Consider the following 72,089-nt stretch of genomic DNA (forward strand, 5'->3'; position numbering starts at 1 on the left):
GTGCTTAATTTGTATCGAGGACACCGGTTGGTACCCGCCTTTCTCGGGAGATGCGCCCGACCTTTCTCGAGCATCTGTTTTGTTGGGGTGTCGACTTACGTTGAAGACACTAGTTAGAACCCGACCTTTCTCGGGATGATGCGCCCGACCTTTCTCGGGGCATTGATTTGTGGGGTGTCTGACTTCTGTCGAAGACACCAGTTAGAACCTGACCTTTCTTGGGATGATGCGCCGACCTTTCTTAGGGCATCGATTTGTGGGGTGTTTGACTTCTGTCGAAGACACTAGTTGGAACTCGACCTTTCTCGGGAGGATGCGCCGACCTTTCTCAGGGCATCGATTTTGGAAGATACGGACATTCACAAGCATATCAATGAGTACACTGGATATTCCAAGTACTAACCTTTTGAAGGATATTTGGGCCTTTGTCGGCATCAAGAAGGGGCTTTTGGCTGACCATAGGCAAGGGGTACTTACAAGTATGAATTCTTAGGGGATACCTGGATGATCACAAGCATCGAAGGGGTACCTGGACGATCACAGGTACAAACTCTTGGTGTATGGAATATCGAGGATGTAACTGAGATATTCGTGTGGAAATATCGAGGATGGGTCTTGCATATATGTGAAGGTCTCTCACTGTTTGGTATTTGGAATATTGAGGATGTACCTTGGATATTCATGAAGGTCTCTCACCTCCGGTAATGGGAATATCGGGCGTGCCCCGCATATTCGTGAAGGTCTCTCACCTCGGTAATGGGAATATCAGGCGTACCTTGGATATTCGTGAAGGTCTCTCACCTCCCGGTAATTGGGAATATCGAGGCGTACCTCGCATATTCATGAATGTCTCACCTCTGGTAAAGGGAATATCGAGGACGTGCACCTGAGATATTCGTGAAGGTCTCTCACCTCCTGGTAATTGGGAATATCGAGGGCGTACACAGAGATATTTGTGAAGGTCTCTCACCTCCTGGTAATTGGGAATATCGAGGGCATGCCTCGCATATTCATGAAGGTCTCTCACCTCTGGTAAATGGGAATATCAAGGACGTGCAGGATATTCATGAAGGTCTCCCACCCTCCACTTTGTAGTGGGAATATTGAGGCGTGCCTCACATATTCGTGAAGGTCTCCCACCTCCGGCAACATAAACTTGAGTGTAGCACAAGGCTTACCTGGATGGCGCGAGGCATAAAAGGGTGGAACACCTGGATAGCACGGTATACAAAAATCTTGGAATACTTGGATGAACACAAGTATTTAATGATACAACACAGGACCACTCAATTGGTCCGAGTGTAAGAAAGCATACATGGGTAGGCATAGGCACACAAAGCAGTGGAATGCTTGAACAACTGCTATTATTTGGGGACAACTCGGGCAAGTTGAGTGTCATGAAAAGGAAGTACCTGGACAATAGTGGGCACTTGACGATATGGGGATACCTAGACAGCAGTAGGTATTCCAAGAGATACTTGGTCAGTCACAAGTATCAATACTCTAGGGACAACTCTAACAGGTCGAGTGTTAGGAAAAAGGGAGTATCCGAACGGTGGCCGGTACTAAAAAACAATGGGATGCATCGAAACTCAAGGGACAACTCGAATAGGTCGAGTGTCAAGAAGAGAGTACCTAGACAGTGGGAGGTACCTAAAAATAAATGGATACTTGGACAGTCGCAAGTATCAATACTCTGAGGACAACTCGGACAGGTCGAGTGTCGGGAAAATGGAGTATGCGAACCGTGGCCGGTACTCAAAGATAATGGGATGCTAAGATAGCATTAAGAATCGAAACTCCAAGGACAACTCAAATAGGTCGAGTGTCAAGAAGAGAGTACCTAGACAGTGATAGGTACCTTAAGACAAATGTAGATGTCTTGAGCATGCCAGATGAGGGACTTTCAGTCTGAAAGGACTTTCCGCTCACTCTCATGGAAAAGGCTATCATGACCATTGATGCAGGATTCATAAGGACCACACTATCTCACTGTCATCATGTCAGCAGGGGTCTGAGTATTCTCGCAAATGGTACGACTTTACCAATGTGAGAGGTCTTTGTTTGAAACTGTGATGAAGTCTTGGTTAGTGGCTCATCGAAGGAGACCATCAAGGTTGAAGGCGATGGACGAAAATGTTGCACGATCATCTCCGGGTTTACAAGTCAAGAACCTGAAAGAGATAGAGTAATCTTGCTCGTACTTCTTCGAGCGATGCTTATAGACATATGAAATCCTACGTTAATTGAAGTGCCCCTAGTCTGAAGAAACTTTTACAATGGGATGCAACGTAGGCTTGATTCATGTGTAAAAAGGTAGAGCTAGTGATTGCCTTGGCATTTGTCACCAGTCTTTCTTCTCACTGTCAAATGGAGGTTCTATGGACCACAACAGCAATATTTTCTTGGCTGCATTTTTGACTGGGGGGCATTGGCCTTGCTTTTACCAGGCACGCTGCTTTTTCATGCCCCTATTTTTATTCCAGTTCTTCATTTATGGGCATTGATCTTGCTTTTACCAAGTACACTGCTTTTTTATGCCCATGTTTTTCATTCTTGTCGTTGGAGGAACTGGCCTAGGCAAGTTCAATCGAAGCACCGTTATTAGACTCTTGAGTCTTCATCTTGATGAACGCTGCGGCTATCTTTGCTTAAATGGCAGTAACTTCTGTTTTGCCTCCATGTGAGGGTAAAATTACAGACTCACTTGGGTTGTACAATGAATACAAGTGCATAGAGAAAGAATTGCTCTTCATGACTCTAGGGCACTTAAATTAATGTGAGTGTTCATATGCAATAAAGACACCCAAAGATTGATACAAGTGCGAGCAAGAAAATTTCTATCTCTCTTCTCACCTTATGATGCTGCTTCGCTTCTAATCTGCCCCGGTGTAGGGGTTGTTCTAGACGGGGGTATGAGAGAAGCTTCACCAATGTATGAGGCTCAATGGGGTGAGCGATGGAATGCCTCTCACTTTTTTGGTTATCATACCATTCGCGAGAGAACTCTTTACCCCGCACCATGGAATCTTCGCACTCATCTCACAAGTGTATAGATGGGGACTGTGTGTAGGATATGGATTGCTGTCATCATTCGACATGCCTCATCTAGCATGCTCAATTAATCTTGTATTCTTCACTTAGCTGTCTATTCTAATAATCCTCGGTGGAATCGGTGACTTAGACAGACGAAATCATCATGCGAGAATTCATCGGAAATGACATGCAACATTTTGAATATGATGGAGTTTGAACTCTTCAAAACAAGTGAATGGTTTTGACTCGCAAAAGACCTTATTGACAACTTTAGGGGCTAACATAATGGTGTTTCCAAATATGTTAGATTTTGAACATCAAAAGGGTTATTCGCAAATGGACGTCGATGGTTGTCCCTATTTATTAGGAATATGACACATGAATGATCAGTCGGGGTTGGGAATCTGATCGGGCATCTCTGCTTTTGCCCTTGCAGAAGAGAAGATGTACAAGTAGATCAATTAGTTTAGCCAAAATTAAATGTGAGTTGAGGCCTGAAGATTTTCTGTCATTTGCTTTGGCAATACTTGAGACGCCATTTTGCTTGGGAGAGTTTGTCACGCCTCTCATTGATTTGTTATCTTTGTTTTTGACAATCAGTTAATCCTGCAACAAACAAAACATGCTTCTCATTGATTCGTTATCCTTGCTTTTGACAGTCAGGTGATCCTGCAACAAACAAGAGGGAATGTGTTAGTCATGAACTCTTTCAAGAGTCGAATAACTGGAATCGATACAACTTTACCCTTCACTAGTTTGCAGATGATTGGGTGAACCTGAAGTGAGAGGGGGACACGAAGTCCTATGTCCCTTGCTTCATTAGGTCAATTATTCTCTGAATTAGCTCTTGGATGACATGTCTTTTTACACGAAGCCAGGTGAATTTGATGTGGGTCATTTCCACGTACTAGCTTGGCCAATATTGATTTGCCTAACTATCAAATTTGACTCTTGAATCCTGGTGCTTCCTGCCAATAGGGGGAATATGTCAAAAGTGAATTCAAAGAGGGGGGAGTATTGGAAACGATACCAAATTACTCTTCCCCAAAGTTTGTATTTGCTGACTCCTTATGATGTTTGAATGTCGATGACAGCCTTTTCGTCTTGGCATAGTTTGACATTTCTTTCGATTGGCCTTCCTCACTTGTGACCATGTATGCATGATTGCTGGTCGTTGATTCATCTTCAACGCCTTCCTTCGTGGAATTTCTCCTTAAATGTCTTTAACTATAGCATCATTGGGAAAAAGTCATGTACCTCAAGTTTCTATGGAATCGAGATGGACAATCAAAACCTCTAATTCTCGTGGCAATTACTTCTTGCGAGAGCATGCGTCTGAATAGGAAGTCGGGTTTCTAGGTCTTCATTTTGAATAGGGGCTAGAGACCGATTCAACTGTCTGGATTTCTTCCCTGTTGACAGTAGCCAATTCAAAGAAAGAGAAAAGATCCTCCTTGTGCTTCTAGGCTTGTCAAAGCTGGAAGTCCGTTGATGAAACCACGGCACTCTGGTTGCTCGGGCACATTGTGGGGAAAGGATATTGCTTTGGCTTGTGAAGGAGTTGGCGGGAGCAAGGTGGAGTGTCGAGCTCTTGGGAATGGCTTGATTCCAACCGTATGTACGTATCTATTACGTCCTTCTTTTGGTGTAGGATGATTCTTTCTATTTGCCCCTATTTTCTTGGCATGGTGTCTTTGAATTTGGCGAGCTCACCTGATGCGCTTGCTTCAAATGCCCCCTGTCACACTAAGTCAAAGGGGACGGGAATGATCTTCCGAGACATGAAGTGAGTGAGTCAGAAAGACAAACATGATTAAATTTATCATCTTGTTTTAACAAAAGCTTTTTGGGTGATGAAATATATATATTTTTATTTTCAAAATATGTCTTTGGGGAGAAAAGCATGAGGAAGCCCAGCCCTCGGTATTCTCCTTGGATGATATATTTTTTCATGGTTGGATAGCATCAGGGCTGGTTTGGAGTCTTGACTCATGTTCTTAAAACAAAATATTATAAGCTGTACAATAGAGTACTTGGAATGGAAAATACAACCGTAGCACACTAGATAAGATGAAAACATGAAATTATAAAAACAAGTAAAACCCATGAAAACTCCTGTGTAAAGGAGTGCTTTGATAGTGTTGGTTACGAAATCAAGCGCCTTTGAGTTCCTCGCCTCCCGGTAGACTCGAAGTATTCACATGAGATGACCACTTCATTGAAGCTATGGAAATGCAACCCATACAACCAACAACGATGCTTGCGGGGTAAAGCCCGTATGAATAGCTTTATCATCTCTTTTTCGGCCAGCCGAGGGTAAGTTTGCATCATAAAAGCCTCCCACCTCCTTGCATATGCTCGGAAATCCTCCATTAGTCTTCTTAAAGTGAACCAAGTTCGACAAGGCACTTCAATTCCAATATGGTTTTGATACTGAATCAGGAATGCAGAAGACAGCTCATTCCAATCTCTCATGAGGTATATATCTGCTGTGATGAACCATTGTAATGTAGATCCCGTAAGACTCTCTTGGAAGGCCTGAGTTGTGAATGACATCGGGCCATAATCGACTCATTTCGGCATGGAAGTCATCTTAGTGGGCCACGGGGCAAGTCGTGCCATTATACTTGCGGAGATTAGGTATCCACATCTCTCCGGGGTCATGATCCTATGAGCGCAAGACGAGCTTGATGTATCTTGGTTAGGCCACCGGTTTTCCACTTTGCATATCCGTTGTAGTGGTGAATTTTTCTGTTTCGGGGAGTTGGATTCTATCGAGATTATCCCATTGCTTTCTTCTGGGTCAAAATTTCCGAACAAGGATAAAGTATTGAAGCTATCCTCATGGTTAGAGGACGAGCTTAGTACTTCGTTAGGATCGTAACAGATAAAGACGTATGCTTCTTCTTCTGACGGGCCTTCATCCCCGGATGAGAGTAGGAAACAATTATACGATGAATCGTCAGTTTCATTGTCGAAATAACTTATTTGGAAGTCCTTGGGATTGTGATTTGGAGCCGGGAAGTCTTCGGGGTTGTTCTTTAGGGGATGGTAGCCTTCAAAGCTGTACTCTTGGGAATGTTCGAAGCTTTCGTGTGGTGGCTCGTCGGCAGATCTTTGCATTGATCTGCTTAGGCTTTCTTTTCTTGGCTTCTAGTTCAAACTTTTGAGTAAGGCCCTTCGTTTTGCCGGCTTGATTCTATCAAGGGAAGTGAGAGACATTAGAGTTTCAACTTTGTTTGATTCACTTTCGAGGTTGATAGGGGTTGGTATTCTTTGGACCCTAGCTCTTGGAGTAAGCTTGGGGAGTTGTCTAGTCGTGCCGGTCTTGAACAAGCTCTGTGTCTTTGATCTCGTACAAAGGCTCATTGCCTTTCCTAGTGAGAAATTTTCCAATAACAGGGTGTTGTTCAGCTGCCCATTTATCATGCAAGGCTTCATTGACATGCTCTTCTCCTATCTCAGTGACTAACGATTCCTCGTGCTCCGCGATCATCGGCTCTTCGTAGGGTAGGGTGATGTCAAGATTATACTCTTGGTGAAAAACATGAATTAGTTCCCTCCGAGGTTTTAAGGGGCTAATCTTCCTGAAAATGTACCATCGCAAGGCGGGGCCAATCAAGCTCGATTGGTACGATTGAATCATCCTTCGGGCCAAGTAGGCACACAAGTAGGTCTTTGGGCGGAAGGTATCGGCATACCTTTCGCATTCAGGTGCTTTGAGTTTTTCGGGATCTCAATCCCGGTGTAGTAGACAGGTCCATAGGATTCTGCTCCCCGCGAACGGCTTAACTTTTTCATGATCTTTTCAAAGTGTCTATGGTACGGCTATTTTACGGCAAATTTGCGGGTGTCATGACGGCAACTACAAAGTTGGGCTCGGCTTGAGTGGATTTCATTTGTCTCGAGAGTTGTTGAAGGACAATGGACATCGTCCTACGCCGTCTTCAATGCTAATGAGACGATTTTGTACATCATTCGATCGAGTCCTATGCATGAGGCCATTCACGACGCGATTGGTGGCGGCGATTCATAATTACATGTTCGTTGCGAAAACAATGAATGAGCACGAAAGTAAACAAAGATTGACCCATGGCAATAATCTAACGCCTTTTTTATTTATCAAAAGAGGATTTATAGACCGCAAACTCCTTACTTGAAATTGGAATGACGGGATGAAATACTAGATATTAAACAAAAGTTCCTAAATAATGGGACAAAACTTTCACACTATTAACACTAAGGGGCACATGATTGCCAATTTATATGCGACGGGGAGTCTTGTGCTTGCGCGGATGCTTGCTTTCTTGGGCCGACTCTGAGGTGTGCATCCAGTCCATTCCCAAATCCCTCTCCATGAGCTCTGCTTGCTCGTGCTGGCTACTCTCGCTGATTGAGTGAGGGACTGATGGCTTCCATTTTGTCGGGATGCGATGGTTGTGGATGTAGGACATGGAGGCGTGGTGGGCTTTTCTTCTCCCTCAAGCCCTTCGGGTACCACGATCCTTTGCGATGGCACTTGTCCCCGGGTTTCCTCGGCAATAGAAATTTCGATTGCGTAGTCACGGCTTGTGTTGAAAAGAACTGGAGGGATCATCCTCTTGAAAGGCGGTGGGATCTCCTGAAGGGCTCCATATTGTCGTGCTACTTGATACGAGTAATAGGGAATGGCGCCAGTGAGGCCGAGCAATGGAATTGGGCGGGTGCGTATGAAAGCAAAGCGAGCTCTCTTTTCATGGAACCAACCAGCACACCATTGGAATGCCTCAGGAGCTGGGTCTCTTAGGAAGTTTACTCAATTTAAACAGCTTTGATTGGGAATGTATGGTCCTAGAACCATAAATTTTTGTAACGGATTTTCGAAAGCATTTGTTCAGACGATCACATGAAGTCTCGAAATTCGCTTAGGTGAGAAAAGAACCAGACTTGTAAAATTTCAGGAGAGGCTCGCATGATTTTCTCCAAGTTTTCTTTAAAACGATTAAAGGACAAGAATGTTTCAGTTAAAATCATGTTGACATAATTCCCCCCTCTTAAGATCTGATCAACTATCCATGCCATCTTGGGAGTTATGTCATTTCTTTGATGGGGGAAGATAATGAGCCCGAAAAAGGCCAGGAGGAAAATCTCACTTTTCTAGGTCATAGGTTGATTTTGGAAACATGCATTCATAAATTCCAGTGGGCATGTATTATGGTTATCTTCAAGAATTTGCCTCATAACATGGATTTCAGTTCCTAAAAGGCGCGCCAACCCACGCCACGGGAGGGCGCCTGTCGATAGTTTGACGAGCTTTTTCTCAAGAGGCATTCAAGTGATGATGTTGTATTCTTCCAGGGTTGGGGTTAGCTCAAACCTACCGAATATAAAAGTAACCGTCTTCGGGCACCAAAAATGTGCCATGGCTTGTATGACTTCAGGGCGAACAGTGATTTGGATCAACGATAGGAGATGATCGACTTTGGCCTTCACACGCTCTTGGGCAAACTGATCTAACTGACCCCACCATCTGAAGAGCTCCGCCTTGGGAGTAGGAATGAACTGGATATCGTCTTTCCCCATTGCATATAAACTAAGACTTGAAAAGCTTATCCTAAATTGCCATGGGCCAAATAAAAAGACTGAGTAACAGTAAAGAAATCACTTTGCTTTTAAAGAAAAATGGCAAGCACAAAGACATGCGCATGGGATGTGCGGCTCGATTTCTAACTGAGAAGGATTGGTGAGATTAAAGGATATCCGCCCGTCGCGGTCTCGCGTTAGCGCATACCCTCCTAACCTCGGCTAAGAAATTCGGGGAAAAGAAAGGCAACCTCTACATCGCAGTCTCGCGTTTGAGGTCGTATCTTTCTTAACACCATCCTAGAAATCCTATGGCGACCCAGGTCCGGCGGCCGGGTTGTGTGTGCCATGTGTAGTGCTAAAATATTTAAGGATGCACAGCAGTTTATCATCACAAAACATTTTATTTTCACAGAATAAAAAAAACTTTAAGCTATTACCCTGCACAAAAGAAAGAAAAAAAAATCCAAGTCAGCAAAGCATTTAAACAAAGATAAAATGGCCTAAGTCCTCAATTCAATTCCCCAGCGGAGTCGCCAAGCTGTCGCGACCTCTTTTTTTTTTCGGCGCCCGCAATCGGATACGAGCGCCTAAAGGAGGCTAATGGCTCGGCTGAAATTTGTTATGCCCGAACTCTCCCAAGTCCACCAATTCACGACTCTAATAGTCTGAGTTTTTAACCCGTAAATCAATTTTTAAATTTGAGTCGCCACTAATCGATTTGGGGTGGGTTGATTAGAAACCCAAGTGAAGTATCGGGAGAAATACTCACTCTGCGCAACCGAGAAATTAGGATCGGGGACTTGATTACACTAGTTAATCACTAATGCCCTTTCGGTACCTAATCTTGTTTAAACCCTAAGGCTTTTGGATTTTGAGGATTTTCCATGCATTTTTTTTTTTTAGGAAAAACATTTTTGAGTTTTTTCTCATTTTTGGACATAAAAGGGATTTTTTGGATTTTTTTTTTTGGAAAAATACAAGTCTTTTTGGCTTTTCTGAATTATTTTGGCTTTTTCATGAATTTTTGGCTTTTTTTGGATTTTTGGCATATTTTGGATTTTTTTTTTTGGAAAATAAAATATTTAGTTAATATTTTTGAAAATATTTTTGGAAAATAAATTATTTTTGATTTTTCTCGATTTTTTTAGAAAATAAAACATTTTTCGACATTTTTAAATATTTTTCGATTTTCTGGAAATTAAAACATTTTTTAATATTTTTTTTAAATAAAACACTTTTTGATTTTTTTTTTAAAAATAAAATATTTATTTGAATTATTTTTATTAAAATATCAAAATAAAACCGACCCGGGTCGATCCGCGGGTTGGGTCCGACTGCCGGGTCGGCGACTCAACGCGGACAAGCCGCGTTGCGGCCCGACTCGGATTTTTCATCTTTTTCTTTTTTTATTTTTATTTTATTAAACTGAAATGGTGTCGTGGCCGGGCGTTCGGGGACGCCCGGCCCGGCCCGGCCCGACAACCCGGATCCATTGACCCGCTTCGCGACCCGGCTCCCTTACGAACCCTACCCGGCCCGACTCCGATTCGTGACCCGACCTTCCGCCGCCCAAAACCGCGAAACCCTACCCGACTCGCCAACCGGCTCCGACTCCACGACCCGGAAAATCGCAAACCCTAGGGTTCGCGAATCCGCGCGCCGAGGGGGAAACCGAGGCATTGCGGCGGCGACGACGCGGCTGCAAAGACAACGGCGACAGCAGAATACGATGAATGCGATGAAACGGTGAAGGCGACGGTGATGGCGACGGCAAGGCGATGGCGGAATACGGCGGGTCGGCGAAGGCGACGGCAACGGCCCTTTTACCTTTCCTCAAACAGGGACGATGAACCGGTGATGGCGGGGATCGATTGACGACGGCCTCACGGGGGGGGACGACAAAAACCTTCGAAGCAACGCGTCGGGACTTGGTTAGGGCGAACGGCGGCGGTACAGCGTCCGACGGCGACAACAACAGCAAGAAAACTCCAGATCTGAGGCGCCGCAGATCTCGGCCGGACCTTCCTCGGCCTCGGTTCTCTCACTCAGGCCAGATCCGAGCCTCCACCGGCCGAATCTGACCCTCTCAAAGTTGCTCGCCGCCGGCCTTCCCCGAAGTCTCTCGGTGGAGGGTGGGCTGAGCTCACAACTCGAGTTCCCTCTCACTCGCTCGTCGATTCCTCCCCCGAAGTCTCTCAGTGGGAAGATCTCCAAGCTTGCAATGCCGATCGTCGACGGAGGTACTCCTCTATTTATAGGCGACAAAATCCGGTCGACGGAGCTTCGACCATCGGTCCCCTTCGCGCGTCGAGCGGTTCTCCTCGGCTGAACCGGCGTCCCATCCGAGCTCATCCAGCGAGGCATGCTTGGCATTGATGGCGCTCTCGATCTTATCTTCTCCGGCCGACGTCGGCCTACTCCCCTCGGCCGTAGGCCGTCCTTCGTGTGCATCGTCGTCTTCTGCGCGCGTGAAGTACAGAGGCGGAGAAGGAAGGCGCAAGGAAGAAGAAGAAGGAAGAAGAAGGAAGAGAGGGGCCGGGCCAAAAGAAAAACTGGGCTTGGGCCGGCGAAAGGGAGAAAAGAGGGGGGCTGCCAATTTTTGTTTTTTTGTTGTTTTCTCTTTTTATTATCTACTTATCCAAAAAGACGAAATAAATTAAAAACTTGATTAATAAAATTAACCTAATTAAAATTGAGGTGTCAACAACTGTGATGAAGGAATCCAAATTCATGATTTCGGTACTCATGTGAGCAACCTAACGACATGTGTCCAATGGAGAAGTGATCTCTCCTTCCGAGTGAGTTCAGAATCATGACCTCTTAATAGTTACTATAATCTTTGGAAAAGATTGTTAAATAATTGAACAAAAATAAGTGATATAGACTCATGAATTTTCAGAATTTTCCATCATGTATGTAATGCAATGTAATACAATTCGGAAATTGGTTAGTAATCTTAAAAACTTTTGAACTATTCAAGTCATTATCACATAGAGTAATGGCAGTCGACTGACCTTGTTTACGAATATGATGATCAGCAAAGCCTAATCTTCTAAATTAATGTCGTTGACCTAATTGACCAAAAATGTCTACTCCCCTCTCATCCGAAATGCAGCCATCCGATCCATACCAACCATGCTCAACCGTCGATTTGAAAATCATATATCAGGATTATCTCTAGGAGGCCGTAGTGAAGTCTATTTTGATACGCATTACTGTCAATATCGAACTCGATCGAGACCAAGCCTTTGCTAGTCGGGACCTCTTTCCGTTTCATGATTTTGGTACTCATTTGAGCAACCTAACGACATGTGTCCAATGGAGAAGTGATCTCTAATTTTGAGTGAGTTCAGAATCACGAACTCTTAATAGTTAGCATAATCTTTTGAAAAGATTGTTAAGTAATTGTGCAAAAGTATGTGATATAGACTCATGAATTTTGAGAATTTTCCATCATGAATGTGATGCAATGTAATAGAATTCGGAAATTGCTTAGTAATTTTAAAAACTTTTGATTTATTCAAGTCGCTATCACATGAAAAGTAATGGCAGTCGACCAACCTTGGTCACGAATATGATGATCAGCAAAGCCTAATCTTCTAAATTAATGTCGTTGACCTAATTGACCAAAAATGCCTGCCTCTCTCTCATCCGAAATGCAGCCGTCCGATCCATACCTACCACGCTCAACCGTTGATTTGAAAATCCTATATCAGGACATGACTAGATTTGGAATGAAAGGTTATCATCGTTAGAAGGAGACCGTTGTGAAATAAGTTTTGATGCGCATTACTGTTGATATCGACCTAGATTGAACGAAGCCTTCGCTAGTCAGGACCTCTTTCCGTTTCTTCGCAAATTATGATATGTCAGTGGTAGCAGGATAATTTCTTGGGGTCGTATCGCCAATATAACTTTTTGTCCAAATCTGCACGATTCTTTGGCAATATCTGAAAATCCATCCTTGTATTCATCAGCGCTTAATCCCGATTCCATTTCCTTCATTTACATTTGTTGAATGTTGCTTAGCCAAACAATGCCATCTTAGCAACACCTTTCTGAATTATGGGCCTTGAAATATCCAGATTCCAGAGATTTTTAGCTTGCTATTAAGAAATTAAATGCCGATTCTGCTGCTCTTATCATTCAGCTCGAATCTATACGGTTACATGAGGATTACCAATTTTGCTGCTCCCATGAATAAGATCTGTACATGTGAAGCCCCGTTGATTTTTTCGTAGCCAAGTGACTGGAATTTGATGAGGATTTCCAAATTCGGCTATTTCAGAGGGCGTGCAACTCCAAAAGAGTTACAACTAGAGGTCAGCACTCTCTAATTTTTCCTCGCCCTTCCCAGAATCATGTTCCTTTTGGCTTTATGTCTGCTTACTCGATTTCATATTCCCTTTATTAAGAAATTGTTCTGGTCTCTTGTGATGCTTTGAAATTAGAAACTATGTAGAGTTTCTGATGTCCTGCGCTGCAAGTAGAGTTTGGTACACGTGAACAAGTTACTCATTCAAGTTCCTTTTTCTCCTTGTGTTTTCTTTAGGGTTGCAGCGTCTCGTATTGTCCACTGAATAAGGCCACGTATGTAAACTGGTGATCTCAGTGATCTTCCTCTTCTATGTCATTATCCTATCAAGGTAATTTTCTCTATCAGTGAATTGTGCCTTGTTGATGATTATCTACCTTCTTCTTGATGAGTCATAGATATGTAAAATAGGGAGGGGCTCTAGAGAAAAACGTGGAATCAACGAGGGCTAAATAGAAAAGCAATTAAAAAGAAATCACATGGCGCATTGCCTAACTCCTTTTGCCGAGAGTTGGTTCAGTCCTCATGATCGACCCACAAAAGTCATGGCATAGAGTCCCTAGCGTTCACGCAACAATGTCGAGTTTCATTTGGTTTGAGATGATTGTGTTGTTGTGATAGAAGAATTCGATTAAAATGCTAAAAATATGTGAAATTCATGTTACTTCTCGAAATATTCTATAGACGTTCGTTATATATATAGCTACAATCATATATGTCCAATGCAACCTCAAGTATTAATGACTATAGTTGCTTTTAAGGTTTGAAATATTCCTCGTTAAGTCTATATATTAATAAAATCAACTTGGCTATATATATAGCTACAGTCATATGCCCAATGCAACCTCAAGCATTAATGATTGTAGCTACTTTTAAGATTTGAAATATTCCTCGTCAAGTCTATATATTAATAAAATCAACTCAGCTATTTATATATATATAGTCACATGCCCAATGCTACCTCAAGCATTAATGATTATAGTTACTTTTTAAAGTTTGAAAAATTCCTCGTCAAGTTTATATATTAATAAAATCAACTCAGCTATATATATATAGTCACATGCCCAATGCTACCTCAAGCATTAATGATTATAGCTGCTTTTTAAAGTTTAAAATATTCCTCGTCAAATCTATATATTAATAAAATCAACTTAGCTACAGTCATATGCCTAACGCAACCTCAAGCATTAATATTGTAGCTGCTTTTAAGGTTTGAAATATTCATTGTCAAGTCTTCATCCACTCGAAAGAAGAGGAGGAAATTGGAGTCCGTTTTATTTTTAAATTTATTTTTATCTAGTCAAAGTGCCTCTTTTTGGGTTCAAAAGATAATCAAAGGAGTCTTTTGTTCTATATATGCTAAAGGTTCAATCAATAAAGTCAGATTTGGTTCTGGTTCAGATATTTTGCGAGGCTGTTTATCGAATTCTTTTATCAATTTTTATTTTCATTTAATAAATAAGTAATTGACTTATAGAATTGTAATTTAATAGAATTTAAGTATGTACTTATTCCGTTAACCATGAAAATATTAAACTCAGTAGAATACAGGAAAATAATGGAGTTACTTTTCGGAGATGGATATTATTAGTCAAATAGAGACATTCCATATGTAACTCCATGAGTAATGCTAGATAATAAGAAAGGCTTACATTTTCTTTTTAAATATTTTTGGTACGTATAAAATGCCGCATGTAGTCCCGTTATTTCGAATATTTAAGCAAGCCCTTTTTGTCGAAAAGCTTTGGAATTTCATTTATCGTGGCCGTCGGTTCATACTACGTGTTTTCTTTTCTTCTTTTTTTTCTTTTTTTTGGCAATGTCCCAAATTCTGTAAATTTTCTAGTATACATGTCTAATTAATTTGAGACTAGAAGAAATGTTTCCACTTCAACTTTTTGGTGCATGCTTATGTGCATCATTTTCAGGAAAAATACGTGAACAAAGGATCCGGACTATCTGAGCTGCAAGAAGGAGCGCAAGGAATACAAGGACGGTCAATGTGCGGTGACCACATGCGGCGGCACTTTGACGTTCACGTTGTAAACATCAGAACCGACATTGAGTTTGTGCTGTTCGCGGGGGAGTTCGCCACACCATCCATATCGAAGAGATCGAACTCTTTGACAATTGCTGACCCGAACCAACCGCTCTATGGCCATCTCTCCAGCATTGACTCGACCGGGACCTCAGTAAGCCCTCAATTGGCTACCAACCGGTGTGTCGAGCTCGCGTGGGTCGTGTTGCCAACATTTGGCTCTATGGATGTCATGAAAAATGTCAATTATGTCATTAGCAATGAAGTCAGTGGTACCATGCCTGCATGACCCGCTGCGCCTGAGCGTGGGATAACTGTTTGCATAAAACACTCGAAATCAATGCAGACTGCAAATGGTAATCATACACGCTTTATTCTGCAGATGAAAATTACATGGGCTAGCGGAGGCAAGGAACCCCAGGAGGGGCAATATGGAGATGTAATGGACTTGTTCCTTACGATAATTGTCCATGAATTCACAACATTAGGTAGATGACAGAGCACTGACAAATACTTCTATATGCCTTAGTTCTTAAAGTAGCGAGTCGGGGAAGAAATTTTTATTCCCATCAGGTGAAGACAATTATTGTCTTAATTGATCTTCCTACAGTTCTTCCTGACTTCGCCATCTGATCCGGTGAGGGGCAGGATGTCCCCCATCTTGATCATGGCCGCTGCGAAGTCAGAGCTGAAGGTGCTCGGGCTGCTGGCATATGTCCTCACCAGTGAGTCCGTGGAGCCGCCACTGAAGAGCTGCTGGTCGGAGTGAAGCAGTCCTTTGAATTGGAGAAGGTTGGTGTAGTAAGTGTTGTCAAATGCAACGGGAGACTGCAGATCGAGTGGGGCTAGATTGTTGTCCCCCGGGCCAGCTGAGCTTGGGCAGTTCTTCCGCCTTATCTCACCGAAGGAACGGTCCAGGTCGGTCTCATTGTAGATCCGGGCTCTGAAATTTGCACATTTCGCTTGCCCTATCGAATGTGAACCTGTCAAAACAGATATGATAAGTTAGTATATCTTTTTTTTCTTTTTCTTTTTTTCTCCATTTACAATAAAAAAAATAAAAAAAAATGCTTTTTGCATTATTACTCCAGCGACCGTCCGGGATTGTGTTTATGAGTGTACGTACCAGATAAAGCCACCAAGTCTGTCGTGGAGAGGCCAGCACTTTCAAAGCTAGATATTAGGTCGGTAAGGTTTGAGGCTGGAGAGGGAAGGCTACTGTTAGCAGCTGCTTGGCTCGCGGTTCTTGCATCTCTCCTCCCGAGTTTCACGCTCCAGCTTGGCCCTCCAAGCTGTTGAGCCCAATCTGCATCTGAAAAACCATATAGATGCGAAGAACTCTGTGAATGAATGAATAAACCAAGATTGATGGTGCCTTTGATGTATCTGAGTACCCTTTTAAGTCGAGCCAGATCTGCCACAGTTGGTGTCTGTAATTTCTGACACAATAGGTTGGTAGCATAGGCTATGTCGGTCGCGTTAAAGTGAGATATTGAAGAGCACCTACCAAGCTACGATATTCGTAGGATTGGTCGAGCAACGAGTCTTGTTGCATAATGATCTGCTTCAGGACGAGGAGTAGCAATTGGTTTACTTTCGAGACACATGTATGCTCGAGTGAGAAGATCACCGGCATATTTTGTTTGACATAGAAACAAATGATCCGAATTTTTTTGACTTCGATGCCAAGGAAATAATGCAGAGGACCAAGATCTTTCATGTGAAATTTGAGGCTAAGAGACTGAATAAGAACATAAAGTATTTGGAAAGAACTGCCAGTTAAAACAATGTCATCGACATATAAAAGCAGAAGAATAGTATGCTGTTGTTGATGATATATGAATAGAGATGGATCTGTCGAACTGCAAAAGAATCCATATTCAAGTAGAAAGTCACTGAATTTATCAAACCATGCTCGAGGAGCTTGTCGAAGACCATAGAGTGATTTCTTGAGCGAACACACATGATAAGGTTTCGTGAATCTTGAAATCCGGGAGGTTGTTCCATGTAAACTGTTTCATTAAGAGTGCCATGTAAAATGCGTTTTTAACATCAAGTTGATGTATAGGCCACTGTCTCATCTTTGCTATAGACAGAACAATTCGATTGTGGCATGCTTGATTAATTGGACTAAAAGTCTCAAAGTGAAATCTATACCTTCTTCTTGATGGAATCCCTTAGCAACTAGGCGAGCTTTCAATCTATCAAGACTACCATCAGATGCAAGTTTTGTTTTGAAGACCCACTTGCAGCCAATTATATTCATATGATCAGCTCGAGGAACTAAATCCCAAGTTTTGTTATGATATAATGCCTCCATTTCTTCTGTCATTGCTTTATGCCAGCCTTCATGTGCTAATGCAGATTTAATTGTCTTTGGTTCAGAAGGGACCTTATATACAGCAAGACATGCATACCTGGGATTCGGTTTGACAATTCCAGACTTTGATCGTGTCTGTATTGAATGATCAGAGGTAATCCCTTGAGTTGTATGAGAGGTGACTTGATCAGATCCACTGGTCGTATTATTGGATTGTGCTGAACCAGCACCATCTGTGTCTTGGTTCTGTACTGGTGAAGTTTCTGCACCATGTGTATCCATTGTGGAAATTTCCTGTCTTGATTGATCAGTATAAGGAATAAAGTTCTGTTGAGGGCTTTGAGAGTTGATGACACTATTGTTCTTATCGAGTTGCAGATGAGCTGTATATGTATGAGAATCATTATAGAGTATATTTGTTTCTCTATTTGCTGATTCTGTTAACTGAACTTCTTCTGCCCATGTCTGATATAATGTTGTAAGAGGTGCATACTTTGTCAAGCACAACTTAGTGAAAGGGAAAAACTTCTCATCAAACTTTACATTTCTACTGATATATATTCGACCTGTTGAAGGCACAAGACATCTGTAGCCTTTATGATGATCACTATAACCCATGAATACACAGGTGAGGGATCTTGGATCAAACTTATGCTGAGCATAGGGTCGTAAACATGGATAACAAGCACAACCAAATACTCTGAGGTGATCATAGGTTGGCTCTTGGTTATATAGTTTCCTATGTGGTGACTGCATGTCCAATCTCGGTGTTGGAAGAAGATTGATGACATAGTTAGCTGTAATAAACGCATCAACCCAATACTTCAGTGGAATTCTGCCATGATATAACATGGCAAGACCTAATTCAACAATATGCCGATGTTTCCTCTCAGATATCCCGTTCTGTGCTGGTGTATAAGGACAAGAGAGATTTTGTTTTATACCACAGTTTTGCAAATGAGCTTTAAACCTGTGGCTAATAAATTCTCCTCCTCCATCACACTGAAAGACCTTGATCTTTGATTCAAATTGGTTTTCTACTTGCTTTTGAAACATAACAAAGATCTTATAAAAGTCTGACTTCAACTTTAATGGATATATCCAGCTGTATCGAGAGAAATTATCCACAAACAGAACATAGTATTTGAAACTTTGAAATGAAGTCACAGGTGATGGCCCCCATATATCACAATGTATTTTCTGTAGGGGCATGGTTGTTACAGATTCAGAGGATGGAAATGGTAAAGCTGCATTCTTAGCAGTTTGACAACTACTACAAACACTCAACATCTTATTGCTACATTGAATGAGTTTTTGATTCTGCAAATACTTCAAGATATTCAGATTGGTGTGTGCTAGTCTTTGATGCCATGTATCTTCTTCTACTGTTCTGTGTCTCTGAGCTAGAAGGGCTTGTGTTGTTTGTAAATTCACTTGATATAGTCCTTCAGTTTTCCTTCCGAGCAGCAAGGTTGTGTTGGTCCAATTGTCCTTTACATATACACCAAATTTGTCAAAGACAAATGAGCATGGGTAATCGTTTGTTAATTTGGATACTGATAACAGATTTTCTTTATATCGTGGACAATTAGAACATCATTCGAGGCAATAAACTTTCTTCAAGTATGCAACAATGTGTTACCGGTATGTGTAATCGACAAATGTGATCCATCACCAATCATGACAAAGTGTCAAGTCCAAAGTGTATTCGAGGGAGTTTTGAAGCATACCAGATTGGCTGTAATGTGTGCAACTGCACCCGATCTGGATACCACTCGCTGCTTTGGCATCCTCAAGATGTATAGCTGCTAAAGCTGTTGGTATCTCCTCGCCTTGATACGAATTATCAAATCTGTACCAGCAAAGGTGCAAAGCATCATGGCCTGGTTTCTTGCAGATTTGACATTCTAATTTTATGTTGTTAACTGGTTTCTCATCTTGCACATTCTTGGAAAAAGTTAGATTTGAAGGATAAGATTTTATTTCTTGGTATCTCTGTGATGGACCAGCATAGGGACGAAATCGGTGAAACCAGATTCGTAAGAACCGTAATAAGGTTTGGTTCTCGATTCTCTTGCATATAGCCGACATTGCTAAACTCCGTAACCCGAGTTGTCTCCAGATATCTGAATCCACGACCTCTCGTTATTAAGAGAACGTCCTCTTCCATAACCGTGGCCTCCTCTCGTAATTACCTCGTTGAGCAAGAAAGCTTAAATTTTGAGGAATATATCCTCTATCGCAGTTTCTTTGAACCGAGCTTGAGGATATCTTTGCCCAAAGTAAGCCATATTGGGGTTAACTTGTGTTCTAGAGTAGTTCAGCAATCTTGACTCAAACCTTTCTAATTGTGCGATTACCTCATCATACTCCGGTTGAGGTTTTAGACAGTATATTGTTGTTCGAAAATTTTCATACTCAGCTCCTAATCCTTCCAGTACACCAAATAGCTTGGTTATATCATCTACCGGTTTCCCAATAGCATTTAACTGATCACATATTCCCTTGTATTCTCGAAGATAGACTAGAAGATCTCGATCATGTTTTTGACAGCCTTGAAGTTTCCCCCTCAATTCAAACTCTCTTGCTGCTGATTTTTGTGTGAATCGATTCAAGAGTGTCTCACACTTCATAAGATGTTTCTAAGCCAATTATTAAGCCTAGTATATTCTCAGTTACAGCTCCACTTATCCATGAGGATACTAGCTGATCTGTTTTTATCCAGTCAGTATATTCTGGATTTACAACCTCAGCTTCAACACTTCCAACTACATTCTGCAGTATTCGAGTAGGTAGTGTAACATCACCATTAACAAAGCCAAAGAGTTCTTGGCTTTTTAGAAACCTACAGATCTGAGCTTGCCATAAAAGAAAATTGTCTTCGGCAAGTTTTATGGTGACAAAGTTAGAAATATTCACATGTATAGGAAAAGGATACTTCGATGCTCTTATTGCCATTGCTATACTCTTTCAATTATGGACGAATCAAGATAGCAATTTTGTTTATGAAAAGCTAACTGAGTTACCGTGATACAGTAATCTGTATAGCTTCAGATCCTTCTTCCTTGATCAAACAAGTAGCTACTGAGTGAATCCTTTTTGGCTGAGATGATCGTCTGGCTCTGATACCATGTTGAAGATGATGCATTCATACAGAAGATTCAACAATGCCGAAGCTTCTGTTACAGAAGAATTGAAGAACACAGAAATAGGAAAGTATAGATGTATGAATCGAGATTGATCAATGAAAAACTCTGTATATACTCTTCTGTATTTGATCTCAATATACTTCAAGATCTTTACATCAATTGAAAGCAAAGCTCTCTATATTCTCATCACTCTTTCTCTCTCTAGCTTTCTGCAGTAACCAGCAGAATGAATCTCTCAAGAATGATTACAATATTTTCCTCTCTTCTCTCTTTCTCATTACGAAGCTATATAGGGAAGATGAAGACTTAACAGAACCAACTAACTTCTGTTTTTACTTTATAACTAACCAACGACTTTATGTATCTTCATAGAGGTAATCCGAATCCGAATCCACAATCCTTGTGTATCCTCTTTGACTGCTTTTCCATCGTTGATCATCAACTTCATTACTCTTCATCTTAGCCATTCATTTCTACTGATTTTCTTCTTGCTTTATCAGCCTTCGCAGCATCCTCTGTTTTAATATCAGCAACAGTTTCAGCAGCACCATCTGCTGTACCAGCACCATCTGCTCTCTGGTGATATATGTTCTTAACACAAGCTGCAAATTTTACACAATCTTAGTTAGAGCAAATTCGTGAGTAGTACTTGTATGGGGTAGTGATTTTTTTTTAAAGGGATTGGGAGGGCTTACCAAGACGACGGAGTCACGAGCGGTGATGGCCAACAAGTCAGCGCAAGAAACAACACCGGGGCACACTTTCTCCACAGCAGACTTGACATCGTCTATGACCTCAAATCCTCTGGCAGAGTTTCGGTTTGGAGCTGCGTTCTTTTCACCAGTGAACGTTGGTGTGTCGTCGAGAAGAACCGATCCATCGCAGCCCTGTGGCAATAGACGAAAGACAAGAAATTAATTTCTAGGATATGTGTGAAGACAATGAAAGAAAGATAAAGTCAATTTAAGGTAGCTTACATTCACAAAGCAATCGTGGAAGAACAGGCGGAGGAGGGAGGCTCCTATTCCAGGTTCCTTGCTAACAGCGGATTCCACCTGGGATTTGACCCCGGTGAAGGCGTCGGGACACGATTTTGAATAAAAATCAGGGGAGAGCTGGGCATCGGAGCACCCCATTAGGAGAAGCAAGGTGCAAGACAAAGTGAAAAGGGCCACAAAACATGATGATGGTGCCATTGGCAATGTCACAATACAAGCCAGAGAAGTGTGAAGGATTTTTGCGTGGATGACGGTTGACCGCATCGGGGTTTCATATAGTAGAGAGCTAGAGAGACCCACGAGATTGTCCATGGACAGGCAGGCAAAATTGAGTTCCTCCTCATCAAGAAGTAGAGGTTTTCCATCTACGTCTCTTTCCGGGGAGGACAAAAACGGTGGTTGCTCTGTACAAGCGAACCCCATTAATGGATGATCGACTCCGGATGGTCATTACTGGATTAAGAAGCGCAAAACGGGAGTCGAAGAGTTTTGTCTACTAATTAAGCGACATGGCAACATTAGGATCGGATGTTTAGCCCAATTAGACCCGTACACTGTTGATGAACTTCTTCAAATAGCCAAGGTAATCTCGACAAGACAATTTCATTTGTTTTTACGACGAACGACAAAATATAGAAGAAGAGAGACAAAGGGAATATAAAGTTCGTGCGTATCCGAATCAGCACAATCGTGAGTTGATGACGGTGGCTGACTAATCAAACTCTGTAACATTATCTTTGTCCGTAGATTTTTCTTTGCTCTGTCGGTGTTTGTTCGTGCGGTTGTATTACATGGGTGTTATGTGCACCCTTGACCTGCGAGAAGACTTCATTGAGTTACTATGGGCTAGTTTTTCAATCACTGTCGATGTCGAGCTAGATCGGACGAAGCCCTCGATAGTCAGGACCTCTCTTTCCGTTTCTTTGCAAATTATGAGGTCAATCATAAAAATCTCTTTCTATTGAAATTGTTATCCAAGGCAGGTTTATTAGGTTTTTCTATTTTCATGTACATGTTTGCCTTTGGTCTCTATATTTTGACTTCATTAACCGAGAGAATGATCTTTGGCCACAGGAACTTGCGGGCACGGCACTATGCAAATTGGTTTTCAGTACCAATAGATCTTCCTGCGAGTAAAGTTTGGTGACATGCTCATGCGCCCTCGTGATTCGACTTGAGCTCAAGGCACGCACTATTCAAGGCTGGTCCTGCCTGATACCATCGCGACTCGACGCGATTGACTGGATTTATTCTGTTTGTTGAATGGTCATAAAAGAAAGTAAAAGGAGAATTTTTGCATCTTAAGAATTGTAAAGTAGGTTTTCAGGCTTCGAAAGCCCTGGGGAACCACCCTGTTCGCATCCCCATAGACCTTAGCAGAGGAACTCGAAGTGCTCGATTTCACCGATGCCAAAAGTAGCAAGACGTGCATTTAGACAGCGTCAGTTTTCAATAGAAAAACAACATATGACATGTATGATTCAATGACTCTTTTTACATAGTGCGGAGGATTACATGGCCCATATGTATTTAGACAAACGAATGGATGTTGCTGAGTTGGCTTGAAATGAATGACCACTGTACGTTAATCTGTCGGCAGGTTTCAGCTTGCTCGACCCTGCAGCAGCTTGACTTGGTGTTATTCTTAAGTCCGAACAGCGGCTTCCGACTCTGCTTCTCTCTAAAAAAAAAGTCTACGCTTTTGGGAGTGAAATTTACTACAGGCTTATTTTGTATATTGGACAATTGCTACGGCCCTTGAGGATATGTCTAATGGACGCCACTCCATCGCAGTTATTAAGTCAAAATGATCCAGTTTATATTCACAATCACGTTGAGCATTAAAAAAGAAAAGAGAAAAATCAATTCTTTGATCATGTGTTTGCAAAAGAATATATATAGATATATATATATATATATATATATATATATATATATATATATATGTATATTGACTATTAAAAAATCATTCAATTTTTAAATCATGTGTTTGCACCCAGATAGAGAGAGACTAGTGGGGATATTGAATCAATCAGTGCAAAAACATATTATGCGGATAGTGTATATGATGTGTCAAAAATTCGATGTGTCTTTATGGAGAGAGAGAGAGAGAGATTTTTTTTTTTTTTTATTACTTCGAGAATGTCTTCTAGTATTTGGTACTTAGTGTTTATTTGTTAACATACAAGAGAATATTATATAATATTCTATTATTGGAATTTTTACTCAACATTGGTTGTCTAACCACGATCGGTTACAGATCAAGAGGGAGCGGTATAGATTGCTTCAACTTCATTACAGATAGAAAGGAGTGATGCATTCTTAAATTTCTCTATCTTGTTCTTTTACATTCTTTGAGCTTGGTCCATAGGAAGATTATGATATTGACTGCATGCACCTTTCTACGCAAGAGGTGAATATTTTTCACGGAAGACTAATAGTGTTGCTTACACAATCTTATGAAGACTCTTCAACGACTTGTTGGGTTTGAGCCTAACCTTTCCTTTATCCAGCCTTTATAGGCAAGACTAAATCCACCTTCCCAAATTGAAGAAAGGTACACAACCTCCTGTGAGAACAAAGATTCATAATAATACTTTTTTCTTTTTATTGCCTAGCTCCGAGTGGTCGCATTTGAAACTTCACGCTTCTTAACGTGCACCCCAATTGTTTTACCATTTATCCAAGGAGTTAGTCGTTGGTTAACACGATTTAAGATTACTGTAGAAGCCAGACTGAGGCAAATGCGTTGGTATGTAGCATGAGCTTAGAACTAATATATATGAAAGAGGAGTTCTTATTTATTAAACCTTATCCTCTTGTCCATTCCCTCTGGTTAATTGAACTTGAGACATTTCACAAAAAGAGCTCTTATTTATAAATATGTAGAAATAAATTAAACATATTCGATAATACTTTACATAATAAATTTTATTGTGAAAATGGGTGCTGTGGTGTATATTATATCTTGTCAAATACCTCCAAAGTTGTAGCTAAGAAGTTGCCTCACCCATACCCAATATTAAAATTTACCAATTACTAAAGCCACAAGTTACATATCTTTTCAGTGCATTTGAACCGCGGAGACATAAAATTGGCTCTAAATTTATCAAATTGTATCGAGTCAATTTGTTTACTTAAATATGTCTAAAAGTGTCATAGATGGATTTAAAAAATACAATGTACATGACACATTTATTATTCATGCGGAGACAAGTTGATCCAATTATAATACAAACACATTGAATCTTATAATGAACACATTTAATTAGGTGGTTGTACTGAAATTTATCAAATCTACATAGGAAGAATTGTGCTAAATTTTTCATATGACGAGGATAACCATCCAAAGTTTTGTAGTCCTCCGTAGTAGTGTCCAAAAATTAAAGTTTGATCCAATTTCCCATGATAGAAAGAAAAACTAGGTTAATCCTCATGAAGAAATAGTTAAACCATGGGATAATGACACAAATAGTCTCTGAATGTTTGCCAAATGTGCAATGTAGTCTTTGAACTTTTAGTTTTTTTTTAATACGGTCCCTACACTTTAGCCTAACTTTAAATATGGTCCCTTAACTTTTAATTTGTTCAATGTAATCCTAAACTTTTGGTACATATTTAATGTAATCCTTGAACTATATCAAAATATTCAATGTACCAAAAGTTGAGAGATCATATTAAACATTGGGTTAAAGTTTAGGGATCACATTAAACAAATTAAAAGTTTAGGGAGCACATTGCACATTCAACGTAAATTTAGGGATCATTTGCGTCAATTTAACAATTTCCCTTAAATCATGGATCAAAATAAATAAGAGGTGAACAATGGCAATGTTCTCAAAGGCAAATTCAAGTCTGAAATGGGTCATTGCCCTCTAGATTATTCAAGACGCAAACATAGAGAGAAAAAATAATCACCATCTTTATCGACTTCATGTTTTGAACCACAAAAACCGCAGACTCTGCCTGTGGTCACTCAAACACAATAGCTATAGGGGTCCGAACCGAATGCCGAGCAGAGACCCACGTGATTGCCCCCTGAGCATACGGCGACGGCGCTTTCGAGTCAACTTCCCTCGTAAAGTCAACCCGGTAACTCGCTGTCTGGTTCGCCTCTGTGAACACGAGTTCACGCGGGTACACGCCAATGAGACCGGACCCTTGATCGGGTCGACGACTGACTGGTAACGCGACTTTGCGGGTCCGACGTTTTTCACCGTCCTTGTCACACTCACGTTCGTCACCGAAGGCTTGAAGCTCACGGTGATCGATGGATAGTTGAGCTGGTAATCAGGTATGCTCCCTATGCTCGAGCAGTTGACTTTTTTTTTTAACTATAACCTCGATTTGGGACTCGTTGGAGATGAGCCCACAAAGGTAAGGGATGTAATCTTGCGGTCCATCGTCGTAAACGAGACCCGGGTCGACGGCCTTCGATGGGTTGATGTGTCCTGCGCCTGTGGCGAAAATGTCCGCTGGATGGAGTGTCTCGTCCACGATGGGTCGGCCCTCCATGTTGAAGGTGGTGGAAGTGGTCATGATGGCGGACTTGATGGCTTCTGGCGACCAATTGGGGTGCGTGCTCTTGAGCAGCGCCGCCACACCACTGAGGTGGGGGCAGGACATGGAGGTCCCGGAGATCACGTTGAATAAGTTCGTAGAATTGTCTAAAGGAAATGGCCAACCAGCGAGAATGTTCAGGCCCGGGCCGATGATGTCTGGTTTGAGGATGCCTGGGCTTTGGCGGTTGGGGCCGCGGGAAGAGAATGATGCTACAGCCGGGGCGACCGATCTCCTGATGATGTGCGTGCCTTTGAATAGGATCGTGGCCATTGGTGTTGACGCTGTGTTAAAGTATCTCTTGATCTCTCTCCCCGCGACATAGCTCACTTCCACCGCGGGTAGGACATGCGCATCAGCCAGTGTGGTGTATCCGTCAGTGGGACCGTTCACGAGGATCATGGCCACACCACCTCTATCCTTGACCTCTTGACCTGCTACGACTGGCTCAGTACTTCCTAAGTCGCACACAACCACTTTCCCTCGAATGTCCGAGCGAAACCTTAGTGATCCTTTACCGCAGTCCTGGATGCGATCATCTATTTCTGGATAAATTAGGGGAAGTAGTGCCGGATGGAAGTTGTGCGGTTGGTACAAGGTCTCCCCATCGAACTCTAGCCCATTCCCCAGCCGCGCTGTGGCCTCTATGCTACGGTCGATGCTGCTCGCACCCACAGTGAGAATCCACGGAGCCTCGTTTGACAATGAGGTGTTGTATGGCCCTGAATTCCCCGCGGAGCAGCTGACGAAGATGCCCTTTTGGGTGGCGGCAAATGCACCCTGCGCAATCCAGTCTTTGAAGAACGGTTTGGAATTTCCTCCTAAAGAGACGGAAAGCACATCGACACCGTCCTCGATGGCGGCGTCGAACCCAGCCAATATACTGCTTGCAGGGCAACCGTCATCTACGCAAACCTTGTACATTGCCAAATGTGCAAGAGGCGCCATGCCTACGGCCGTGCCTTTTGCATTACCGAGCGCGCTGGCATCCCTCACAAAAGCACCGGCAGCTGTGCTGGAAGTGTGCGTGCCATGCCCAGTATCATCATATGGTGGAACGGCCTGCGTGGCGTTGATCGGGTTGATGAAAGACCTCGCACCGATGAGCTTGTTGTTGCAGGACGTGCCGTTGAAGTCACACCTCCCCTTCCATTTGGCTGGGGGTGGAGGCACCCCCTCGTCGTTGAAGGAAGGGTGCTCCGGGAAAACCCCTGAGTCCAGTAGTCCGATGATCACGCCCTTACCAAAGTTCGAGTCCTTCCAGAAGCCGACTCCTTGGTGCAATCCCAGGAAGTCGGGGGTGCGAGTTGTGTGTAGAGAAAGCACCTCCTCCGGGTGTACCTGCAAAACACCGTCCTTCTCCTGAACGGCTTTAGCTTCCTCGGCGGTCAATTTGGCTGCGAACCCGGATAGCGCATGCTGGTACGAGTGAACCATTCTTTGCTCTTGGTTAGAGCTGGCTGCTGTGGTGGGTAAAAAGGACCGATACAAAGAATCGAGATCCTCTACGGTAGCGAAATGTTTGTCCGTCGGCTTTCGTACTTGGATAATGTAAGTTGACAATGAGCTCCTTGTATCAGCTACTGCCATAGCAGCATTAGCTGGGGAAATGCTTAGAATGTAAATGATACCGAGAATTAAAATTATCAAGGTGGTCGGAGACAATTTGCATTTCTGATCTTCCATCTCAAATTTGAAGAAGAAACAGTACCTTTTGTTTCCGAGTTCTGTGTCGATAGTATATAGGAGAAGCAAAATGAAGAAATGCATTGTTCTCATGACCCTCCGGAAGCCAATATTGGTACTTTTTCTCTTTTGGAAGAAAACTATCCTTAGAAAGAAAACTATCCGTGGTGATTTTTATTTCTTAACATGCATATGCATGTCCATGTTAGAATTGCATAAGATCTGTTATAATCCTCAAGGACAAAGGGCACCTTCCATAAAAATTTAAGATAGAGTAGACTAGTGTATCGAAGGAAATATAAACATGCAGCAAATCCTAAATAAATTATTTTCCTCAAATGAGCTTCTGAGCAATAAGAAACAAAGTAAATAAGGAAAAGAGAAGAAAAGGAAAAAAAATTCTAAAAATATTAAAATACTATTGCAAATTACCCGCATTAGTGTTGATTGTGCCATGTGAGATGTCTAGCATTCATATTAGCAATTTTCGACTAAAATTAATCGGATTGAGTAAATTGACAATACTTGAAAAGGTTTATGACTTAATTAGCAAAATTAAAGATTTAAGACTGAATTGATAAAAGTACAATAAATTTAGAACATATTGGACAATTTTCCCTCCAACAAGTTGCTTGTCCAAGTTGGTCCATTGCTCAAATTTCTATTTATTCTCACTCGATCATTATTTTGTACCTATCTTAATTTGCATACTTGATATTATCACCACCGAGTTTGATGTAAAATAGTAGGGAAACGTGTTAAAAAAAGTCATAAGCCTTTTTGTGCAAATTTAGTCATAAACTTTTATATTTTGTGCCAATTTAGTCATTTTTGGACAATTTTGGCTAGATTTTGCTAAATGGATGTCGACCAGTTAATGTGGCTTGATCGGCGTTGACGTAGATAAATTTTAATAATATTTTGATATTTTAGATTTTTTTATTATTTTTTTTCTTCTCCTTTTTCTTCCAGTCGCTCGCTGGACCTTAGGGATTGACTTGAGGCGACAATTGTTGAGGTTGACCTCGCCAGCCATTGGCAAGCCTCATTGACCACCTCACCAATGGCCTTGAGGGTGGCCTCGCATTGGCTAGCGAGCCTCACCCTTGCCGGTGCCGCCTAGGCTGCGATCTGACAAGGGTGAGCCTTGCCACCCACCTTGCGGCCACTGGTGAGGTGGCCGGCAAGGTTGGCCTTGACCTTGTCGAACTAGAGGAATGAGGAGAGAAGCAAAAAAGAAAAAGAATAATTTTTTTAAAATAATAAAAAAATATTTAAAATATTAAAATATTATTAAAAATTGTCCATGTTAGCACCGATCAAGTCATGTTAGCCGCTTGATACCCAATCAGCAAAATCCGATTGAAATTGACTGAGAATGACTGAATCGGCACTAAGTAAAAAGATTTATGACTAAATTGGCATTAAAAAAATTATGACGAAATTGGCATAAATGCAAAAGGTTTTTTGAACACTTCTCCCTAAAATAGTATGCTCTAGCGATGAAATACAAAAATGCGAATGCACAATATTGATATTTGGTTTAGGGATTGGGTCGATTCCTAATTTTTTATGTAGTGAATGATTCGGCGAGTCAAAATTTAAGTATCAACAATTTATTAATTAACTTCAACAACGCCAAATAATCCTAGGAGCATCTAGAGGATGAGTTCATTTGTTTATTATCTAGCCAAAATGCATTTATTGCATGCTCTATGCATTCATATTAACGCTATTCAAATTACTTGACTTTGGTGCCGTCCAATGGCTCTTTTCAACGTGCAAAATGCCACAGCGAAAGAAGATGCACAAGCTGGTCCATTCAAAATGACATCAACCATGAACACAAAATCATCAATAGGTTGCTAGCTACTAGAAGCAGCTAATCCAGTTGGCATTGGATAGAATTAACAAATCTAAGCTCCGGACCGAACTTTTGGAAGTAAGAAAACTCACTCCTAGTTAATACATTCCTGAAGAAGTGATGAACTATTGGCAACTCTACATATGTCAACGTCAAGAAACATGGTACCCTCTTCATTATTTGTTATTCTTTAAGGTAAATAATATCCTCCTCTATAAAAAGCGTATATACTTAATATACTTCCATAGGTATGAGATCCTAAACATTCAACTTACACTTCGACACTTCAAACGCATCCCCTCCATCTCTCTCTCTCTCTCTCTCTCTCTCTCTCTCTCTCTCTATTGAATCATACCTCTCTTTCTTGTAAGATACAAAGAAGGGACAAATATGCCACGACTGGGGTGGAGTATCATCTTGAGACCAGCTCTCCATGAAACATTATTGGCACTCCAAATTCATCTGAATAAACCGAAGTGGCACATACTAAGCTGTCTGTAAGAATTCAAACTCCTGATTATGAAGGTATCCTAAAATGTGACTATATGATTTTATAGCCTCGCTCCGTACCAGTGGCAAAGGCAGTGTCGGGTGATGTGGACTCGGGCAATTTGGACGCCATCTTCCATGTCGGAGACATAAGCTACGCCCCCGGCTTCTTAGTGGAGTGGAATTTCTTCCTCCACTCATCAGCCCTGTTGCTCCCCGAGTTTCCCACATGTCTGCAATCAGAAGCCATGAAAGGTAACTATCTCGGGTTGATATGCGTCCCTTCCAGTGCAATAAACAGCTGAACCAACATAATTAGCAGCATGAGTCGAAGATGATTTCTAATTTTCTTTCATATGAAGAGATTACAGGGCCCCGGATCCATGTACTTAACTCTGGACTCCAGTGGGGAATGCGGCGTTGCCTATGAGACATTGTATGCCAACCCCAGTGAAGTACAAGCCATGGTATTCCATAGAACAAGCCAGTGTTCATTTTACCGTGATTTCAACCAAACACGACTGGTCCGAGAATTCAGATCAGGTAAGGGCAATCAAGTTGAACACTTCTGGTATCACATTTTCATGTCAATGAGCTGACATTTTTATGTCATAAGAATGTCATGTTGTCAGTATCAATGGATGAGAGGGAACATGGCTTCAATCGACTGATCTAAAACTCCTTGGTTAGTTTTCACGGGGAAAGTACATTTGCTTCTCGATGATTGCGAGTTTCACTAATTGATTTTGCGTACTCTCAAACTAAAAACTTCTCAAGACAACAGAGATCAAGTGTAGCGGTTGGCGCCTGCAGGCACAGGCCCAGCCCATGTACATTTCTGGTTCCGAAGGAGGTGATGACCATAGGTTTCTTGATGCTGTAGAGCCCTTGCTATTGGACAACAAGGCAACCTTCTGCTTCTTAATTCCATTCGGATGTCGAATGATTTGCTGATCTGTACTCATCGAGCATTTGATATCAGAGGCTGACCTAGTTCTCTTCGGCCACGTTCCTAACTATGAAAGAACGTGCTCAGTTTACCAAAATCAGTGTAAAGCCGTGCCAAAGTAAGATCAAAGCGGGGTCGATAGTGCACCTGTGCAAGTGGTTATTGGTATGGCCGGGTTCGGTCTGGATGACTTCCTAGATGAGATTAGAGTCTGTTCTCCTCACACCGTTGTAAATAGTAAACCAATATAGCTTTTTGTCTAAACCTGCACAATTCTTTGGCAATTTCTGAAAATCCGTCCTTGCATTCATCAGTGCTTAATCTCAATTCCATTTCCTGCATTTACATTGGCTGAATGTTGCTTAGCCAAACAATGCCATCTTAACAACACCTTTCGGATTTACGGGCCCTGAAATATCCAGATTCCAGAGATTTTTAGCTTGCTGTTAAGAAATTAAATGCTGATTCTGCTGCTCATATCATTCAACTTGATACGGTTACATGGGGATTATCATTTTGGTTGCTCCCATGAATAAGATCTGTAGAAGTGAAGCCCCGTTGATTTTTTTGCAGCCAAGTGACTGGAGTTTGATAAGGATTTCCAAATTCGGCTATTTCACAGGACATGCAACTCCAGAAGAGTTACAATTAAAGGTCAAAACTCTCGAATTTTCCGTTGCCCTTCCCACAATCATCATTCATTTTAGCTTTATGACTGCTTACTCGATTACATATGACTTCATTTGTTGAGAAATTGTTCTAGTTTGTTGTGATGCTTTGAAATTAGAAACTATGTACAGTTTCTGATGTCCTGTGCTCTAAGTAGAGTTTGGAACATTAAGCAGCTAGATGTTACTGCATTCATGACGACCGTGCTTACGTGCTCATTTGACTTCAATCTACGCCTTGCTTGCAGTATGTGAATGCCGGCACGAGGAAGGTGGAAGACATCTTCCGCAACACCCGATAACCTGACTTTTCAAGTCAACAGGAAGGCACTGCTGGCGATAACAAGCTGCTATAGCTACATAATCATACACTTCTACATTCTACTTCACACAGACAAGAAATACAAATGACTTGTGTTGATATCCAAGTAATAAATCCTGATTGTCCGCTGACCTAATCAAATGCTCTTCATCTGTCATGATGGAATACAAATTCATGATTGCAGTACTCATGTGAGCGACCTAACAAGATGCATTCAATGCAAGAGTGATCTCTCCTTCTGAAGCGAGTTCAAAACCACAACCTCTTGATGGTTAACATAATCTTCCAAAAATTGTTATATATTTATGTAAAAATCAGTGATTTCAATTCACAAATTTTTGTCATGAATGCGATGCAATGTAATAAAATTTAGGAATTGCTTAATCATCCTAAATTTTTGTGAGTTATTTAAGTCGCTATCAATAATGAGCTCGACTAACCTTGGGCATGAATATGATTGGCAAAGCATATTCTTCTAAATTAGTGCCGTTGACCTAATTGACCAAAATATCTCCCGTCTCTTATCCGAAAAACAGCCATCCGATCCATTCATACCATGCTCAATTGTCAATTTGAAAATCGTCGAGTCACGACATATCACTCCATACCTCTGGTTAAGGATTTACTTATCATTTGACTTGTCTCAGCCTTTCACGTAGTTGCGGCTGCAACGACAACTCAATCCTAGCTAGACATTTTTCTTGTCGGCAATGTTCAAAATTCTTTCCAGAGGGAATGATTGATCACAATTTCCTTCGTGAAGTCGCGTTGATGAAGTTTATAGCAGCACGAGCGGCGTATTGCCTTTGTTCGACAACTTCAAGCTTTGAGCCCGACCCACTTTGTCCAAGTCATTCACTACGCTCTACGATCAGTGAAGCACTTGGCGAAATCCATGGTTCATGAGATGCAGACGGCGAATTGGAACCTCGATGATCGAATAGATCTGAAAATACAGGGTTTGTCCATGGCTGGTTGTAACACTGCAATATACAGAGCGTCGTCCATGGCCTCTAAAGTAAATAAAGACAAGGAAGAAAATAGTGAGAGAAGACAGAGTAACGAGAGAAAGGGTGTAACCGAGGATAGAGAAAAGATCTGAAAAGTGGGCCCGGATTCACCATGTGTCAATCTCTGGATGGTTCAATGCAAATCCTACTGTGGTGTGTGTGTGTGTGTGTGTGTGTGTGTGTGTTTTTTTTTTGTCAGTCCTACTTTGTTCCTACTCTACACTTACTCTTAGACTTTTGTCATGTCACTTGCAGGGCGTGGGAGTTGAAACCCACTCCTGAAACCTACGCGTCCTCACCCCATCTCTCCCTGAGAAGGTGGGGATTTGAACCCCTCACCTCCCCCTTCCATGTTGAAAGGGTAGCCACTGGGGCGAATCCCAGTGGTTTACTGTGGTGTGTTTAAGGGCATACAATATGATGGTTTTGATGCCAGTACTCTCCAGGCCATGGAGATTATGAAGGCAAGAAGCTCAAAGCTCTCTGCAGAGGGGACAGGTTACTAAAATTACTTCGAGGCCTTTTATTGAAGACAAAAGCAACTATCCTCTTGACAAGGATGAAGAATATACAAGAAGCAATCAATTGAAGTTGTGGTTTTTCCACCATTCTCTTACTCCTATCGCGACCTTCTCAGAGGTGAACTAGGAAATCTAGATTACTAAATAGGAACGAATGTTGCTCTCATGAGACAATCGCTCGTGTTTAACATTAGCTTCCCAAAATCTACTAATTGCAACTTGATAATCAATCCAATATGCATTTAAACTCAGTTCTTAGAGCCGCTACTAATTGTTTAATGAAGTTCTATATGAACTCTATGCAATAGGGGTGTCACATGTAATGCGGCTATTGATTACTCAACATGATATAATTTTTCTAAAGCATTAACTTTAAATCACGACTCACTAAATGATGTGCAATGTATGACATGCATGTTATGAATTCTGTATGCAATCCTTGTGTAGATCTAATGATATTTTATTTATTTATTTGATTCTTACTTAACGAAAGCTATGAATTATTCTAAATCTATATGAGCTCTAAAATTAACGTGCATTGTCCTAAACATGAAAATTCTAAAATTAAGATTGCGTTCTAAACCCTAAACATGACATGTTTTATATGCGGGAGGGTCATTAATCTCCGCATGGCATCAGAACATACATCTTAAATCAACGTTATTACTAGAATTCAAGGACATATTATCTCAATGCACACCAGATATATTTAGGTTAACCATGCCCATATATTATAGATCACGGTCCATGCAATGAGGCGATACTAAGGACCCGACCTTTAGGCCCAAAGTTCCGGCACCCTAATATGCCTCGACTAATGCAAGATAAGCGTAAGAGGTACTTAAAACAACCGAAGGCTTAACTTTTGAATAACATGCGTCGAGAACTATATATCAAAATTGCACCCACCGCAGCTTACCTCGAATTAGGATTTGCCAAAGTTAATCGCCAAGATTGGAGGCAACGTAAGAGATTCCAGCGAGGACAAGAGTCGGCCAAGGAGGGGGCGGGATGCTCGACGCTGGGGATTGGCGTGGAGGAAATCAACAAGCGGGACAGTAACGAGCAGCAACTATGGTGGCTCGCCAGGACGGTATGGGTGTCGAGGGAACTGGGTGCTTGTCTAATGCAGCACTCGTCGAGCTTACCACTGCTTGAGGGGCAACTTAGGTCGCTCTAAAATACCGGGCGTGGCTGGGAGGCCCGTTGGGGCTGTGGTTAGTGGTCGCCGTGAGCGCTGACAGCATAGGCACGACTGTAGTCATGTCTTTCGATGGAGGCGGCTCGAGGCTCGCCGGGATTGGCCTGGTGCCGCAAATGTCGTCAACGATCGCTCGCTGGGACTGGGCTGCTTCGCTGGGGACCAGAGGCGCCAAGGCTTGCTCAAGAACCCGCTGGACCTCCTGGACGTTCGATGTGAACTTTCCGTCTTGGTTTTTGTCCTTCAATATCCCCCTTCTATGGCTGCATCAACTGAGACTATGTCCTTGCAAGTTGGAAACAAAAATTATTTCTTTCCCTTTTCTGGTGTTTGACCGAAGAATGATTGCCACCAATCTTTCTTGAAACTTGAATTGACCGTAAACTTTTAGTTTCCGATCATCTCTATATCTCACCAGCCCATTCACGATTCTTTCCTCTATATTCTCTCCGTTCAAATATATTTTTTTGAACCATATTTGTTTCATTATCGACTGCAATCAAATCTTCAGCCCTTATCCGGACTCATTGCTTGTCCTATTTTGTCCATCGCTTGAGTTTAATGATCCTCAGTCAATCATTATCCTGTGCCCATCTCAATTCCCACACTTAACATTATCACCACCGAATCATTTGTAAAATAGTATGCTCTTTATGACAAAATGTAAACAATGTGAATGCACAATATTAATTCGATCCCTAATTTTTTATGCAGTGTATGATTTAGTGAGTATAAATTCAGGTGTCAACAATCCCTCAATTAACTTCCACAACACCTAATATTCCTAAGAGCATCTAAAGGAAATGTTCATTTCTTTAATATCTAGACAAAATGCATTTATTGTATGCTCGTGCATTCATATCAACCCTCGTCAAATTACTTGACTTTGATGCCTTCCTATGGTTCTTTCGACGTGCAAAGTGCCAAAGTGGAAGAAACTGCATAGGCTGATCCATTCGAAATGACATTAACCATGAACACAAAATCATCAATAGGTACCTGGCTACTAGAAGTCTAGAAGAAGCTGATTTAGTCGGTATTGGATAGAAATAACAGATCTAAGGTTTGGACTAAACTTTTGGAATTAATAAAACTCACTCCTAATTAATACATTATCGGACAAGTGATAAACTATCAGCAAGAAATAAACATGGTATCCTCTTAGGCTATTTAGTAGTTAAGATAAAATTCAGAATATGATAAAATTTATCATATCCCGCGTTTGATGTCTGCTCAAGACAGACATCCATAGTAGGAAATTTATTTTCCACGAATGACAATTTTCTTAAATTAACAAAATTAAAATTATATTTTAATATAAATAATATTTGAATCCTAATATAAGAAATTCAAAATAACAAAATTGTTAACAAATTTTAATATACCTTGACCTCACTTTGTCGACCTCGCCGGCCGTCGCCTCTAGCTGGTCGCCGAGGTCCAAATGACCGGCTGGACGAAGAAGAGGAGAAGAAAAAAAGAAAAAGAAAAATATAAAAAATATAAAAATATATTAAAATATTATTAGAAATTGTCAACGTCGGTGCTTGATCAAACCACATCAGCCGAGCGGCGTCCGGTTAGTAAAATCCGACCAAAATTGGCTGGAAATGACTGAATTGGCACAATGTAAAAATGTTTAGAACTAAATTGGCACAAAAGCAAAAGGTTTATGACTTTTTTTAGCACTTTTCCCCATATTTTAGTATATTAGGTATCTTAGTATAGTTTACTATCTAATAAAATTTTATCATAGAATGATTGAAGGGGCAAAAAGAATTTAAAAAGAAATTAATTTAAAAAAGTGGAAAATAAAACAAAAATTAAATAGAAATAAAGTAGATAACAGCATCATGGGAGATTTTTATCATCTTTATTTGTAAAAATTTTGTTCATTTATATTAATATTTCGTTTATATAAAACAATATACACAAAATGATGTAAATAAATCTAACTTTTTTACTGCAATCACGAAATAATGAATATGATATAACAAAATTCGTAAATTTAAAATTTTATTCTATTTAGCCCTATTTTGGTCATAAATTTATATGACCAAACGCAACCTTAATTGTTTTCTATTCTTTAAGATATATAATATCCTCCTCGCCATAAAAAGCATACATCTCTGATTTACTTCCATAGGTGTTGGATCCTAAACATTCAACAACCCCCCTCTCTCTCTCTCTCTCTCTCCCACCAAACCATACCTCTCTTTCTTGTAATTATACGACGAAGGCCTTTGTCTTCATCCATCCAAGGCATTTTGCTTCTTCATTATGGAACTCCACATTCCAACACAAATCGCGATCGTTTCCATTCCCATCATCCTTTTCACGTGCATTTCTTCTTCTTCTTCTTCTTTGTCGTCGTCGTTGTCACCATCAAACTTGCACCCTTTGGTGGTCGACTCCGTGCTTGCGCATCTCAACTGCACCGCCATTTCTGAGTTCCGGTTGCTGAATAGAAGGCGAATTCTCGAGTGTAGCGATGGGAACCCTTATCTCAAAATTAATGTCAGTGGCAACGCCACCATGGGAGATGAAGAGTACCTTACAGTTAATGTAACCGGGGTCCTGGTTCCAGCGGACAACGACTGGATTGCCATGATTTCTCCATCGGACGCTGAGTAAGTCATCCTCATGTCTAATTCGTTCGTCCTTGAAACGTATTGGTACACATGAGCAGGTTACTCATTCAAGTTCCTTCATCTTCTTGTGATTTCTTTTGGGCTGCGGCGTCTCGTATTGTCCACTGAACAAGATTATGTATGTACAGACTAGTGATCTCATCGATCGTCCTCTTCTATGCCATTATCCTGTCAAGGTGATTTTATCTACCATTGAATCGTGCCTTGTTGATGGCTTATCTATCTTCTTCTTGATGAGTAATAGAAACGTAAAATAGTGAGGGGCTTTAGAGAAAATAGTGGAACCCACATGGGCCGAACTGAAAGGCACTTGAAAAAGAAATCACATGGCGTGTTGCCGAACACCTTTTGCCAAGACCTGGTTAAGTCCTCATATGATCGACCAACAAAGTGACGCCATGGAGTACATAGTGTTCACGTAACGACGTCATATTTCATTTGGTTAGGCACATATCGAGTTACAAAAAAAAAAAAAAAAAAAAACCAATATACTTGATAGATTATATGATTATGTTGTGGTGGTAGATGAAATCGATTAAAATGCGAAAAGTATGTGAAATTGATATTATTTTTCAAAATATTCAACAAACATTTCGTTTTCTCTAAGTGCCACCAACTTAATTTAATGAATACACATACATACATCATTCATGTATGTATGTATGTATGTATGTATGTATGAATGTTGAAATACTTTAGCAAAGCGGGAAAGCAACAGAACACAAACCTTCGTCGACAGTCAGACACAGCCCATATTGCTGCTCCCCTAGAGGCGCCGGGGTCAACACAACCTCAAACATTAAAGATTGTCGCTGCTTTTAAGGTTTAAAATACTCCTCGCCAAGTCTTCATTCTCTCGGAAGACGAGGAGAAAATAGGAGTCAGTTTTATTTTTAATCTATTTTTATTTTTGTTAAAGCGTCTCTTTTTGGGTTCAAAAGAGAATCAAAAGAGTCCTTCATTTCTTTACCAAAAAAAAAAAAAATGAGTCCTTCATTCTATAATCTGCTAAAGATTCAATCAATAAGGTCAGATTTGGCTCTGGTTCACATTTTTGGCGAGGCTCTTTATTGAATTCTTTTATGATTGTATTTTTGATTCAACAAATAAGTAATTGACTTATTGAACCGTCCTTTAAAAATTACGTAACTTTTTTTCCAGAATTTATGTATTTTTCCGTTGACCATGAAAATACTGAGCTTTGTTGAATGCAGGAAAATAACGAAGATACTTCTCGGAGTTGGATTTTTATTAGTCAAATGGAGACATTCCATATGTAACTCTAATTTTAGTAGTGCTAGATATTAAGAAAGGTTTACAATTTTCTTTTTTTGTATTTTTGAAACATATAAAATGCTGTGTGTAACTCTGTTATTTGGAAGGAAAAAAAAAAACTCTGTTATTTGGAATATTTAAGCAACTCCTTTTTATAAAAATGCTTTAAAATTTCATTTATCACAACCCGTGGTATTATACCTGTATTTTTTCTTTTCTTTTTGGCAATGTGCCAAATTCCGTAAATTTTCTAGCATACCTACCATTACTTGTCTAATTAGTTTGAGACTAGGAGAACCTTTTCCACTTCAACCTTTTGGTGTACGCTTATGTGCATCATTTTCAGGCACAATACTTGAGCAGGGATCCGGACTATCTGAGCTGCAAGAAGAAGGAGTGCAAGGAATACAAAGACGGTCAATGCGTGTTGACCACATGTGGCAGCACCTTGACGTTTCACGTTTGAACATCAGAACCGACATCGAGTTTGTGCTGTTCGCCGGAGGATTCACCATACCATGCGTGTTGAAGAGATCGAACTCTTTGACCTTTGCTAACCCGAACCAACCGCTCTATGGCCATCTCTCCAGCATTGACTCGACCGGGACCTCGGTAAGCACTCAATTAGCTACCAACTGGTGTGCAGAGCTCGCATGGGTCGTGTTGCCAACATTTGGCTTTATGGATGTAATGAAAAATGTCAATTATATCATTAGCCAATGAAGTCAGTGGTACCATGCCTGCACAACACATTGCGCCGAGTGTGGAATAACTCTTTGCATAAAACACTTGAAAGCAATGCAGATTGCAAATGCTAATTGTACATGCTTTAATCTGCAGATGAGGATTACATGGGTTAGCGGAGGCAAGGAACCCCAAAAGGTACAATATGGAGATGGGAAATCACAAACTTCCGAAGTTAGTTCATTCTCACGAGATGATATGTGCAGTGAGTTAACCTCAAACCCTTCCTTGAAAATTCTGTAAATGCACTAGGACTTACTTTGTCGCACGCAAAACAATTTAAATGCCCCATAAAGACTCATCCTTGACTGAAATTAGTTTTGTTGGTCTGTTTTTCGACAGGTAAAGTGGTGCCCAGTCCTGCCAAAGATTTTGGTTGGCATGACCCTGGTTACATTCATTCAGCCGTGATGACGGGACTGCAACCTTCTAACTCTTATTCTTACAAATACGGAAGGTAGAATCTTTGACTGAAGCATGTTGTTTATGAGACCAATCGGTTTCAGATTGGCTAGAGGTATTCTTGCTGAGCATAGTGCAATATCTCTGGCATGTCTACTTGATGCAGGGTCATCTATCTGCAGTGAATGTGAATGAATTGATGTGCACTTGTTCCTTACAATCATTTTCTATGAATTCACAGCATTAGGTAGATGATGGAGCACCGGCAAATACTTCCATATGCCTTAGTCCAGAAAGATGTATTGTAGCTGCATGTCTGATTGAGAGAGGATTGGGTATACGGCTTTCAATTAAAAGGAGAATCTTGTTATCATGACATTGGACTTATATATTGCATGACACTGCAGTTGTGGCAACTGGAAGTAGATGGAATAATCCATCTTTTTTGGGCATCACTTAGTTGATTGGAAATCGAATTGATCAATAAATTTATACCATTTGCTGGCACATTCGAGTTGTTTTGATCATGCTTTACGATATCCAGTGATTCAGTTGGTTGGAGCAACAAAGTTCAGTTCAGGACACCGCCTGCAGGAGGATCAAATGAACTCAAATTTCTTGCATATGGAGATATGGGAAAAGCCCCTCTGGATGATACAGTCGAGCACTACATTCAGGTAAACATGCATTCCATAGAATGAAAAGTCGCATTTCTAAAGGCAACATTGAAATGATGCTATCCAAGCTGGGTATACTCTAAGAGGAAGGTGTATCCTTCAAATTTTTGAGAAATGCTAATGGAAGGGACAAAACATGGCACGATTTGAGTGGAGTATCCTCTTGAAAACCTGCTATTCAAGAAATATTATTAGCACGACACATTCATCTGAATTAACTGAAGTGGCGCAGACTAAGCTGCTTGTGAGAATTCAAACTTCTGATCATGAAGGTCTCCTAACATGCGACTTTGTATGTTTCTATAGCCAGGATCAGTCTCGGTGGCTAAGGCAGTGTTGGATGATGTAGACTCTGGCAATGTCGATGCCATCTTCCATATTGGAGACATAAGCTACGCCACCGGCTTCTTAGTGGAGTGGGATTTCTTCCTCCACCACATCAGCCCTTTCGCTTCCCGAGTTTCCTATATGACTGCAATTGGGAACCACGAAAGGTAACTATCTCGGGTCAATATGAGTCTCTTCCTGTGCATAATAGAAGGCTCAGTAAACAGCTAAACGAACATTACTCAGCAGCATGAATTGAAGATTTTCTAATTTTCTTTTACATGAAGAGATTATGTGGACTCGGGTGCCAGATATATAACTCCAGACTCCGGTGGGGAATGTGGCATTCCTTACGAGACATACTTCCCAATGCCAACCCCAGCGAAGGACAAGCCATGATATTCCATTGAACAAGCCAGTGTTCACTTTACTGTGATTTCAACTGAACATGACTGGTCCGAGAATTCAGAGCAGGTACGTTCGATCGAGCTGAACCCTTTTGGGATCATATCTGCATCTCGATAAGCTGTCCATTTATGTCATGGGAATGTCATGTTGTCAGTATCAATGGATGAAAGGGGACATGGCTTCAGTCGACCGATCTAAAACTCCATGGTTAGTTTTCATGGGGTAAGTACATTTGCTTCTAAGTGATCGTGAGTATTACTACTTGAATGTGCAGACTCTCAGACTAAAAACTCTCAAGACAACAGATATCAAGTGTAACAGTTGCTTCTTGCAGGCACAGGCCCATGTACACTTCTGGTCACGGATTAGGTGCTGATCCAATTTTTCTTGATGCTGTAGAGCCATTGCTGTTGGACAACAAGGCAACCTTCCATTTCTTAATTTGGTTTTCATGTTAAACAATTCTTTGACCTGTGAAAGTGCAATCATCAACCATTTGATATCACAGGCTGATCTAGTTCTCTTCGGCCACATGTCATAACTATGAAAGAACCTGCTCGGTTTTCCAAAATGAGTGTAGAGCTATGCCAAAGAAAGATCAGAGCGGGGTTGATATTTATGATCAGAGCAATTATAGCGCACCCGTGCAAGTGGTTATTGGTATGGCCGGGTTCAGGCTGGGTGGATTCACAGATAAGGTTAGAGTCTGTCCTCCCTCACACCAGTTGTAGATAGGAAAATAAAATTGGCCTTTTGTCTATATCTGGACAATTTTTTGGCATCTTCCGGAAATCTACTCTTTTATCGCGTTTCCATTTCTTGCATCTACATTGGTTGAATGCTGCTTAGCTAAACAATGCCATCGTGACAAGAGCTTTCTAATTTGGGGGCCATGAAATATCAAAATTCCAGAGTTTCTTTCACTTGCTCTTAAGAAATAACTTTCTTTGCTCGTTCTGCTGCTCATATCATTCAGCTCGAATCTATTCGATTACACAGGGATTATCCCTTTTGTTGCTCCCATGAATAAGACCTGTACAAGTGAAGCCCCATTGATTTTTCTTTTGCAGCCGAGTGACTGGAGTTTGATAAGGATTTCTAAATTCGGCTATTTAAGAGGACATGCGACTCCAAAAGAGTTACAACTAGAGGTCAGCAGTAACCCGCTTTTGAATGTTGCATACTGCATAGCACTCTTGAGTTCTCGGTCGCCCTTCCCTTGATCATCGTTCCTTTTCGCTTTGTCACTGCTGATTCTATCTTTTATGATGGATGAGTCCATTGATTGATAACCTGTATTGGTCTGTTGTGGTGCTGTGCAAATCAGAAACCACGTATACAGTTTTCGATTTCCTGCACTGCAAGTAGAGTTTGGAACATTGAGCGGCTACATGTTACTGCATTCATGGTGATCATGTGTACGTGCTCGTTTAACTTCGATGTACGTGTTGCCTGCAGTATGTGAATGCCGACACAAGGAAGGTGGAAGACATCTTCCGCATCACCCGATAACCCGACTTTTCAAGTGAGCAGGAAGGTGCTGCAGAGGCGACAATGGTGGTACACTTCTACATTGTACTATACAGAGACAAAACATACAGATAAATTGTGCTTGTACACAAGTAATAAATCTTGATTGTCTGCGCGGCCTAATCGAGTGCTCTTGAGCTGTGATGAAGGAATCCAAATTCATGATTTCGGTACTCATGCGAGCAACCTAACGACATGTGTCCAATGGAGAAGTGATCTCTCCTTCCGAGTGAGTTCAGAATCATGACCTCTTAATAGTTACTATAATCTTTCGAAAAGATTGTTAAATAATTGAGCAAAAATAAGTGATATAGACTCATGAATTTTCAGAATTTTCCGTCATGTATGTAAAGCAATGTAATACAATTCGGAAATTGGTTAGTAATCTTAAAAACTTTTGAACTATTCAAGTCATTATCACATAGAGTAATGGCAGTCGACTGACCTTGTTTACGAATATGATGATCAGCAAAGCCTAATCTTCTAAATTAATGTCGTTGACCTAATTGACAAAAAATGTCTACTCCCCTCTCATCCGAAATGCAGCCATCCGATCCATACCAACCATGCTCAACCGTCGATTTGAAAATCATATATCAGGATTATCTCTAGGAGGCCGTAGTGAAGTCTATTTTGATACGCATTACTGTCAATATCGAACTCGATCAGACCAAGCCTTTGCTAGTCAGGACCTCTTTCCATTTCACGATTTTGGTACTCATTTGAGCAACCTAACGACATGTGTCCAATGGAGAAGTGATCTCTCATTTTGAGTGAGTTCAGAATCACGAACTCTTAATAGTTAGCATAATCTTTTGAAAAGATTGCTAAGTAATTGTGCAAAAGTATGTGATATAGACTCATGAATTTTGAGAATTTTCCATCATGAATGTGATGCAATGTAATAGAATTCGGAAATTGCTTAGTAATCTTAAAAAATTTTGATTTATTCAAGTCGCTATCACATGAAAAGTAATGGCAGTCGACCAACCTTGGTCATGAATATGATGATCAGCAGAGCCTAATCTTCTAAATTAATGTCGTTGACCTAATTGACCAAAAATGCCTGCCTCTCTCTCATCCGAAATGCAGCCGTCCGATCCATACCTACCACGCTCAACCGTTGATTTGAAAATCCTGTATCAGGACATGACTAGATTTGGAATGAAAGGTTATCATCGTTAGAAGGAGACCGTTGTGAAATAAGTTTTGATGCGCATTACTGTTGATATCGAGCTAGATTGAATGAAGCCTTCGTTAGTTAGGACCTCTTTCCGTTTCTTCGCAAATTATGATATGCCAGTGGTAGCAGGATAATTTCTTGGGGTCGTATCGCCAATATAACTTTTTGTCCAAATCTATCTGCACGATTCTTTGGCAATATCTGAAAATCCATCCTTGTATTCATCAGCGCTTAATCCCGATTCCATTTCCTTCATTTACATTTGTTGAATGTTGCTTAGCCAAACAATGCCATCTTAGCAACACCTTTCTGAATTATGGGCCTTGAAATATCCAGATTCCAGAGATTTTTAGCTTGCTATTAAGAAATTAAATGCCGATTCTGCTGCTCATATCATTCAGCTCGAATCTATATGGTTACATGAGGATTATCAATTTTGCTGCTCCCATGAATAAGATCTGTACATGTGAAGCCCCGTTGATTTTTTCGTAGCCAAGTGACTGGAATTTGATAAGGATTTCCAAATTCGGCTATTTCAGAGGGCGTGCAACTCCAAAAGAGTTACAACTAGAGGTCAGCACTCTCTAATTTTTCCTCGCCCTTCCCAGAATCATGTTCCTTTTGGCTTTATGTCTGCTTACTCGATTTCATATTCCCTTTATTAAGAAATTGTTCTGGTCTCTTGTGATGCTTTGAAATTAGAAACTATGTAGAGTTTCTGATGTCCTGCGTTGCAAGTAGAGTTTGGTACACGTGAACGAGTTACTCATTCAAGTTCCTTTTTCTCCTTGTGTTTTCTTTAGGGTTGCAGCGTCTCGTATTGTCCACTGAATAAGGCCACGTATGTAAACTGGTGATCTCAGTGATCTTCCTCTTCTACGTCGTTATCCTATCAAGGTAATTTTCTCTATCAGTGAATTGTGCCTTGTTGATGATTATCTACCTTCTTCTTGATGAGTCATAGATATGTAAAATAGGGAGGGGCTCTAGAGAAAAACATGGAATCAACGAGGGCTGAATAGAAAAGCAATTGAAAAAGAAATCACATGGCGCATTGCCTAACTCCTTTTGCCGAGAGTTGGTTCAATCCTCATGATCGACCCACAAAAGTCATGGCATAGAGTCCCTAGCGTTCACGCAACAATGTCGAGTTTCATTTGGTTTGAGATGATTGTGTTGTTGTGATAGAAGAATTTGATTAAAATGCTAAAAATATGTGAAATTCATGTTACTTCTCGAAATATTCTATAGACGTTCGTTATATATATAGCTACAATCATATATGTCCAATGCAACCTCAAGTATTAATGACTATAGTTGCTTTTAAGGTTTGAAATATTCCTCGTTAAGTCTATATATTAATAAAATCGACTTGGCTATATATATAGCTACAGTCATATGCCCAACGCAACCTCAAGCATTAATGATTGTAGCTACTTTTAAGATTTGAAATATTCCTCGTCAAGTCTATATATTAATAAAATCAACTCAGCTATTTATATATATATATATATATAGTCACATGCCCAATGCTACCTCAAGCATTAATGATTATAGTTGCTTTTTAAAGTTTGAAAAATTCCTTGTCAAGTCTATATATTAATAAAATCAACTCAGCTATATATATATATAGTCACATGCCCAATGCTACCTCAAGCATTAATGATTATAGCTGCTTTTTAAAGTTTGAAATATTCCTCGTCAAATCTATATATTAATAAAATCAACTTAGCTACAGTCATATGCCTAACGCAACCTCAAGCATTAATATTGTAGCTGCTTTTAAGGTTCGAAATATTCATTGTCAAGTCTTCATCCACTCGAAAGAAAGAAGAGGAGGAAATAGGAGTCCGTTTTATTTTTAAATTTATTTTTATCTAGTCAAAGTGCCTCTTTTTGGGTTCAAAAGATAATCAAAGGAGTCTTTTGTTCTATATCTGCTAAAGGTTCAATCAATAAAGTCAGATTTGGTTCTGGTTCAGATATTTTGCGAGGCTGTTTATCGAATTCTTTTATCAATTTTTATTTTCATTTAATAAATAAGTAATTGACTTATAGAATTGTAATTTAATAGAATTTAAGTATGTACTTATTCCGTTGACCATGAAAATATTAAACTGAGTAGAATACAGGAAAATAATGGAGTTACTTTTCGGAGATGGATATTATTAGTCAAATAGAGACATTCCATATGTAACTCCATGAGTAATGCTAGATAATAAGAAAGGTTTACATTTTTTTTTAAATATTTTTGGTACGTATAAAATGCCGCATGTAGTCCCGTTATTTCGAATATTTAAGCAAGCCCTTTTTGTCGAAAAACTTTGAAATTTCATTTCTCGTGGCCGTCGGTTCATACTACGTGTTTTCTTTTCTTTTTTTTTTTCTTTTTTTTGGCAATGTCCCAAATTCTGTAAATTTTCTAGTATACATGTCTAATTAATTTGAGACTAGAAGAAATGTTTCCACTTCAACTTTTTGGTGCATGCTTATGTGCATCATTTTCAGGAAAAATACGTGAACAAGGATCCGGACTATCTGAGCTGCAAGAAGGAGCGCAAGGAATACAAGGACGGTCAATGTGCGGTGACCACATGCGGCGGCACTTTGACGTTCACGTTGTAAACATCAGAACCGACATTGAGTTTGTGCTGTTCGCGGGGGAGTTCGCCACACCATCCATATCGAAGAGATCGAACTCTTTGACAATTGCTGACCCGAACCAACCGCTCTATGGCCATCTCTCCAGCATTGACTCGACCGGGACCTCAGTAAGCCCTCAATTGGCTACCAACCGGTGTGTCGAGCTCGCGTGGGTCGTGTTGCCAACATTTGGCTCTATGGATGTCATGAAAATGTCAATTATGTCATTAGCAATGAAGTCAGTGGTACCATGCCTGCATGACCCGCTGCGCCTGAGCGTGGGATAACTGTTTGCATAAAACACTCGAAATCAATGCAGACTGCAAATGATAATCATACACGCTTTATTCTGCAAATGAAAATTACATGGGCTAGCGGAGGCAAGGAACCCCAGGAGGGGCAATATGGAGATGTAATGGACTTGTTCCTTACGATAATTGTCCATGAATTCACAACATTAGGTAGATGACAGAGCACTGACAAATACTTCTATATGCCTTAGTTCTTAATGTAGCGAGTCGGGAAGAAATTTTTATTCCCATCAGGTGAAGACAATTATTGTCTTAATTGATCTTCCTACAGTTCTTCCTGACTTCGCCATCTGATCCGGTGAGGGGCAGGATGTCCCCCATCTTGATCATGGCCGCTGCGAAGTCAGAGCTGAAGGTGCTCGGGCTGCTGGCATATGTCCTCACCAGTGAGTCCGTGGAGCCGCCACTGAAGAGCTGCTGGTCGGAGTGAAGCAGTCCTTTGAATTGGAGAAGGTTGGTGTAGTAAGTGTTGTCAAATGCAACGGAAGACTGCACATCGAGTGGGGCTAGATTGTTGTCCCCCGGGCCAGCTGAGCTTGGGCAGTTCTTCCGCCTTATCTCACCGAAGGAACGGTCCAGGTCGGTCTCATTGTAGATCCGGGCTCTGAAATTTTCACATTTCGCTTGCCCTATCGAATGTGAACCTGTCAAAACAGATATGATAAGTTAGTATCTCTTTTTTCTCTTTTTCTTTTTTTCTCCATTTACAATAAAAGAATAAAAGAAAATGCTTTTTGCATTATTACTCCAGCGACCGTCCGGGATTGTGTTTATGAGTGTACGTACCAGACAAAGCCACCAAGTCTGTCGTGGAGAGGCCAGCACTTTCAAAGCTAGATATTAGGTCGGTAAGGTTTGAGGCTGGAGAGGGAAGGCTACTGTTAGCAGCTGCTTGGCTCGCGGTTCTTGCATCTCTCCTCCCGAGTTTCACGCTCCAGCTTGGCCCTCCAAGCTGCAAATTTTACACAATCTTAGTTAGAGCAAATTCGTGAGTAGTACTTGTATGGGGTAGTGATTTTTTTAAAGGGATTGGGAGGGCTTACCAAGACGCGGAGTCACGAGCGGTGATGGCCAACAAGTCAGCGCAAGAAACAACACCGGGGCACACTTTCTCCACAGCAGACTTGACATCGTCTATGACCTCAAATCCTCTGGCAGAGTTTCGGTTTGGAGCTGCGTTCTTTTCACCAGTGAACGTTGGTGTGTCGTCGAGAAGAACCGATCCATCGCAGCCCTGTGGCAATAGACGAAAGACAAGAAATTAATTTCTAGGATATGTGTGAAGACAATGAAAGAAAGATAAAGTCAATTTAAGGTAGCTTACATTCACAAAGCAATCATGGAAGAACAGGCGGAGGAGGGAGGCTCCTATTCCAGGTTCCTTGCTAACAGCGGATTCCACCTGGGATTTGACCCCGGTGAAGACGTCGGGACACGATTTTGAATAAAAATCAGGGAGAGCTGGGCATCGGAGCACCCCATTAGGAGAAGCAAGGTGCAAGACAAAGTGAAAAGGGCCACAAAACATGATGATGGTGCCATTGGCAATGCCACAATACAAGCCAGAGAAGTGTGAAGGATTTTTGCGTGGATGACGGTTGTGCACATCGGGGGTTTATATAGTAGAGAGCTAGAGAGACCCACGAGATTGTCCATGGACAGGCAGGCAAAATTGAGTTCCTCCTCATCAAGAAGTAGAGGTTTTCCATCTACGTCTCTTTCCGGGGAGGACAAAAACGGTGGTTGCTCTGTACAAGCGAACCCCATTAATGGATGATCGACTCCGGATGGTCATTGCTGGATTAAGAAGCGCAAAACGGGAGTCAAAGAGTTTTGTCTACTAATGAAGCGACATGGCAAGATTAGGATCGGATGTTTAGCCCAATTAGACCCGTACACTATTGATGAACTTCTTCAAATAGCCAAGGTAATCTCGACAAGACAATTTCATTTGTTTTTACGACGAACGACAAAATATAAAAGAAGAGAGACAAAGGGAATATAAAGTTCGTGCGTATCCGAATCAGCACAATCGCGAGTTAATGACGGTGGCTGACTAATCAAACTCTGTAACATTATCTTTGTCCGTAGGTTTTTCTTTGCTCTGTCGGTGTTTGTTCGTGCGGTTGTATTACATGGGTGTTATGTGCACCCTTGACCTGCGAGAAGACTTCATTGAGTTACTATGGGCTAGTTTTTCAATCACTGTCGATGTCGAGCTAGATCGGACGAAGCCCTCGATAGTCAGGACCTCTCTTTCCGTTTCTTTGCAAATTATGAGGTCAATCATAAAAATCTCTTTCTATTGAAATTGTTATCCAAGGCAGGTTTATTAGGTTTTTCTTTTTCATGTACATGTTTGCCTTTGGTCTCTATATTTTGACTTCATTAACCGAGAGAATGATCTTTGGCCACAGGAACTTGCGGGCACGGCACTATGCAAATTGGTTTTCGGTACCAATAGATCTTCCTGCGAGTAAAATTTGGTGACATGCTCATGCGCCCTCGTGATTCGACTTGAGCTCAAGGCACGCACTATTCGAAGGCGTGTCCTGCCGGATACCATCGTGATTCGATGCGATTGACTGGATTTATTCTGCTTGTTGAATGGTCATAAAAGAAAGTAAAGGAGAATTGTTGCGTCTTAAGAAATGTAAAGTAGGTTTTCAGGCTTCGAAAGCCCTGGGGAACCACCCTGTTCGCATCCCCATAGACCTTAGCAGAGGAACTCGAAGTGCTCGATTTCACAGATGCCAAAAGTAGCAAGACGTGCATTTAGACAGCGTCAGTTTTCAATAGAAAAACAACATATGACATGTATGATTCAATGACTCTTTTTACATAGTGCGGAGGATTACATGGCCCATATGTATTTAGACAAACGAATGGATGTTGCTGAGTTGGCTTGAAATGAATGACCACTGTACGTTAATCTGTCGGCAGGTTTCAGCTTGCTCGACCCTGCCGCAGCTTGACTTGGTGTTATTCTTAAGTCCGAACAGCGGCTTCCGACTCTGCTTCTCTCCTAAAAACAGCCTACGCTTTTGGGAGTGAAATTAACTACAGGCTTATTTTGTATATGGGACAATTGCTACGGCCCTTGAGGATATGTCTAATGGACGCCACTCCATCGCAGTTATTAATTCAAAATGATCGAGTTTATATTCACAATCACGTTGAGCATTAAAAAAAGAAAAGAGAAAAATCAATTCTTTGATCATGTGTTTGCAAAAGAATATATATATATATATATATATATATATATATATATATGTATGTATGTATGTATATTGACTATTAAAAAATCATTCAATTTTTAAATCATGTCTTTGCACCCAGATAGAGAGAGACTAGTGGGGATATTGAATCAATCAGTGCAAAAACCTATTATGCGGATAGTGTATATAATGTGTCAAAAATTCGATGTGTCTTTATGGAGAGAGAGAGAGAGATTTTTTTTTTTTTTTATTACTTCGAGAATGTCTTCTAGTATTTGGTACTTAGTGTTTATTTGTTAACATACAAGAGAATATTATATAATATTCTATTATTGGAATTTTTACTCAACATTGGTTGTCTAACCACGATCGGTTACAGATCAAGAGGGAGCGGTATAGATTGCTTCAACTTCATTACAGATAGAAAGGAGTGATGCATTCTTAAATTTCTCTATCTTGTTCTTTTACATTCTTTGAGCTTGGTCCATAGGAAGATTATGATATTGACTACATGCACCTTTCTACGCAAGAGGTGAATATTTTTCACGGAAGACTAATAGTGTTGCTTACACAATCTTATGAAGACTCTTCAACGACTTGTTGGGTTTGAGCCTAACCTTTCCTTTATCCAGCCTTTATAGGCAAGACTAAATCCACCTTCCCAAATTGAAGAAAGGTACACAACCTCCTGTGAGAACAAAGATTCATAATAATACTTTTTCTTTTTATTGCCTAGCTCCGAGTGGTCGCATTTGAAACTTCACGCTTCTTAACGTGCACCCCAATTGTTTTACCGTTTATCCAAGGAGTTAGTCGTTGGTTAACACGATTTAAGATTACTGTAGAAGCCAGACTGAGGCAAATGCGTTGGTATGTAGCATGAGCTTAGAACTAATATATATGAAAGAGGAGTTCTTATTTATTAAACCTTATCCTCTTGTCCATTCCCTCTGGTTAATTGAACTTGAGACATTTCACAAAAAGAGCTCTTATTTATAAATATGTAGAAATAAATTAAACATATTCGATAATACTTTACATAATAAATTTTATTGTGAAAATGGGTGCTGTGGTGTATATTATATCTTGTCAAATACCTCCAAAGTTGTAGCTATGAAGTTGCCTCACCCATACCCAATATTAAAATTTACCAATTACTAAAGCCACAAGTTACATATCTTTTCAGTGCATTTGAACTGCGGATACATAAAATTGGCTCTAAATTTATCAAATTGTATCGAGTCAATTTGTTTACTTAAATATGTCTAAAAGTGTCATAGATGGATTTAAAAATACAATGTACGTGACACATTTATTATTCATGCGGAGACAAGTTGATCCAATTATAATACAAACACATTGAATCTTATAATGAACACATTTAATTAGGTGGTTGTACTGAAATTTATCAAATCTACATAGGAAGAATTGTGCTAAATTTTTCATATGACGAGGATAACCATCCAAAGTTTTGTAGTCCTCCGTAGTAGTGTCCAAAATTAAAGTTTGATCCAATTTCCCATGATAGAAAGAAAAACTAGGTTAATCCTCATGAAGAAATAGTTAAACCATGGGATAATGACACAAATAGTCTCTGAATGTTTGCCAAATGTGCAATGTAGTCTTTGAACTTTTAGTTTTTTTTTTTAATACGGTCCCTACACTTTAGCCTAACTTTAAATATGGTCCCTTAACTTTTAATTTGTTCAATGTAATCCTAAACTTTTTGTACATATTTAATGTAATCCTTGAACTATATCAAAATATTCAATGTACCAAAAGTTGAGAGATCATATTAAACATTGGGTTAAAGTTTAGGGATCACATTAAACAAATTAAAAGTTTAGGAGAACATTGCACATTCAACGTAAATTTAGGGATCATTTGCGTCAATTTAACAATTTCCCTTAAATCATGGATCAAAATAAATAAGAGGTGAACAATGGCAATGTTCTCAAAGGCAAATTCAAGTCTGAAATGGGTCATTGCCCTCTAGATTATTCAAGACGCAAACATAGAGAGAAAAAATAATCACCATCTTTATCGACTTCATGTTTTGAACCACAAAAACCGCAGACTCTGCCTGTGGTCACTCAAACACAATAGCTATAGGGGTCCGAACCGAATGCCGAGCAGAGACCCACGTGATTGCCCCCTGAGCATACGGCGACGGCGCTTTCGAGTCAACTTCCCTCGTAAAGTCAACCCGGTAACTCGCTGTCTGGTTCGCCTCTGTGAACACGAGTTCACGCGGGTACACGCCAATTGAGACCGGACCCTTGATCGGGTCGACGACTGACTGGTAACGCGACTTTGCGGGTCCGACGTTTTTCACCGTCCTTGTCACACTCACGTTCGTCACCGAAGGCTTGAAGCTCACGGTGATCGATGGATAGTTGAGCTGGTAATCAGGTATGCTCCCTATGCTCGAGCAGTTGACTTTTTTTTTAACTATAACCTCGATTTGGGACTCGTTGGAGATGAGCCCACAAAGGTAAGGGATGTAATCTTGCGGTCCATCGTCGTAAACGAGACCCGGGTCGACGGCCTTCGATGGGTTGATGTGTCCTGCGCCTGTGGCGAAAATGTCCGCTGGATGGAGTGTCTCGTCCACGATGGGTCGGCCCTCCATGTTGAAGGTGGTGGCAGTGGTCATGATGGCGGACTTGATGGCTTCTGGCGACCAATTGGGGTGCGTGCTCTTGAGCAGCGCCGCCACACCACTGAGGTGGGGGCAGGACATGGAGGTCCCGGAGATCACGTTGAATAAGTTCGTAGAATTGTCTAAAGGAAATGGCCAACCAGCGAGAATGTTCAGGCCCGGGCCGATGATGTCTGGTTTGAGGATGCCTGGGCTTTGGCGGTTGGGGCCGCGGGAAGAGAATGATGCTACAGCCGGGGCGACCGATCTCCTGATGATGTGCGTGCCTTTGAATAGGATCGTGGCCATTGGTGTTGACGCTGTGTTAAAGTATCTCTTGATCTCTCTCCCCGCGACATAGCTCACTTCCACCGCGGGTAGGACATGCGCATCAGCCAGTGTGGTGTATCCGTCAGTGAGACCGTTCACGAGGATCATGGCCACACCACCTCTATCCTTGACCTCTTGACCTGCTACGACTGGCTCAGTACTTCCTAAGTCGCACACAACCACTTTCCCTCGAATGTCCGAGCGAAACCTTAGTGATCCTTTAGCGCAGTCCTGGATGCGATCATCTATTTCTGGATAAATTAGGGGAAGTAGTGCCGGATGGAAGTTGTGCGGTTGGTACAAGGTCTCCCCATCGAACTCTAGGCCATTCCCCAGCCGCGCTGTGGCCTCTATGCTACGGTCGATGCTGCTCGCACCCACAGTGAGAATCCACGGAGCCTCGTTTGACAATGAGGTGTTGTATGGCCCTGAATTCCCCGCGGAGCAGCTGACGAAGATGCCCTTTTGGGTGGCGGCAAATGCACCCTGCGCAATCCAGTCTTTGAAGAACGGTTTGGAATTTCCTCCTAAAGAGACGGAAAGCACATCGACACCGTCCTCGATGGCGGCGTCGAACCCAGCCAATATACTGCTTGCAGGGCAACCGTCATCTACGCAAACCTTGTACATTGCCAAATGCGCAAGAGGCGCCATGCCTACGGCCGTGCCTTTTGCATTACCGAGCGCGCTGGCATCCTCACAAAAGCACCGGCAGCTGTGCTGGAAGTGTGCGTGCCATGCCCAGTATCATCATATGGTGGAACGGCCTGCGTGGCGTTGATCGGGTTGATGAAAGACCTCGCACCGATGAGCTTGTTGTTGCAGGACGTGCCGTTGAAGTCACACCTCCCCTTCCATTTGGCTGGGGGTGGAGGCACCCCCTCGTCGTTGAAGGAAGGGTGCTCCGGGAAACCCCTGAGTCCAGTAGTCCGATGATCACGCCCTTACCAAAGTTCGAGTCCTTCCAGAGCCCGACTCCTTGGTGCAATCCCAGGAAGTCGGGGGTGCGAGTTGTGTGTAGAGAAAGCACCTCCTCCGGGTGTACCTGCAAAACACCGTCCTTCTCCTGAACGGCTTTAGCTTCCTCGGCGGTCAATTTGGCTGCGAACCCGGATAGCGCATGCTGGTACGAGTGAACCATTCTTTGCTCTTGGTTAGAGCTGGCTGCTGTGGTGGGTAAAAAGGACCGATACAAAGAATCGAGATCCTCTACGGTAGCGAAATGTTTGTCCGTCGGCTTTCGTACTTGGATAATGTAAGTTGACAATGAGCTCCTTGTATCAGCTACTGCCATAGCAGCATTAGCTGGGGAAATGCTTAGAATGTAAATGATACCGAGAATTAAAATTATCAAGGTGGTCGGAGACAATTTGCATTTCTGATCTTCCATCTCGAATTTGAAGAAGAAACAGTACCTTTTGTTTCCGAGTTCTGTGTCGATAGTATATAGGAGAAGCAAAATGAAGAAATGCATTGTTCTCATGACCCTCCGGAAGCCAATATTGGTACTTTTTCTCTTTTGGAAGAAAACTATCCTTAGAAAGAAAACTATCCGTGGTGATTTTTATTTCCTAACATGCATATGCATGTCCATGTTAGAATTGCATAAGATCTGTTATAATCCTCAAGGACAGGGCACCATCCATAAAAATTTAAGATAGAGTAGACTAGTGCATCGAAGGAAATATAAACATGCAGCAAATCCTAAATAAATTATTTTCCTCAAATGAGCTTGAGCAATAAGAAAGAAAGTAAATAAGGAAAAGAGAAGAAAAGGAAAAAAAAATTCTAAAAATATTAAAATACTATTGCAAATTACCCGCATTAGTGTTGATTGTGCCATGTGAGATGTCTAGCATTCATATTAGCGATTTTCGACTAAAATTAATCGGATTGAGTAAATTGACAATACTTGAAAAGGTTTATGACTTAATTAGCAAAATTAAATATTTAAGACTGAATTGATAAAAGTACAATAAATTTAGAACTTATTGGTGAGGTGGCCGGCAAGGTTGACCTCGACCTCGTCGACTAGAGGAATGAGGAGAGAAGCAAAAAAGAAAAAGAATAATTTTTTTAAAATAATAAAAATGTTTAAAATATTAAAATATTTTTAAAAATTGTCCACATTAGCACCAATCGAGTCACGTTAGCCGCCTGATACCCAATTAGCAAAATCCGATTGAAATTGACCGAGAATGACTGAATTGGCACTAAGTAAAAAGATTTAGGACTAAATTGGTATTAAAAAAATTATGACGAAATTGGCATAAATGCAAAAGGTTTTTTGAACACTTCTCCCTAAAATAGTATGCTCTAGCGACGAAATACAAAAATGCGAATGCACAATATTGATATTTGGTTTAGGGATTGGGTCGATTCCTAATTTTTTATGTAGTGACTCATTCGGCGAGTCAAAATTTAAGTATCAACAATTTATTAATTAACTTCAACAACACCAAATAATCCTAGGAGCATCTAGAGGATGAGTTCATTTGTTTATTATCTAGCCAAAATGCATTTATTGCATGCTCTATGCATTCATATTAACGCTATTCAAATTACTTGACTTTGGTGCCGTCCAATGGCTCTTTTCAACGTGCAAAATGCCACAGCGAAAGAAGATGCACAAGCTGGTCCATTCAAAATGATATCAACCATGAACACAAAATCATCAATAGGTTGCTAGCTACTAGAAGCAGCTAATCCAGTTGGCATTGGATAGAATTAACAAATCTAAGCTCTGGACCGAACTTTTGGAAGTAAGAAAACTCACTCCTAGTTAATACATTCCTGAAGAAGTGATGAGATCCTAAACATTCAACTTACACTTCGACGCTTCAAACGCATCCCCTCTCTCTCTCTCTCTCTCTCTCTCTCTCTCTCTCTCTCTCTCTCTCTCTCTCTCTCTCTCTCTCTCTCTCTCTATTGAATCATACCTCTCTTTCTTGTAAGATACAAAGAAGGGACAAATATGCCACGATTGGGGTGGATTATCATCTTGAGACCAGCTCTCCATGAAACATTATTGGCACTCCAAATTCATCTGAATAAACGAAAGTGGCACATACTAAGCTGTCTGTAAGAATTCAAACTCCTGATTATGAAGGTATCCTAAAATGTGACTATATGATTTTATAGCCTCGCTCAGTATCAGTGGCAAAGGCAGTGTCGGGTGACGTGGACTCGGGCAATTTGGACGCCATCTTCCATGTCGGAGACATAAGCTATGCCCCCGGCTTCTTAGTGGAGTGGAATTTCTTCCTCCACTCATCAGCCCTGTTGCTCCCCGAGTTTCCCACACGTCTGCAATCAGAAGCCATGAAAGGTAACTATCTCGGGTTGATATGCGTCCCTTCCAGTGCAATAAACAGCTGAACCAACATAATTAGCAGCATGAGTTGAAGATGATTTCTAATTTTCTTTCACATGAAGAGATTACAGGGCCCCGGATCCATGTACTTAACTCTGGACTCCAGTGGGGAATGCGGCATTGCCTATGAGACATTGTATGCCAACCCCAGCGAAGTACAAGCCATGGTATTCCATAGAACAAGCCAGTGTTCATTTTACCGTGATTTCAACCAAACACGACTGATCTAAAACTCCTTGATCTAAGGGCAATCAAGCTGAACACTTCTGGTATCACATTTTCATGTCAATGAGCTGACATTTTTATGTCATAAGAATGTCATGTTGTCAGTATCAATGGATGAGAGGGAACATGGCTTCAATCGACTGATCTAAAACTCCTCGGTTAGTTTTCACGGGGAAAGTACATTTGCTTCTCGATGATTGCGAGTTTCACTAATTGATTTTGCGTACTCTCAAACTAAAAACTTCTCAAGACAACAGAGATCAAGTGTAGCGGTTGGCGCCTGCAGGCACAGGCCCAGCCCATGTACATTTCTGGTTCCGAAGGAGGTGATGACCATAGGTTTCTTGATGCTGTAGAGCCCTTGCTATTGGACAACAAGGCAACCTTCTGCTTCTTAATTCCATTCGGATGTCGAATGATTTGCTGATCTGTACTCATCGAGCATTTGATATCAGAGGCTGACCTAGTTCTCTTCGGCCACGTTCCTAACTATGAAAGAACGTGCTCAGTTTACCAAAATCAGTGTAAAGCCGTGCCAAAGTAAGATCAAAGCGGGGTCGATAGTGCACCTGTGCAAGTGGTTATTGGTATGGCCGGGTTCGGTCTGGATGACTTCCTAGATGAGATTAGAGTCTGTTCTCCTCACACCGTTGTAAATAGTAAACCAATATAGCTTTTTGTCTAAACCTGCACAATTCTTTGGCAATTTCTGAAAATCCGTCCTTGTATTCATCAGTGCTTAATCTCAATTCCATTTCCTGCATTTACATAGGCTGAATGTTGCTTAGCCAAACAATGCCATCTTAACGACACCTTTCGGATTTACGAGCCCTGAAATATCCAGATTCCAGAGATTTTTAGCTTGCTGTTAAGAAATTAAATGTGGATTCTGCTGCTCATATCATTCAACTTGATACGGTTACATGGGGATTATCATTTTGGTTGCTCCCATGAATAAGATCTGTAGAAGTGAAGCCCCGTTGATTTTTTTGCAGCCAAGTGACTGGAGTTTGATAAGGATTTCCAAATTCGGCTATTTCACAGGACATGCAACTCTAGAAGAGTTACAATTAGAGGTCAAAACTCTCGAATTTTCCGTTGCCCTTCCCACAATCATCATTCCTTTTAGCTTTATGACTGCTTACTCGATTACATATGACTTCATTTGTTGAGAAATTGTTCTAGTTTGTTGTGATGCTTTGAAATTAGAAACTATGTACAGTTTCTGATGTCCTGTGTGTAGAATAATATTTAAAACAATTAAGAACAAACGGATCCATACATGATTGTAAAACACCAAGATCAATAAATACAACGGAATTAAAGCGTACATGTTTGAGCCATTGCTTTACTTGAAGAAATCTAGATCACTCTGATAATCAGGGATCTATTGGAATACCAGATCTTCCTCTCTATGGCCTATTTCGTTATAGCAGCTTTCAATGGGATTAAAGCAATTGATAGGTATAACCTACCCTTTTATAGGCTAGAGAGTGGACCTAGCAAACCCTAATCAACAGCGTGTCAACTGGGCTCTTCCCATTACGGGCTTCAGTCAAACACAATTGCCTACACTTTGCTGCTCAACTAGGCCCGTTAACAATAGATGCCAATACCAAATTCAATCAAATCACTTTAAGGTTTAACAAATATTGGAATATCCATTAACCCGATTATTTAAAATAGAAAATCAATTAATTAATGTAAGCCCATATTATAGGAAATTTCTAACATTCTCCCACTTGGGCTACATTAATTAACTCATTTTATTTTGAAAAAGATTTTATATTGAAAACGACACTATCGGGTTAATAACTAAAATTTTGTTTTATGTGGCCACAACTTTTAAAAAATAATATTCCAATAATGGCATCTCAATACCAATCCAATCCTATATAACCTCAATATAGGACTATGGAGATCAATGTGTTAAGAAAATACCACAACACAAGACCTTCCATAAGTGGTGTAGTAAGAAATAGTGCCAACATGTGATCAAGATATACACTATTTCTTATCGGTCCTCAATGCAATTTCTCAACGACATGAAATTACATTATCGCAATTTCTAAACAGCATGAAATTGCCTCAGTGCGATTTCTAAACAACATGAAATTGCACAATTATGTCACAATCCAACATGAGATCTCATAATCAGTGACATCCAGTCATCTTTAAACTAAAATTTGTTTAAAGATACTGTTTTATATTTCCATTTCTCAGTCAACAGGAGAAAGGATAACAATAGAATCAATAACAACAATCATTAAAAATAAATGCTTTAATAGACATCATAAAAGCATTATCAGTCTGCATATAACTATAATATCCAGAAATACAAACTATATAACTCCCACTAACAAAAGAAATCAAAAGATTCTAAAACACCCATATTCTTTACATGTTCTTTAAACAAAATGGGTCGTAAGCCTTTTGTTAGAGGATCAGCCAACATGGACTTAGTTCTAATATTTTCAATTACAACGTCTCCATTTTTTACCAAGTCCTTAACAATATAATATTTGATCTCCATGTGTTTGGACGCATTACTAATCTTGTCATGCTTGGAATAAAACACAGCTGCAATGTTGTCACGGTAGATCACCATAGGTCTAGCAATAGAGTCCACAACACGCAATTCTGAGATCAAATTTCTGAGCCAAACTGCTTGAACCGACGCGCCGTAGCACGCTACAAACTCAGCATACATTGTAGAGTTCGTAATCAATGTTTGCTTTGTGCTCTTCCAAGAAATAGCACCTCCAGCCATCATAAAAATATATCCATAAGTTGATATTCTATCATCTGAACAACTAGCAAAATCAGCATCTGAATATCCAATCACTTTTAGGTCCTCAACTCTGCTATAAACGAGCATGAAATCCTTTGTTCGTTGTAGATATCTCATCACCTTCTTAGCTGCAACCCAATGTTCTTGACCTGGATTCGACAGATATCTTCCAAGAGTATTCACAGCAAAAGCAATATCAGGTATGGTACATACTTGTGCATACATAAGACTGCCAACTACACTAGCATATGGAACATTTTTCATGACTTCCTTTTCAACATCATTCTTGGGGCATTGATCTATGCTCAATTTATCTCCTTTCACAACAGGAGCTTCACCTGACTTACAGGTCTGCATATTGAATCTTTTCAAAACACGATCTATATAACTTTTCTGAGATAATCCCAGAACCTTCTTAGATCTGTCACGATGAATCTCAATGCCTAGAACAAAAGAGGCTTCCCCAAGATCTTTCATATCAAACTTTGTAGATATAAAATTTTTGGTTTTGGTGTCATTCAATAGATCAACATCACTGCTAGCAAGTAAAATGTCATCTACATAAAGTACTAAGAAAATATATTTACTCCCACTTACTTTCATGTAGATGCATTGATCAAACTTATTTTCTTCAAAGCCAAATGATCTCACAACTTTGTGAAATTTTAAGTACCACTGACGTGATGCTTGTTTGAGACCATAGATGGATCTTTGAAGTTTGCACACCATATGCTCCTTTCCGGCTTCTTTGAACCCTTCAGGTTGCTGCATATATACTTCTTCATCCAGATCTCCATTTAGAAAAGCTGTCTTGACATCCATTTGGTGAAGCTCTAAATCAAAATGAGCCACCAAAGCCATGATTATCCGAAAAGAGTCTTTAGTAGATAATGGGGAAAAGACTTCATTATAATCAATACCTTCTCTCCGTGTGTACCCTTTTGCGACTAACCTTGCTTTGAATCTCTCGATGTTGCCCTTATTGTCTTTCTTGGTTTTGAATACCCATTTGCAGCCAATTGGCTTATGCCCATCAGGTAAATCAACAAGTTTCCATACTTGATTAGTTGACATGGACATCATCTCGTCATTCATCGCTCCTAACCATTTATCTGCCTGATTACTATTAAGAGCTTCTTTGAAGGTCGTCGGATCAACTACACTTCCAATGTCAAAATCAGCTTCTCCAAGATAAACATGATAATCATTTAAAAGTGTTGGTCTTCTTTGTCGCTGTGATCTTCGCACAGGCATTTTTGGAGCTACATCATTCATCTAGGGAATTTCATTTGTAATGGGAGGATCTACCGTCATATTTTCGGTATTTGCTTCCTGTTGAATTTCCAATCTGCTGGGATCTCGCATAGAATCATCATGCAAGATGGGCAATGGAATAGAGACCGTTTTATTTGGTTCTTCCATTTCGAAAGATTGAGAAGAACTCTTTTCAGCAACATCTAATTCCAGGAATTTGGCAGTTTGAGATTCAACGATTCTAGTGCCTCGAGTAGAACAATAAAATTTATACCCTTTAGAATGATCAGGATATCCAATAAAGTAACATCTAGTAGTCCTGGATTCGGTCTTCTTCTGAGAAGGATCATAAATTTTCACCTCTGCAGGACAACCCCAAACTCAAAAATGATTCAAGCTAGGTTTCCTCCCAGTCCACAATTCAAAAGGTGTTTTCGGCACCGATTTACTAGGTACACGATTCAATATATAAGTTGTCGTTTTAATCGCGTCACCCCATAAGTATTCAGGCAAATTAGAACTGCCCATCATACTTCGTTTCATCTCCATGAGTGTGCGATTTCGCCGTTCAGCTACACCATTTTGCTCAGACTCCTGGCATTGTATATTGAGCAACAATACCACAGTCCCGCAAATATTTTACAAACGGTCCCTTTTGTTGTCCAACCTCAGTATATCGCCCATAATACGCACCACCACGATCAGATCTGACAATCTTGATAATTTTTCCCAATTGTTTCTCAACTTCAAAGATCGAAACACTTTAAACATGTCAAGAGCATCAGTCTTCTCCTTAATTAGATAAAGATAACAATAACGGGAGAAATCATCAATGAACGTGATGAAGTATTTATTTCCACACAAGGTGGTTGAGTATGGCCCACTAATATCAGTATGAATTATCTCCAATAGACTTTGACTGCGAGTAGCGCCTTTCTTATTTGTTTTAGTTAATTTTCCCCTTACACAATCAATACAAGTCTCAATATCATCTGAGTCAAGAGGAGGGAGAATATCAGCCACGATAAGTCGCTTTACCCGTTCTTTTGAGATATGCCCCAATCGCTTATGCCATAGCAATGAAGATCTATCTTTAATCAAAGATCTCTTAGCAACAACATTCTCGACATTGAAAGAGCAATATGGTCTATCGGGAGATAAGGATAATCGATATAATCCATCAAACAAAACACAATTCCCAATAATTCTGGAATCATAACTCAAATCCACTCTTTTATTCGCAAAATGAAGACAATATCCAGCTTTGTCAAGCGAAGAAAGAGATACTAAGTTTCTCCTAAAATTAGGAACATAAAAGACATTGTTCAAGACAAGCTGAAAACCAGAATCTAAATTCAAAACAACTGTCCCTATGCGCTCCACATCAACTCCAATATTGTTTCCAACTTTAAGCTTTGACTCCCTCAGACTTGGACTCCTTAGATTTGTGAGACCCTGTAAGGTAGTAGTCACATGAACAGTAGCACCAGAATCAAGCCACCAAGAATCCAAAGGAACATCAACCAAATTTGATTCAAAACAAACCAACAACTCACCTTGGTGACTTTCTTTTCTTGTTTTTAGCCAAGCTCGAAATTTGTAGCAATTGGCTCTCTTGTGACCCCCGCTTCTTGCAGTGAAAACATTTAAAATCCTTATCTCCATTCCTCACATAGTTCTCATTTTTCCTAAAGTCTTGCCATTTCTTTGGGCCATGAGCATTTGACCCCTTAGGCTTCCATTTGCCTCTATATGAACTCAACTTGGCATTGGTAGTTAAATGGGTAGACTCATACTTTTCATTCTTTAATTTCTCTTCCTCAGTCACACACTTAGTAATCAAGGCATTAACACTCCATGTCTCATTCTCGAGCATTATAAGCAATCTTAATCTAGCTAAATTCAGCTGGCAAAACATTTAAGGCTTGATGCACAATATAATTTTCAGAAAGAACAATTTCATGGGCCTTAAGTTTGGACTGAATGTGGACCATCTTCAGTATAAATTCTCTAACACCCATAGTAGCATCATACCTCATGTTCGTTAACTCACTCAGCAAGTTCCCAGCTTCAGCCTTATCTGAGACTCTATATCTTTCTCCCACTGCTTCAAGGAACTGTCTGGCATTCGTATCTTCCGGCAAACCACTAATCAGATGCTCAGCAATAGACATCTTCATAGCAATGAGGCTCAGTCGATTAGATTTTTCCCATCTAGCATAATAGGCCTTTTGATCTGCAGTACTTTGATCATTGGGCCTGGCAGGTTCATCCTCACGTAAAGCCAAGTCCATATCAACGATGCCCAAAGCAAACTCTATATCTTGTTTCCATCTCTTAAAGTTTGATCCAGTTAACATTTCCACCGTAGCATTATTGTTATTTACAGCAAAGGTAACTGTTTAACACACACAATGCAATATGATCAATTATGGGCAATAAGAAACTCAACAAAAATAATCAGTACATCATAAACTCCCATTTGGGCAAAGTGTATAATGCACCATTATTTTTCCCAACATGAAATTTATAAAGCAACAACAGGAGAATTACATATAATTGTTAAGGATCCATCCCCTTTGAGCAGACAAATCCTTTAAATCATACATCTCCATAATATCAACATAGAGGGGAATTACATATAATTTTCAAAACATTTATCCCATTTGGGCAGATAAATATTTTTCAATTATACATCCCCATCTTTTAAATATGGGAATAAACTTCATGCTATTTTTCCAAATTAATATACACAATAACTCCCTTTGGGCGAGTAATTGTATATATTAATCTTTTATCAATAGGGAACTCCAAAATGTATGCCCAAAATTCATCAAACAATATGAAACACTTTACAACATGTGCTTCCAATGATCATATTGCACCTTTTCAAACAACAATTTAAAAAAATATATATATATATATATATATATTATAATATTATTATAATATTATTTAAATATTACGGACTCCCGCGGGCCCAGGACCCGCGTGCAGCCCTAATCAGACCACAGGCCTGACCCGCGCGCGCCGCCCAAGCTGTTCTTTTCATTTTTCTTATTCTGGTTTTGGGCTCACGCCCATGAACCAAGAAAAGAAACTTTCTGGGCGTGGGCCTAGACCAACTTTAAAAACAAGGTTAAGGGCGTAGCCCAACCTTAAACATAAAATAAAATTAAGGCAGGATGGGCTTACGCCCATCCACTGGCTTGGCCCGGCTGGAGGTCTTCTTCAACCTCCAGCCGGGTCACGTCACGACTTGCAGCAAACCGGGTCGCACGACCCGGTTTCGACCTGAAGCTCCAAAACCACACATTATATTTGATTTTTTATGAAATTTTTTCATGGATCTTGCTTCTAACATCAATATGATTAACTATAATCAATCAAACGGAGAAAAACCAACTAAATCTACCACATGCAAGCTTCGAAGTTTCGGATCCAAGCCTCCCATGGCCGAAAATTAGGTTTTGCCCTAAAACTCAATTTAATACAACAAAAGATACTAAAAAAATATATATATAACAATACCCATACAACGATTTGCATCGAACATCAATCAATTGCAAGTAATTTGCAAATTTTAGAACTTTTTCACATATAAACCCTAGAATTTCAAATCTAAAATGCTCTCTCAATTCTCAACGAAATTATGCAAATTATATATGGTTGGAAAGATCTTAACATGTAGAACAAAAGCCCTATGGTTATAGGATTAATCAAGCAAAAAATCTACATGAAAAAATGATGCCCATATTCGGCTCAAAGAGGAGGGTTTCGAATTTTTCCATAAAAAGAAAATTTGGGTTCTACAATCATATACGATCTGCTCTGATACCACATGTAGAATATTATTTAAAAAAATTAAGAACAAATGGATCCATACATGATTGTAAAACACCAAGATCAATAAATACAGCGGAATTAAAGCGTACATGTTTGAGCCATTGCTTTACTTGAAAAAATCTAGATCACTCTGATAATCAGGGATCTATTGGAATACCAGATCTTCCTCTCTATGACCTATTTCGTTATAGCAGCTTTCAATGGGATTAAAGAAACCGATAGGTATAACCTACCCTTTTATAGGCTAGAAAGGGGACCTAGCAAGCCCTAATCAATAGCGTGTCAACTGGGCCCTTCCCATTACGGGCTTCAGTTAAACACAATTGCCTACACTTTGCTGCTCAACTAGGCCCGTTAACAATAGATGCCAATACCCAATTCAATCAGATCACTTTAGGGTTTAACAAATATTGGAATATCCATTAACCCGATTATTTAAAATAGAAAATCAATTAATTAATGTAAGCCCATATTATAGGAAATTTCTAACACTGTGCTCTAAGTAGAGTTTGGAACATTAAGCAGCTAGATGTTACTGCATTCATGACGACCGTGCTTACGTGCTCATTTGACTTCAATCTACGCCTTGCTTGCGTATGTGAATGCCGGCACGAGGAAGGTGGAAGACATCTTCCGCAACACCCAATAACCTGACTTTTCAAGTCAACAGAAGGCACTGCTGGCGATAACAAGCTGCTATAGCTACATAATCATACACTTCTACATTCTACTTCACACAGACAAGAAATACAAATGACTTGTGCTGATATCCAAGTAATAAATCCTGATTGTCCGCTGACCTAATCAAATGCTCTTGATCTGTCATGATGGAATACAAATTCATGATTGCAGTACTCATGTGAGCGACCTAACAAGATGCATTCAATCCAAGAGTGATCTCTCCTTCAAGCGAGTTCAAAACCACAACCTCTTGATGGTTAACATAATCTTCCAAAAATTGTTATATATTTATGTAAAAATCAGTGATTTCAATTCACAAATTTTTGTCATGAATGCGATGCAATGTAATAAAATTTAGGAATTGCTTAATCATCCTAAATTTTTGTGAGTTATTTAAGTCGCTATCAATAATGAGCTCGACTAACCTTGGGCATGAATATGATTGGCAAAGCATATTCTTCTAAATTAATGCCATTGACCTAATTGACCAAAATATCTCCCGTCTCTTATCCGAAAAACAGCCATCCAATCCATTCATACCATGCTCAATTGTCAATTTGAAAATCATCGAGTCACGACATATCACTCCATACCTCTGGTTAAGGATTTACTTATCATTTGACTTGTCTCAGCCTTTCACGTAGTTGCGGCTGCAACGACAACTCAATCCTAGCTAGACATTTTTCTTGTCGGCAATGTTCGAAATTCTTTCCAGAGGGAATGATTGATCACAATTTCCTTCGTGAAGTCGTGTTGATGAAGTTTATAGTAGCGCGAGCGGCGTATTGCCTTTGTTCGACAACTTCAAACTTTGAGCCCAACCCACTTCGTCCAAGTCATTCACTACGCTCTACGATCAGTGAAGCACTTGGCGAAATCCATGGTTCGTGAGATGCAGACGGTGAATTGGAACCTCGATGATCAAATAGATCTGAAAATATAGGGTTTGTCCATGGCTGGTTGTAACACTGCAATATACAGAGCGTCGTCCATGGTCTCTAAAGTAAAGAAAGACAAGGAAGAAAATAGTGAGAGAAGACAGAGTAACGATAGAAAGGGGGTAACCAAGGACAGAGAAAAGATCTGAAAAGTGGGCCCAGATTCACCATGTGTCAATCTTTGGATGGTTCAATGCAAATCCTACTGTGGTGTGTTTTTTTTTTTTTTTTTTTTGTCAGTCCTACTCTATTCCTACTCTACACTCACTCTCAGACTTTTGCCCTACCTCTTGCAGGGCGTGAGAGTCGAAACCCACTCCTGAAACTTACGCGTCCCCACCCCATCCCTCCCTGAGAAGGTGGGGATTTGAACCCCTCACCTCCCCATTCCATGTTGGAAGGGTAGCCACCCCCAATGGTTTACTGTGGTGTGTTTAAGGGCATATAATATGATGGTTTTGATGCCAGTACTCTACAGGCCATGGAGATTATGAAGGCAAGAAGCTCAAAGCTCTCTGCAGAGGGGACAGGTTACCAAAATTACTTCGAGGCCTTTTATTGAAGACAAAAGCAACTATCCTCTTGACAAGGATGAAGAATATACAAGAAGCAATCAATTGAAGTTGTGGTTTTTCCACCATTCTCTTACTCCTATCGCGACCTTCTCGAGAGGTGAACTAGAAAAGCTAGATTACTAAATAGGAACGAATGTTGCTCTCATGAGACAATCGCTCGTGTTTAACACTAGCTTCCTAAAATCTACTAATTGCAACTTGATAATCAATCCAATATGCATTTAAACTCAGTTCTTAGAGCCGCTACTAATAGTTTAATGAAGTTCTATATGAACTCTATGCAATAGGGGTGTCACATGTAATGCGGCTATTGATTACTCAACATGATATAATTTTTCTAAAGCATTAACTTTAAATCACGACTCACTAAATGATGTGCAATGTATGACATGCATGTTATGAATTCTGTATGCAATCCTTGTGTAGATCTAATGATATATTTTTTTTTATTTGATTCTTACTTAACGAAAGCTATGAATTATTCTAAATCTATATGAGCTCTAAAATTAACGTGCATTGTCCTAAACATGAAAATTCTAAAATTAAGATTGCGTTCTAAACCCTAAACATGACATGTTTTATATGCGGGAGGGTCATTAATCTCCGCATGGCATCAGAACATACATCTTAAATCAACGTTATTGCTAGAATTCAAGGACATATTATCTCAATGCACACCAGATATATTTAGGTTAACCATGCCCATATATTATAGATCACGGTCCATGCAATGAGGCGATACTAAGGACCCGACCTTTAGGCCCAAAGTTCCGGCACCCTAATAAGCCTCGACTAATGCAAGAAAAGCGTAAGAGGTACTTAAAACAACCGAAGGCTTAACTTTTGAATAACATGCGTCGAGAACTATATATCAAAACTGCACCCACCGCAGCTTACCTCGAATTAGGATTTGCCAAAGTTAATCGCCAAGATTGGAGGCAACGTAAGAGATTCCAGCGAGGACAAGAGTCGGCCAAGGAGGGGGCGGGATGCTCGACGCTGGGGATTGGCGTGGAGGAAATCAACAAGCGGGACAGTAACGAGCAGCAACTATGGTGGCTCGCCAGGACGGTATGGGTGTCGAGGGAACTGGGTGCTTGTCTAATGCAGCACTCGTCGAGCTTACCACTGCTAGAGGGGCAACTTAGGTCGCTCTAAAATACCGGGCGTGGCTGGGAGGCCCGTTGGGGCTGTGGTTAGTGGTCGCCGTGAGCGCTGACAGCATAGGCACGACTGTAGTCATGTCTTTTGATGGAGGCGGCTCGAGGATCGCCGGGATTGGCCTGGTGCCGCAAATGTCGTCAACGATCGCTCGCTGGGACTGGGCTGCTTCGCTGGGGACCAGAGACGCCAAGGCTTGCTCAAGAACCCGCTGGACCTCCTGGACGTTCGATGTGAACTTTCCGTCTTGGTTTTTGTCCTTCAATATCCCCTTCTATGGCTGCATCAACTGAGACTATGTCCTTGCAAGTTGGAAGCAAAAATTCTTTCTTTCCCTTTTCTGGTGTTTGACCGAAGAATGATTGCCACCAATTGAAACTTGAATTGACCGTAAACTTTTAGTTTCCGATCTTCTCTATATCTCACCAGCCCATTCACGATTCTTTCCTCAATATTCTCTCCGTTCAAATATATTTTTTTGAACCATATTTGTTTCATTATCGACTGCAATCAAATCTTCAGCCCTTATCCGGACTCATTGCTTGTCCTATTTTGTCCATCGCTTGAATTTAATGATCCTCAGTCAATCATTATCCTGTGCCCATCTCAATTCCCACACTTAACATTATCACCACCGAATCATTTGTAAAATAGTATGCTCTTTATGAAAAAATGTAAACAATGTGAATGCACAATATTAATTCGATCCCTAATTTTTTATGCAGTGTATGATTTAGTGAGTATAAATTCAGGTGTCAGCAATCCCTCAATTAACTTCCACAACACCTAATATTCCTAAGAGCATCTAAAGGAAATGTTCATTTCTTTAATATCTAGACAAAATGCATTTATTGTATGCTCGTGCATTCATATCAACCCTCGTCAAATTACTTGACTTTGATGCCTTCCTATGGTTCTTTCGACGTGCAAAGTGCCAAAGTGGAAGAAACTGCATAGGCTGATCCATTCGAAATGACATTAACCATGAACACAAAATCATCAATAGGTACCTGGCTACTAGAAGAAGCTGATTTAGTTGGTATTGGATAGAAATAACAGATCTAAGGTTTGGACTAAACTTTTGGAATTAATAAAACTCACTCCTAATTAATACATTATCGGACAAGTGATAAACTATCGGCAAGAAATAAACATGGTATCCTCTTAGGCTATTTAGTAGTTAAGATAAAATTCAAAATATGATAAAATTTATCATATCCCACGTTTGATGTCTGCTCAAGACAAACATCCATAATAGGAAATTTATTTTCCGCGAATGACAATTTTCTTAAATTAACAAAATTAAAATTATATTTTAATATAAATAATATTTGAATCCTAATATAAGAAATTCAAAATAACAAAATTGTTAACAAATTTTAATATACCTTGACCTCGCTATCGACCTCGCCGGCCGTCGCCTCGGCTGGTCGCCGAGGTCCAATGACCGGCTGGAGGAAGAAGAGGAGAAAAAAAAAAAAAAAGAAAAAGAAAAATATTAAAAATATTAAAAATATTAAAAATATTAAAATATTATTAGAAATTGTCCACGCCAGCGTTGATCAAACCACATCAGCCGAGCGGCGTCCGGTTAGTAAAATCAGGCCAAAATTGGCTAGAAATAACTAAATTGGCACAACGTAAAAATGTTTAGAACTAAATTGGCACAAAAACAAAAGGTTTATGACTTTTTTTAGCACTTTTCCCCATATTTTAGTATTTTAGGTATCTTAGTATAGTTTACTATCTAATAAAATTTTATCATAGAATGATTGAAGGGGCAGAAAGAAATAAAAAAAGAAATTAATTTTAAAAAGTGGAAAATAAAACAAAAAATTAAATAGAAATAAAGTAGATAACAGCGTCATGGGAGATTTTTATCATCTTTATTTGTAAAAAATTTTGTTCATTTATATTAATATGCTGTTTATATAAAACAATATACACAAAATGATGTAAATAAATCTAACTTTTTATTGTAATCACGAAATAATGAATATGATATAACAAAATTCGTAGATTTAAAATTTTATTCTATTTAGCCCTATTTTGATCATAAATTCATATGACCAAACGCAGCCTTAATTGTTTTCTATTCTTTAAGATATATAATATCCTCCTCTCCATAAAAAGCATACATCTCTGATTTACTTCCATAGGTGTTGGATCCTAAACATTCAACAACCCCCCCCCCCTCTCTCTCTCTCTCTCCACCAAACCATACCTCTCTTTCTTGTAATTATACGACGAAGGCCTTTGTCTTCATCCATCCAAGGCATTTTGCTTCTTCATTATGGAACTCCACATTCCAACACAAATCGCGATCGTTTCCATTCCCATCATCCTTTTCACGTGCATTTCTTCTTCTTCTTCTTTGTCGTCGTCGTTGTCACCATCAAACTTGCACCCTTTGGTGGTCGACTCCGTGCTTGAGCATCTCAACTACACCGCCATTTCTGAGTTCCGATTGCTGAATAGAAGGCGAATTCTCGAGTGTAGCGATGGGAACCCTTATCTCAAAATTAATGTCAGTGGCAACGCCACCATGGGAGATGAAGAGTACCTTACAGTTAATGTAACCGGGGTCCTGGTTCCAGCGGACAACGACTGGATTGCCATGATTTCTCCATCGGACGCTGAGTAAGTCATCCTGATGTTTAATTCGTTCGTCCTTGAAACGTATTGGTACACATGAGCAGGTTACTCATTCAAGTTCCTTCATCTTCTTGTGATTTTTTTTGGGTTGCAGCGTCTCGTATTGTCCACTGAACAAGATTATGTATGTACAGACTGGTGATCTCATTGATCTTCCTCTCCTATGCCATTATCCTGTCAAGGTGATTTTATCTACCATTGAATCATGCCTTGTTGATGGCTTATCTATCTTCTTCTTGATGAGTAATAGAAACGTAAAATAGTGAGGGGCTTTAGAGAAAATAGTGGAACCCACATGGGCTGAACAGAAAGGCACTTGAAAAAGAAATCACATGGCGCATTGCCGAACACCTTTTGCCAAGACTTGGTTCAGTCCTCATATGATCGACCAACAAAGTGACGCCATGGAGTACATAGCGTTCACGTAACGACGTCATATTTCATTTGGTTAGGCACATATCGAGTTACAAAAAAAAAAACCAATATACTCGATAGACTATATGATTATGTTGTGGTGGTAGATGAAATCGATTAAAATGCGAAAAGTATGTGAAATTGATATTATTTTTCAAAATATTCAACAAACATTTCGTTTTATCTAAGTGCCACCAACTTAATTTAATGAATACACAAATGTATGTATGTATGTATGTATGTATGTTGAAATACTTTAGCAAAGCGGAAAAGCAACAGAACACAAACCTTCGTCGACAGTCAGACACAGCCCATATTGCTGCTCCCCTAGAGGCGCCGGGGTCAACACAACCTCAAACATTAAAGATTGTCGCTGCTTTTAAGGTTTAAAATACTCCTCGCCAAGTCTTCATTCTCTCGGAAGACGAGGAGAAAATAGGAGTCAGTTTTATTTTTAATCTATTTTTATTTTTGTTAAAGCGTCTCTTTTTGGGTTCAAAAGAGAATCAAAAGAGTCCTTCATTTCTTTACCAAAAAAAAAAAAAAAAAGAGTCCTTCATTCTATAATCTGCTAAAGATTCAATCCATAAAGTCAGATTTGGCTCTGGTTCACATTTTTTTGCGAGGCTCTTTATTGAATTCTTTTATGATTGTATTTTTTATTCAACAAATAAGTAATTGACTTATTGAACCGTCCTTTAAAAAATTACGTAACTTTTTTTCCAGAATTTAAGTATGTATTTTTTCCGTTGACCATGAAAATACTGAGCTTTGTTGAATGCAGGAAAATAACGAAGATACTTCTCGGAGTTGGATTTTTATTAGTCAAATGGAGACATTCCATATGTAACTCTAATTTTAGTAATGCTAGATAATAAGAAAGGTTTACAATTTTATTTTATTTTTTGTATTTTTGAAACATATAAAATGCTGCGTGTAACTCTGTTATTTGGAAGGAAAAAAAAAAAACTCTGTTATTTGGAATATTTAAGCAAGTCCTTTTTATAAAAATGCTTTAAAATTTCATTTATCACAACCCGTTGTATTATACCTGTATCTTTTCTTTTTGGCAATGTGCCAAATTCCGTAAATTTTCTAGCATACCTACCATTACTTGTCTAATTAGTTTGAGACTAGGAGAACCT

At 40.3% G+C, this 72,089-nt stretch overlaps 3 protein-coding genes and 3 pseudogenes across 3 annotated transcripts in view; 2 read left to right on the forward strand and 4 right to left on the reverse strand.

The window, feature by feature from the left end:
• Positions 1-15,463: 15,463 nt before the first annotated feature.
• Positions 15,464-21,619, reverse strand: LOC104430505 (peroxidase P7-like). Its single transcript, XM_010043250.3, has 4 exons — positions 21,401-21,619; positions 21,119-21,310; positions 16,081-16,246; positions 15,464-15,937 (listed from the first exon to the last, which is right to left on the reverse strand). The coding sequence occupies exons 1-4, from the start codon at positions 21,617-21,619 to the stop codon at positions 15,546-15,548; spliced, it is 969 nt and encodes a 322-aa protein (XP_010041552.2). The 3' UTR covers positions 15,464-15,545.
• Positions 21,620-25,393: 3,774 nt separating this feature from the next.
• On the reverse strand, positions 25,394-27,667 carry LOC104423577 (subtilisin-like protease 1). The gene is given in 3 exon segments (XM_010036044.2): positions 25,394-25,564; positions 25,567-25,752; positions 25,754-27,667. Coding segments are annotated over 3 exon segments (2,271 nt in total).
• Positions 27,668-36,971: 9,304 nt separating this feature from the next.
• LOC104423575 lies at positions 36,972-42,828 on the forward strand (annotated as a pseudogene).
• A 4,266-nt stretch (positions 42,829-47,094) lies between these two features.
• Positions 47,095-48,390, reverse strand: LOC104421884 (annotated as a pseudogene).
• Positions 48,391-52,149: 3,759 nt separating this feature from the next.
• LOC104423574 lies at positions 52,150-54,421 on the reverse strand (annotated as a pseudogene).
• Positions 54,422-70,168: 15,747 nt separating this feature from the next.
• LOC120288715 (probable inactive purple acid phosphatase 27) overlaps positions 70,169-72,089 on the forward strand; it is an 11,508-nt gene continuing 9,587 nt past the window's right edge. Inside the window, exons 1-2 of the mRNA XM_039302827.1 lie at positions 70,169-70,515; positions 70,625-70,712. Of these exons, the coding sequence (XP_039158761.1) occupies positions 70,169-70,515; positions 70,625-70,712 (435 nt within the window). The remainder of the gene's footprint in view (positions 70,516-70,624; positions 70,713-72,089) is intronic.

Source organism: Eucalyptus grandis, chromosome 10, assembly GCF_016545825.1.
Source record: "Eucalyptus grandis isolate ANBG69807.140 chromosome 10, ASM1654582v1, whole genome shotgun sequence".
Taxonomy (NCBI): domain Eukaryota; kingdom Viridiplantae; phylum Streptophyta; class Magnoliopsida; order Myrtales; family Myrtaceae; genus Eucalyptus; species Eucalyptus grandis.

What these genes read in the sequence shown, in the direction of transcription:
- LOC104430505 (XM_010043250.3), bottom strand. Translation starts at nt 21,619, where the DNA reads ATGGCACCATCATCATGTTTTGTGGCCCTTTTCACTTTGTCTTGCACC. An exon ending in TCCACGATTGCTTTGTGAAT is followed by an intron (nt 21,311 to 21,400) that starts GTAAGCTACCTT and finishes CTATTGCCACAG; the next exon opens with GGCTGCGATGGATCGGTTCT. An exon ending in CTCGTGACTCCGTCGTCTTG is followed by an intron (nt 16,247 to 21,118) that starts GTAAGCCCTCCC and finishes TGGGCTCAACAG; the next exon opens with CTTGGAGGGCCAAGCTGGAG.